We start from the raw sequence: 72,089 nt of genomic DNA on the forward strand, positions 1-72,089 counted from the left end.
AGATATAAAATTTATAGGCAACAAACCTTATTTTCTGCCTGCAGCCACCACTAGGGGGAGCTCCCTGTATACAGAGATACATGATAAGATCCTGTCTGCAGTCACCACTAGGGGGAGCTCCCTGTATACAGAGATACATGATAAGATCCTGTCTGCAGACACCACTAGGGGGAGCTCCTTGTATACAGAGATACATGATAAGATCCTGTCTGCAGTCACCACTAGGGGGAGCTCCCTGTATACAGAGATACATGATAAGATCCTGTCTGCAGCCACCACTAGGGGGAGCTCCCCGTATACAGAGACACATGATAAGATCATGTCTGCAGCCACCACTAGAGGGAGCTCCCTGTATACAGAGATACATGATAAGGTCCTGTCTGCAGCCACCACTAGGGGGAGCTCCCTATATACAGAGATACATGAGCTCCCTAATGTTTATGCTCAATAACCCAACAGCATGTAGTAATCTAATATTATTGCTGCCCCTAGTGGTGATTTCAGGTAGTCATATAAACTTTCAGATATACCCTTCCTCTTGGCTCAACCTATCCAAAGTATTGTGAAAATAGATGACGAGCTTTGGAGAGAAAAAAAGACTTGATACTTTCTGGGGAGATGTTTCTGCTATACAAGTACTTCTCACAAAAGTAGAATATCGTCAAAAAGTTAACTTATTTCAGTTCTTCTATACAAAAAGTGAATTTCATATATTCTATAGAGTCATTACACACAGAGTGATCTATTTCATGTGGTTATTTCTGTTAATGTTGATGATTATGGCTTACAGCCAATGAAAACCCAAAAGTCATTATCTCAGTAAATTAGAATACTTTATAACATCAGCTTGAAAAATGATTATATAGATCTGAAGGGTTGTCCTACTGAAATATATGTTCAGTAAATGCACTCAATACTTGGTCGGGGCTCCTTTAGCATCAATTACTGCATCAATGCGGCGTGGCCTGGAGGCGATCAGCCTGTGGCACTGCTGAGGGGTTATGGAAGCCCAGGTTGCTTTGATAGCAGCCTTCAGCTCGTCTGCATTGTGGGGTCTGGTGTCTCATCTTCCTGTTGACAATACTCCATAGATTCTCTATGTGGTTATGGTCAGGAAAGTTTGCTGCCAATCAAGCCCAGTGATACTGTTGTTTGTACACCAGGTACTGGTATTATCTATCATCTATTATTTATCAATCTATTATCTATATATCAATCTATTATCTATCTATTTTTCCATCTATCATATTTTTTACTTGCTAAATATTCTAGAGGGGACAGAAAATGCAAAATACAATTCCTAACCATTGAATAAATAATGCAATTCTAGAAATAAAACCTTTGTGAGTGCAGATCCCATCTTTTTCCAGCAGCACTGTACCTGCAGTCTCACCTTTTATACTCCCTTTTATACCACCAAGATGAATGGTGCGTTCTGTCCGGGGGTCTATTTACACTAAGCAGCAGTAAACAGCAGCCTGGGATCCTCACATGTGCTTGGATTAGGTTGCACACATCCTGTAATATTGACAGAGTTCTCGCAGTATTTATCAACCTTCAGGAAGATTAGAGACGGATAAATATGTAAATAGGAGTTATTAATTGTAGCAATCCAAACTTGGCTACGCAGAAAAAATGGGATTATTTTCATAAATCTTTAATGACACAGTAAACAAAAAAAACATCTTTTCTTTTCCATTTTCTTGGCACCAGTAAGAGGGGAGGTTAATGTGTCTCTTACAGTGCGGCAAGATTGTGCTTATTTGGAAGATTCAATACATTTTATGTGTCTGCATTCACTTTAGATAACAGATCCACCCGGCACCCAAAAATATCTACCGTGTTGTGTAGAGTTACTGACAACCACTATGGTAACTATTTCAGCTCTTATGTGGTTGTCACTGAGCTTTTCAGTGAATACAATGTATCATTGTACGAATAAACATACATTTTTTAAAAAATATAATAGGACAATAAGCAAGTGGCAGTCGGTGTCACTTGCTAACTATCTTCTGGAAACTTAATGCATTGGAATGTGCCACTGGTACCATATTACACATTTAGGTTAGGTTTGCAAGAAATATAGGCTAGCTACAGTCCTATAATAGATAGTCCTTGCTGTTTAGATGATGCCATTGCTCTGTGTTTGGTTTGCAGACACGGTACAGATAGGTCCCATAGACTTCTGTGGATGTCATATTATAAATCTGCATGACTCAGAGAAGATTAAGAAACAGCCACAAGATGCATTTCATCAACCAATGTATCATTTTGTTCAGTATAACGGCGCCAACCTGACACTGTGTGTAGGACACTATGCACCACCCTGCTGACTGGTTCCCTTTAAGAGCCTGCAGACTCCTCTTGCCAATTACTCTACATTGGGGGGCAAAAAATGGGCTCAGTCCTATACAAGCTGACAACGCTCCTACACCTTACTACCGAGCTGAGCCTCAACCTCACACACTGTTTATCTCAGCGCCGCAAAATGAGCTGCCACTGCCAAGATATTAATGTGTTTTCTCTTTGCTGATTTATCAACCGTTGAAATGAATAGGAACTGGACTCCATTTATTTTAATGGACCAACATGTTAATTTTAAACACAGCATCCTTAAAAAATAATGTGCTGTGGGGGGGGGGGTTATAGCCGGCCACACTCACAACACAACTTGGCAGCTACGGCAGCCGCACGGTCGGGCAGATCCCATACAGCGTCGTTAGTGCCGTGGAATTACGTTGTATCATTGTGTGTTTATTGAAACGTTCCATCGCTTCATCCGAATTCTGTGTTACTGGGAAATTAATTTAATTAGACAACTCTAATAAAACCGAGGATGCTCGGCTTACACAGGTTAAATATATGGGGCGGGTTCTCTAGCTGTACGATTATTCAGAAATAATCTGTTTATGATGGGGAAACAAAAGGCATCAATTTACAGGAAGAGGCAAATAATTTTTGGAAAATTGGTAACATCTGGTTCAGTATCTTATGGGCAGATTTAGTTTGGTAGGGTCTTCCATGCAGATTGTTTGGAACCATAGTCGACAAGACTCCTCATGGCCGGTGGTCTTTAGAATTGAGCAAACGGATTTGCAATCAGTTATCCGTGGTCACTGGACGTGAGCCCTAGGAATCTCTTCATATCTGCCGGCATCCCCGACTCCTGGTGCAACAATGCCTCCATGAGACGTGGTGCCAAGCTGATTAATCTAAAGTGTAGAGAGGAGGTGGTCTTTAGAGTTGAACAGATGGATTTTCAAGACCCACATTGATATTCTGTGGTCTTCTCCCATCTGCCGCCATCCTGTTTTGATTAGTTGGTTTGGTGTAACTGTGTCTCTTTGATGGTATTGTGATGAACTGCATAAAGTGCATCGAGCATGCCCTGTGACCTGTGCAGAGTACACTGTGGAGAGAGGGAGTAGCGAGCATGCTCTATGACCTGTGAAGAGTACACTGTGCAGACAGGGAGTAGCAAGCATGCTCTATGACCTGTGTAGAGTATACTGTGCAGAGAGGGAGTAGCGAGCATGCTCTATGACCTGTGTAGAGTACATTGGGCAGAGAGGGAGTAGCGAGCATGCTCTGTGACCTGTGCAGAGTACACTGTGCAGACAAAGTAGCGAGCATGCTCTGTGACCTGTGCAGAGTACACTGTGCAGACAGAGAGTAGCAAGCATGCTCTGTGACCTGTGCAGTGTACACTGTGCAGACAGGAAGTAGCGAGCATTCTCTGTGACCTGTGCAGAGTTCACTGTGCAGAGAGGGAGTAGCGAACATACCCTGTGACCTGTGCAGAGTACACTGTGCAGAGAGGGAGTAGCGAGCATGCTCTGTGACCTGTGCAGAGTACATCGTGCAGAGGGAGTAGCGAGCTTGCTCTGTAACCTGTGCAGAGTACACTGTGCAGAGAGGGAGTAGCGAGCATGCTCTGTGATCTGTGTAGAGTACACTGTGCAGAGAGGGAGTAGCGAGCATGCTCTGTGACCTGTGTAGAGTAGATTGTGCAGAGAGGGAGTAGCGATCATGCTCTGTGAGCTGTGCAGAGTACATTGTGCAGAGTGAGTAGCGAGCTTGCTCTGTGACCTGTGCAGAGTACACTGTGCAGAGAGGGAGTTGCAAGCATGCTCTGTGACCTGTGCAGAGTACACTGTGCAGAGAGGGAGTACCGAGCATGCTCAGTGACCTGTGCAGAGTACACTGTGCAGAGAGGGAGTAGCGAGCATGCTCTGTAATCTGTGTAGAGTACACTGTGCAGAGAGGGAGTAGCGAGCATGCTCTGTGACCTGTGTAGAGTACACTGTGCAGAGAGGGAGTAGCGAGCATGCTCTGTGACCTGTGTAGAGTACATTGTGCAGAGAGGCAGTAGCGAGCATGCTCTGTGACCTCTGCAGAGTTCGCTGAGCAGAGAGGGAGTAGGAGCCAACCCCACAATGGTGCATCATTTGTTTTCGATCATCTGTAATGGTAGTTAGATGATATCTAAATGTTGAAAATTTGGAGTAAAAAAAAAATCTTTACATTTGACCCAACATTTAACATTTCCTCTGTCCATTCAGTTCTATCAGAGAGGGCACTCATTAAAAGACATTTCCCGCAGTCCGGGCCTTAATGCTGCGTAAGTGCAGATAATTACCAGAGCACTAATGAGCAGAAAGTTACAAAGTTCCAGTGCGTTCACCGGGACCTCAGTGGTTCCTTCAGATCTATAAATTAGTGGCTCCATCTTCTGCCTTTCTATATGGGGTCTTAAATGGACTCAGTCATTAGCCGGCCGGCTCAGTGATTAGAGAATAATGGTATGAAGGTAACTCCGCGCTCCCCAGGAGATGCTTTCTGTTGAGTGCCATGACCTTCTGTAATGCTGGCGATAAATCCGAGGTCGTGTTATATTACTCCGTGAAGATCTCAGCAGCTGATGGCAGGTACTATACGCAGAAGGAACGAGCAAACCTCCTGGAATTGGTTTTGGACAGATTATCTCGATACAATTTGGTCAAAATATCTGAGATCCAAAATCAAAAAAGTGTCCCGACTGCTATGCTCTGTGGGGTCTCTCCAGACCCCAAAGCAGCGGGGATTGAAGGGGTTAAAAATAATAACATGACATTGATACACTGTCTTCACCTGTCCTTTCTCCATTTCCACCACTTTTCTTCTGGTTCCCCATACTCATCTGGCTGATCTCACGAGACCACATGGCGGGAGGGCGACATATGTCAATGACATGCGTTGCCCCCCACGTGACCAATGCCCTCAATATTGGGACCTAAGGGTAATATTATAAGTAGTGTTGAGCGATACCATCCGATACTTGAAAGTATCGGAAAGTATCGGCCGATACCGGCAAAGTATCGGATCTAATCCGATACCGATACCCGATACCAATACAAGTCAATGGGACTCAAGTATCGGACGGTATCCCTGATGGTTCCCAGGGTCTGAAGGAGAGGAAACTCTCCTTCAGGCCCTGGGATCCATATTACTGTGTAAAATAAAGAATTAAAATAAAAAATATTGCTATACTCACCTCTCCGACGCAGCCTGCACCTTACCGAGGGAACCGGCAGCCTTCTTTGCTTAAAATGCGCGCGTTTACTGCCTTCCGTGACGTCATGGCTTCTGATTGGTCGCGTGCCGCCCATGTGACCGCGACGCGACCAATCACAACAAGCCGTGACGTAATTTCAGGTCCTGAATGCCTAATTCTAGGCATTCAGGATTTGAAAATTACGTCACGGCTTGTGATTGGTCGCGTCGCGGTCACATGGGCGGCACGCGACCAATCAGAAGCCGTGACGTCACGGAAGGCAGGAAACGCGCGCATTTTAAGCAAAGAAGGCTGCCGGTTCCCTCGGTAAGGTGCAGGCTGCGTCGGAGAGGTGAGTATAGCAATATTTTTTATTTTAATTCTTTATTTTACACATTGATATTAATCCCGATACCGATTCCCGCTATCACAAAAGTATCGGATCTCGGTATCGGAATTCCGATACCCGCAAGCATCGGCCGATACCCGATACTTGCGGTATCGGAATGCTCAACACTAATTATAAGAGCCGCTGTCGCATCCACATGGGAAGTGTTATCATTAGAACCTCCGATAACTGAAACAGCAGCTTGGTTCTAAAACAAGTTTTTCACATTTTTTTAATGGAATTTTTCACTTTTTTTTAGACAACTGGCAAGAGGGAAGGCAGTAGTTACTTTCCTATTTAACCCCTATCGCTTCAATGGTCCTCACCAGGGTGGAAATTAATGAATCATCCGTTCATTCGGTCACCTGACTGTTAAGGCCATAGACAACATTGTCTTCATCCCGTCCATCAGTCATCTCACCCTGCAGCCAATCGGTGGCCTCAGCACTCAGGGGACTAAATGGAAGGGATGCAGCGCCCCAGAGTTCTGGTCGTTGCAGTACTGTGGATCCGCCACTATGGGGAGCCATGGTGCGTTCGATGGCACTGAAGGAGTTCATCTGACCAGGTATCACAGACACCAATATGTTTCACAGCAGGGCCTCCGGGGGGAGCTAAGGGTGCTATTCATTAGGCCACTCCCCACCATAGTGGGTAAACTGGGGGTCAGGCAGGAAGTTAGAGAAGAAAGCTGACTGGATTGAACGAAGCAACACCTGGTGGCAGAGGGTGTTGTGGAGGAAGAGACAGTAGGGTCTCTGTCAGGGGTGGGATCCTGACAGAGGCTTGGCATTGGAAAGAACGTAACGGGACCGTGCCTGCTCAGCATAGCGGCGGTGCCCAAGAAAGGACTAGAAGCGAGATAGATTGTGCTGAGTGAGAAACGAGATCAAGCAAAAAGGAGAATACCAGTAGGGGTCATGCTGTAGGACCGGAGCAACATCCTACTGAGGCGCATTACCGGTGGCCGGAACGCCGAGGGAGTGGAATAGCATACAGCTTCAAGCCATACTCCAAACAGCGGCAGGGCAGTCAGTTTAAGGCGGGCTGTCTACCACATATCACCTATGAAGTCTTGGGGGGCAATTGCGGGAGAGGGGCGTCTCTAGGGTCCCGGAAGAACTCCAGGCCTACCTGACAAACGGGTGCCGTTCCAACCTGAATAACAGGGAGGGATGGAATACGAGAAGAACATCAGTGAATCGAGTTGTGAGGGAACTTAAGAAACAGACACGACAGTTGTGGGGGACTTTCCGTGAGCACAGCAGGGAAGGACTACAACACATAGCGCTAAGAAGGAGGGCACTGATTTCCACCTGTGAGGAGAACTCTGGAGGTGCCATCGGACCGACCGGACTTGCGCAGCCTGGTGAACCGTATTCTGGACTGCGGACTGAGAGATCTCCAGTAAAGAGGTAAAGAGACTGCAACCTGGTGTCCTCGTTATTTACCGCGACCTGCACCCCACAACTGCACCGCTACACCACCGTTACTGCACCATCATCATCACTTATTGCCCCGGACGTCCCCCACTGACGGACAGGGCCACGGACCGGGTCTAGCCACCGTGACAACCCCAGGACTGAGACCCAGAGGCCCGGCTCCGGGTACCCCTAGGCCCTGCGGCGGTGTGGGGGCGCTCCAACTTGGCGTCACGAACAGGATCTACTTAAGCCTGAAGAATCAGGTCATGTGTGCCTAGAGACTGTGATTTATTGTGCTTGAACTGTACTTTATCGAGAGGCTGTATATTGCCATTGACCAAGAGAAGTTCCCGCCAAAAGCCGCCGCCATTGCTACGCCAGCGAGGAAGGAGGGCGTGCTATGGGAGGAGACTACCAGAATGGTGCGAGAAATGGATACCGCCCCCTGCGCTTCTGGCTGCAAGGAGATGACCTGCCCCAAAGCAGAGGACAACCCCCTGATTTGCAACGGCGGGAAGCGGGTGACGGAGAAGCTCGACCTCGGAGAAATGGCGGAGTCAGATGCATGCATTGCCACCGATCAGCAGATCATGATGAAGAACAGCGAGTGCCGGGATGGGGAAGGAGCAGTCCCGGCTTACCCTCGTTCATTAGAGGTGGACCCGTGTCCTCTACAGCCGGCGGATCCGAAGCCTTTGGAACAGATAGCGGAGCCGAGTCCCCCAATCCTGGCCTCGGAGTCAGCGGAGGAGGAACCACAGCGAGCGGAACAGCGTTCGGGGACCGCATCGGAGGAGCCGCGGTCCGGGCTGCGGCCGACTCCAGCGTTCTCGTCAATGGACCAGATCGACATCGGTGGAACCACATCAGGTGTAGGTACGGAAGATACCCCTGCCTCCCCGCTCGATCCCGCTCCCGCGACCGACCCCCCTCACAACAGTAGCTGCCTCTTGATGGCGGGAATGGTGGCATCATCCCTTGAAGTAATGAAGGGTCTGGTACCCCCGCCACCGACCGCAATGGGAGAGTTCCTAGATGTGAGCTCGGAGGGAGTGATTCTCCGGTGGGAGGCCCCCCGGATTGAGCCGAATGGGGTTTGGAGAAGAGGTCACGCCATTGCCGTGCTCACTTGGGAGCAATATAAACAGTGCCTGATTTCCCAATGGAAAGACTGGAAAGAGATGGGACAAACCCCCGCCGCATCAGCCGTGAACCAGGGTCTGAAGCCTGTACGGTCAGGAGATACCCGCCATCGGAGTGCCCAGGAAGGGTGTGCCCGTAACGTTCGCCGACGTGGACCTGAGAGAGTGTCATCTACTACTTCAGCTGTGATTGAACCAAATGTAGCAGAGCTTACCAACATTGCCACCGCACATGTCATTGCAGCAACTGAGCTGGCAGCTAGGATCCGTCTTCAGGTTCAGGCATCAAGCGGTCTGACTGCACCGGGGAGACCCACCAGTGACACTGGCGCGACATTAGCCGGGAGCCAGGGGCCAAGGCCACCTGAACAAGAGTAAACCTCGGAAACCTGAAAATGTAAATAGTTTTCTAGTTAACTGTTTGTGAACTGTTTGCTGCTAAACCGGTCCAGGGTTAACTCTTTATGGCTCCCTTAGTTGACCCGGGATCCCTATTGTTTGCTTTTCCTACCAGTTTTGCACAAGTTTTACAAACTGAGAAATCATGAACAGTGCATGATCCAAACTTTCTTGTAAATAGTTTGCACCTTATTAAAGGCGCTTCCTACTGGTTTTATTTAAAGACTCTTTGCGAAGATACCGTTCTGGAACCTTTGCTGAGCAAAGACTGGTAGGCTGAGAAGACGAGCTACCTCAGAAAGACTTGATTCTCTTTTAAAGGGGATGTACAACAGCGTACTTATGAGAAGATACTGTTTTAGAACAGTAATGCAATGATAATGTTTGAACGAGAAAAGTTGTATGTGTTTTAACTAGTTAAATGTGAAGAAATACTGATGATGATGCTCTGGAAAGAAATGTAACTGTTTTGCATGAGGAAAAGTTATGTGTGTTTAATTTGTTTAAAGTGAGAAATCTAGATAATGTTCTTTAAAAGGAAAGATGCAGAAAGCCCGTAGGGGTAGATTTAGAGTTCTGCTTAGTTGAAAGTAAAGAAAGTAGTAATGAAGGTGAGGATAGAAGGTAAACCCTGAGTCCCCATAGAAAGTTCGTTCGTTACTAAGGACAGAGAGTGAACCCGTAGGGGTTAGAAAGTGAGTCCTAATAGGAGCCAAATAGAGCTGGCTCAATGTTCTCTAATTGAAAGGAATGTTATGTCTATACCATGTATAGTAGCGAAAGGCAGTAGGCCCTGGCTGAACGGGGCGGTCCTGTAATAGAAAGGAGAGGCAGTAGGTCTGGTGCCGTTAGGACAGGCGGTCCTGCAGGTTCAAAGTAGGAGAATGCAAAGTTAAAATACCTTATAATGTGATTATAGGAAGGTCTTTAGCGGATTGAGAGTGTATATCCTTAAAGGCAAAGTTAAATTATTGGTCAATAATGTTTGCACCTAGTAGAATACCCGGTTGGGTAATGAGAGTTAATTGTAGCCTGTTGCTATGATATTTAATTATGTTTGTAACGTTAAAGTGTCCTCACCTCCCATAAAGGGAAGCTTGTTCAAGTATGCTTATTGTTTTGCACTCAACAAAATTGTATGTCTTTTTGCTAACCTGTATTGTTGTTTTCTTCCCAGTCCCGGAGTACTGTGTTTAACCAGGGGGGAGTGCAGCGCCCCAGAGTTCTGGTCGTTGCAGTACTGTGGATCCGCCACTATGGGGAGCCATGGTGCGTTCGATGGCACTGAAGGAGTTCATCTGACCAGGTATCACAGACACCAATATGTTTCACAGCAGGGCCTCCGGGGGGAGCTAAGGGTGCTATTCATTAGGCCACTCCCCACCATAGTGGGTAAACTGGGGGTCAGGCAGGAAGTTAGAGAAGAAAGCTGACTGGATTGAACGAAGCAACACCTGGTGGCAGAGGGTGTTGTGGAGGAAGAGACAGTAGGGTCTCTGTCAGGGGTGTGTTGTGAAATTGGATTCTGGGCTCCCCCGGTGGCCACTTGTGGAATTTAACTTGTGTGCATCATCCCCTCTGTTCACCTGCTCCTATCAGGATGTGGGAGTCGCTATATAACCTTGCTCCTCTGTCAGTTTCATGCCGGTCAACAATGTAATCAGTAGCCTTTCTGTGCATGTTCCTGCTACTAGACAACTCCCAGCTAAGTTGGACTTTTGTCCTTGTGTGTTTTTGCATTTTGTTCCTGTTCACAGCTGCTGTTTCGTTACTGTGTCTGGAAAGCTCTTGTGAGCGGAAATTGCCACTCTGGTGTTATGAGTTAATGCTAGAGTCTTAAAGTAATTTCTGGATGGTGTTTTGATAGGGTTTTCTGCTGACCATGAAAGTGCCCTTTCTGTCTTCATGCTATCTAGTAAGCGGACCTCGATTTTGCTAAACCTATTTTCATACTACGTTTGTCATTTCATCTTAAATCACCGCCAATATATGTGGGGGCCTCTGTCTGCCTTTTGGGATAATTTCTCTAGAGGTGAGCCAGGACTGTCTTTTCCTCTGCTAGGATTAGGTAGTTCTCCGGCTGGCGCTGGGCATCTAGGGATAAAAAAATGTAGGCATGCTACCCGGCCACTTCTAGTTGTGCGGCAGGTTTAGTTCATGGTCAGTATAGTTTCCATCTTCCAAGAGCTAGTTCTCATATATGCTGGGCTATGTTCTCTCGCCATTGAGAATCATGACAGTTTGACCGGCCCAAAAAAGGGTTAAATTACTGGCTGAGAAAGGAGAGAAAAAAGAAGTCTGCTACAATTTTTTTTTTTTTTTTTTTTCCCCTCTAGTTCTGAGTGTGCTCTTAATTGAATCACTTGCTAGTCTGCCTATACTGCAGCCTTCCTCTCTTCCTCTCCTTCTAATCCTTGAATGGCTCTGTGTTCACCTGTTTCAAATGGATCTTCAGAGTGTAGCTACAGGTTTGAATAATCTCGCCACAAAGGTACAAAATTTGCAAGATTTTGTTGTTCATGCACCTATGTCTGAGCCTAGAATTCCTTTGCCTGAATTCTTCTCGGGGAATAGATCTCACTTTCAAAATTTTAAAAATAATTGCAAATTGTTTTTGTCCCTGAAGTCTCGCTCTGCCGGAGACCCTGCACAGCAGGTCAGGATTGTAATTTCCTTGCTCCGGGGCGACCCTCAAGACTGGGCTTTTGCATTGGCACCAGGGGATCCTGCGTTGCTCAATGTGGATGCGTTTTTTCTGGCCTTGGGGTTGCTTTATGAGGAACCTCATTTAGAGCTTCAGGCGGAAAAGGCCTTGATGTCCTTGTCTCAGGGGCAAGATGAAGCTGAAATATACTGCCAAAAATTCCGCAAATGGTCTGTGCTTACTCAGTGGAATGAGTGCGCCCTGGCGGCGATTTTCAGAGAAGGTCTCTCTGATGCCATTAAGGATGTTATGGTGGGGTTCCCTGTGCCTGCGAGTCTGAATGAGTCCATGACGATGGCTATTCAGATCGATAGGCGTCTGCGGGAGCGCAAACCTGTGCACCATTTGGCGGTGTCTACTGAGAAAACGCCAGAAAATATGCAATGTGATAGAATTCTGTCCAGAAGCGAGCGGCAGAATTTTAGACGAAAAAATGGGTTGTGCTTCTATTGTGGTGATTCAACTCATGTTATATCAGCATGCTTTAAGCGTACTAAGAAGCCTGACAAGTCTGTTTCAATTAGCACTTTACAGTCTAAGTTTATTCTATCTGTGACCCTGATTTGTTCTTTGTCATCTATTACCGCGGACGCCTATGTCGACTCTGGCGCTGCTTTGAGTCTTATGGATTGGTCCTTTGCCAAACGCTGTGGGTATGATTTGGAGCCACTGGAGGCTCCGATACCTCTGAAAGGGATTGACTCCACCCCATTGGCTAGTAATAAACCACAATACTGGACACATGTGACTATGCGTGTTAATCCGGATCACCAGGAGGTTATTCGCTTTCTGGTCCTGTATAATCTACATGATGTTTTGGTGCTGGGATTGCCATGGCTGCAATCTCATAACCCAGTCCTCGACTGGAGAGCTATGTCTGTGTTAAGCTGGGGATGTAAAGGAACTCATGGGGACGTACCTTTGGTTTCCATTTCATCATCTATTCCCTCTGAGATTCCTGAATTCTTGTCTGACTTTCGTGACGTTTTTGAAGAACCCAAGGTTGGTTCACTACCTCCGCACCGGGAGTGCGATTGTGCCATAGACTTGATCCCGGGTAGTAAATACCCTAAGGGTCGTTTATTTAATCTGTCTGTGCCTGAACACGCTGCTATGCGAGAATATATAAAGGAGTCCTTGGAAAAGGGACATATTCGTCCTTCGTCATCTCCCTTAGGAGCCGGTTTTTTCTTTGTGTCTAAGAAAGACGGCTCTTTGAGGCCGTGTATTGATTATCGTCTTTTGAATAAAATCACGGTTAAATATCAATATCCGTTACCACTGCTTACTGATTTGTTTGCTCGTATAAAGGGGGCCAAGTGGTTCTCTAAGATTGATCTCCGTGGGGCGTATAATTTGGTGCGAATCAAGCAGGGGGATGAGTGGAAAACCGCATTTAATACGCCCGAGGGCCATTTTGAGTATTTGGTGATGCCTTTTGGTCTTTCAAATGCCCCTTCAGTCTTCCAGTCCTTTATGCATGACATTTTCCGCGATTATTTGGATAAATTTATGATTGTGTATCTGGATGATATTCTGATTTTTTCGGATGACTGGGACTCTCATGTCCAGCAGGTCAGGAGGGTTTTTCAGGTTTTGCGGTCTAATTTCTTGTGTGTGAAGGGTTCTAAGTGTGTTTTTGGGGTTCAGAAGATTTCCTTCTTGGGATACATTTTTTCCCCCTCTTCCATCGAGATGGATCCTGTCAAGGTTCAGGCTATTGGTGATTGGACGCAACCCTCTTCTCTTAAGAGTCTTCAGAAATTTTTGGGCTTTGCTAACTTTTATCGTCGATTTATTGCTGGTTTTTCTGATGTTGTAAAACCATTGACTGATTTGACTAAGAAGGGTGCTGATGTTGCTGATTGGTCCCCTGATGCTGTGGAGGCCTTTCGGGAGCTCAAGCGCCGCTTTTCTTCCGCCCCAGTGTTGCGTCAGCCTGATGTTGCTCTTCCTTTTCAGGTTGAGGTCGACGCTTCTGAAATCGGAGCTGGGGCGGTGTTGTCGCAGAGAAGTTCCGACTGCTCCGTGATGAGACCTTGTGCTTTTTTTTCCCGTAAATTTTCGCCCGCCGAGCGGAATTATGATATTGGGAATCGGGAGCTTTTGGCCATGAAGTGGGCTTTTGAGGAGTGGCGTCACTGGCTTGAGGGGGCCAGACATCAGGTGGTGGTATTGACTGACCACAAAAATTTAATTTACCTTGAGTCTGCCAGGCGCCTGAATCCTAGACAAGCGCGCTGGTCGTTGTTTTTCTCTCGGTTTAATTTTGTGGTGTCTTACCTGCCGGGTTCTAAGAATGTTAAGGCGGATGCCCTTTCTAGGAGTTTTGAGCCTGACTCCCCTGGTAATTCTGAACCTACAGGTATCCTTAAGGATGGAGTGATATTGTCTGCCGTTTCTCCAGACCTGCGGCGGGCCTTGCAGGATTTTCAGGCGGATGGACCTGATCGTTGCCCACCTGGTAGACTGTTTGTTCCTGATGATTGGACCAGTAGAGTCATCTCTGAGGTTCATTCTTCTGCGTTGGCAGGTCATCCTGGAATCTTTGGTACCAGGGATTTGGTGGCAAGGTCCTTCTGGTGGCCTTCCCTGTCACGAGATGTGCGAGGCTTTGTGCAGTCTTGTGACGTTTGTGCTCGGGCCAAGCCTTGTTGTTCTCGGGCTAGTGGATTGTTGTTACCCTTGCCTATCCCGAAGAGGCCTTGGACGCACATCTCGATGGATTTTATTTCGGATCTGCCTGTTTCTCAGAAGATGTCTGTCATCTGGGTGGTGTGTGACCGTTTCTCTAAGATGGTCCATCTGGTTCCCTTGCCTAAGTTGCCTTCTTCTTCCGAGTTGGTTCCTCTGTTTTTTCAAAATGTTGTTCGTTTGCATGGTATTCCGGAGAATATCGTTTCTGACAGAGGGACCCAATTCGTGTCTAGATTTTGGCGGGCATTCTGTGCTAGGATGGGCATAGATTTGTCTTTTTCGTCTGCTTTCCATCCTCAGACTAATGGCCAGACCGAGCGGACTAATCAGACCTTGGAGACATATTTGAGGTGTTTTGTGTCTGCGGATCAGGATGATTGGGTTGCTTTTTTGCCTTTGGCGGAGTTCGCCCTCAATAATCGGGCCAGCTCTGCCACCTTGGTGTCCCCGTTTTTCTGTAATTCGGGGTTTCATCCTCGATTTTCCTCCGGTCAAGTGGAATCTTCGGATTGTCCTGGAGTGGATGCTGTGGTGGAGAGGTTGCATCAGATTTGGGGGCAGGTGGTGGACAATTTGAAGTTGTCCCAGGAGAAGACTCAGCTTTTTGCCAACCGCCGTCGTCGTGTTGGTCCTCGGCTTTGTGTTGGGGACTTGGTGTGGTTGTCTTCTCGTTTTGTCCCTATGAGGGTTTCTTCTCCTAAGTTTAAGCCTCGGTTCATCGGCCCGTACAAGATATTGGAGATTCTTAACCCTGTGTCCTTCCGTTTGGACCTCCCTGCATCCTTTTCGATTCATAATGTTTTTCATCGGTCATTGTTGCGCAGGTATGAGGTACCAGCTGTGCCTTCCGTTGAGCCTCCTGCTCCGGTGTTGGTTGAGGGTGAGTTGGAGTACGTTGTGGAAAAGATCTTGGACTCTCGTGTTTCCAGACGGAAACTCCAGTATCTGGTCAAATGGAAGGGATACGGTCAGGAGGATAATTCTTGGGTCACTGCCTCTGATGTTCATGCCTCCGATCTTGTCCGTGCCTTTCATAGGGCTCATCCTGATCGCCCTGGTGGTTCTGGTGAGGGTTCGGTGCCCCCTCCTTGAGGGGGGGGTACTGTTGTGAAATTGGATTCTGGGCTCCCCCGGTGGCCACTTGTGGAATTTAACTTGTGTGCATCATCCCCTCTGTTCACCTGCTCCTATCAGGATGTGGGAGTCGCTATATAACCTTGCTCCTCTGTCAGTTTCATGCCGGTCAACAATGTAATCAGTAGCCTTTCTGTGCATGTTCCTGCTACTAGACAACTCCCAGCTAAGTTGGACTTTTGTCCTTGTGTGTTTTTGCATTTTGTTCCTGTTCACAGCTGCTGTTTCGTTACTGTGTCTGGAAAGCTCTTGTGAGCGGAAATTGCCACTCTGGTGTTATGAGTTAATGCTAGAGTCTTAAAGTAATTTCTGGATGGTGTTTTGATAGGGTTTTCTGCTGACCATGAAAGTGCCCTTTCTGTCTTCATGCTATCTAGTAAGCGGACCTCGATTTTGCTAAACCTATTTTCATACTACGTTTGTCATTTCATCTTAAATCACCGCCAATATATGTGGGGGCCTCTGTCTGCCTTTTGGGAAAATTTCTCTAGAGGTGAGCCAGGACTGTCTTTTCCTCTGCTAGGATTAGGTAGTTCTCCGGCTGGCGCTGGGCATCTAGGGATAAAAAAACGTAGGCATGCTACCCGGCCACTTCTAGTTGTGCGGCAGGTTTAGTTCATGGTCAGTATAGTTTCCATCTTCCAAGAGCTAGTTCTCATATATGCTGGGCTATGTTCTCTCGCCATTGAGAATCATGACAGGGGTGGGATCCTGACAGAGGCTTGGCATTGGAAAGAACGTAACGGGACCGTGCCTGCTCAGCATAGCGGCGGTGCCCAAGAAAGGACTAGAAGCGAGATAGATTGTGCTGAGTGAGAAACGAGATCAAGCAAAAAGGAGAATACCAGTAGGGGTCATGCTGTAGGACCGGAGCAACATCCTACTGAGGCGCATTACCGGTGGCCGGAACGCCGAGGGAGTGGAATAGCATACAGCTTCAAGCCATACTCCAAACAGCGGCAGGGCAGTCAGTTTAAGGCGGGCTGTCTACCACATATCACCTATGAAGTCTTGGGGGGCAATTGCGGGAGAGGGGCGTCTCTAGGGTCCCGGAAGAACTCCAGGCCTACCTGACAAACGGGTGCCATTCCAACCTGAATAACAGGGAGGGATGGAATACGAGAAGAACATCAGTGAATCGAGTTGTGAGGGAACTTAAGAAACAGACACGACAGTTGTGGGGGACTTTCCGTGAGCACAGCAGGGAAGGACTACAACACATAGCGCTAAGAAGGAGGGCACTGATTTCCACCTGTGAGGAGAACTCTGGAGGTGCCATCGGACCGACCGGACTTGCGCAGCCTGGTGAACCGTATTCTGGACTGCGGACTGAGAGATCTCCAGTAAAGAGGTAAAGAGACTGCAACCTGGTGTCCTCGTTATTTACCGCGACCTGCACCCCACAACTGCACCGCTACACCACCGTTACTGCACCATCATCATCACTTATTGCACCGGACGTCCCCCACTGACGGACAGGGCCACGGACCGGGTCTAGCCACCGTGACAACCCCAGGACTGAGACCCAGAGGCCCGGCTCCGGGTACCCCTAGGCCCTGCGGCGGTGTGGGGGCGCTCCAGGGACACCATAGCATTTGTGGTAGATCCCATTTCCGTGGAAGTCCTTTTGGTATCAATAAGAGCTGTTTTCATAAGTCTACACGTACGCACTTACTTTTGAAATCAGTGCTGTCAGCATTACCTTTCCATTTCAGACAGCTCCAACCTGCCCGTCCTCCATCGGTAAATGAATGCCAGGAGTCATTTGACCCCATTTAATAACTGAGCGTTCTTTGTCTTCTCTGCTTTAGTATTCACGCCCCCCCGTCATTAGCCCCGAAGGGTAAAGCTAAGAAATTAAAAACATTTTGTACGCGAAATAAAACAGAAGTATAAATGATTGTTTTTTGTTTTTTTTTATGAAGATGGCCTCATAATTAGTTTCCCGACAGCTTTTTTTCTCGCAACGTCGACGCGTTTCACATCTTACCATAGTGTCACTATTTAGGCAGCGCTGTCATTACCAACTGTAAAGTCCGGCTTGTTAATGTACAGGAAAGCTGAGACTAATAAAGTTGTTTGCGCTTAAAAAAAGTTCTTGGTTTTTTATTATTTTTTACTTAATTTATTTCTTTTATTTTTTATGCATTGACACAATCGATCATCACACGGTATCTGCTATTCCTAAGTCACTATCATAAGTGGTCAAACTTTACAAAGATCAATAGAACAAGTGAAAGCAAAAACTATTTTAGAAGAGAAATATTCTTTTCTCCACTTATCATCCCCTCTCCTTCCCCCACCTCCTGAGCTTATCAACTCCAAACTGGTACAATCCATTTTGTGTCTTGAGCATCTCAATGAAGTATCTTATTACAGCTTTCTATTGATATATATGGAGAGTGGAAGGGAAGAACTGAGGAGGAGAGAGAGAGGTAGAGAAACACCAAGATCCCTGCTGTCTCTGATTTACCTTACCCTAGTTCTGGAGTCACAGCTACACTGCTCAATACTCCTATATAATGTCCTCCAAGCTTCAGCTGCTTTCTATTAAGTGTTTTAGCTTAACCCAAAGCTGGATGCACAGCTGCAAAAGCTTAGTACTGTGTTATAATGTTACTTTCTAATAATCTCGCCTTAAAGCTTATCTCACAGCTCTTCTGCTCAGTACTGTCTCATATTCTCCTTCATGTTGATACTTTCTAATAATCACACTCTATAGCTGGATTCACACCTACACTGTTTAATAATGTCCTCCATGCTGACATTTTCTGGCAATCTCACCCTATAAGTGGATTCCCACCTACACTGTTTAATAATGTCCTCCATGCTGACACTTTCTGGTAATCTCACCGTATAGGTGGATTCACATCTACACTGTTTAATAATGTCCTCCATGCTGACATTTTCTGGCAATCTCACCCTATAAGTGGATTCCCACCTACACTGTTTAATAATGTCCTCCATGCTGACACTTTCTGGTAATCTCACCGTATAGGTGAATTCATATCTACACTATTTAATAATGTCCTCCATGCTGACACTTTCTGGCAATCTCACCCTATAGGTGGATTCACACCTACACTGCTTAATAATGTCCTCCATGCTGATACTTTCTGGTAATCTCACCCTATAGATGGATTCACACCTACACTGTTTAATAATGTCCTCACTTTCTGGTAGTCTCACCCTATAGGTGGATTCACACCTACATTGTTTAATAATGTCCTCCATGCTGACACTTTCTGGTAATCTCTCCCTATAGATGGATTCACAGATACACTGTTTAATAATGTCCTCCATGCTGACACTTTCTGGTAATCTCTCCATATAGGTGGATTCACAGATACACTGTTAACTTATGTCCTCCATGCTGACACTTTCTGGTAATCTCTCCCTATAGGTGGATTCACATATACACTGCTCATTACTTTTATATATAATGTCATGAACATACGCTACATAGAGAAATAAGAGCAGAAATTCCTCATGCCTGTGTGTGCAGTATATGGAGACATCACAGCAGCTCGTGTCCATCCATTAGCTCAGAGACAACTGAAAATTAGAGAGAGAATCTACAGAGGAGAAAACTGGTGAAAAATGTAGGATACAATATATATCAATATAACAGCCAGAGATTATTGCACATGTACACACTCGTCAGCTTTTTCTGGAAATTACTTCAATCTATAACATTTTTGCCAAAAAAGTATTTAGTTAAAAAGTTGTTGACAACTAGGGAAATAAAGTTTTACTCCTTTATTACTATAGACTAGGGCCTTGCAGACATTTCCTCCTGGGGTCTCGCTAGCCAGAAGTCTATGTCAAAATTGAAAATGTATTTTAAGTTTAACTTTTGTTTCCTTAAATAATATTATAAAAATTCATCATAAGAATTACATCATCAACCTCGGGACTCCCATGGGTCTTTCCAACAACTGATTAAATCTTTACCAGTGAGGTCTGCTCTGATAATTTTCGTGGTGTTCTAGGGCAGTGCTTATTAACCCCTCAACTACCCTAGACCACCAGGCAAGGAAGCATTAACCCCTCAACTACCCTAGACCACCAGGAAAGGAAGCATTAACCCCTCAACTACCCTAGACCACCAGGGAAGGAAGCATTAACCCCTCAACTACCCTAGACCACCAGGAAAGGAAGCATTAACCTCTTCAACTACCCTAAACCACCAGGGAAGGAAGCATTAACCCCTCAACTACCCTAGACCACCAGGGAAAGAAGCATTAACCCGATCAACTACCCTAAACCACCAGGGAAATAAGCATTAACCCCCTCAACTACCCTAGAGCACCAGTGAAGGAAGCATTAACCCATTCAACTACCCTAGACCACCAGGAAAGGAAGCATTAACCCATTCAACTACCCTAGACCACCAGGAAAGGAAGCATTAATCTCCTCAACTACCCTAGACCACCAGATAAGAAAACATTAACCCTCTTTACCTTCAACCACCAGGGAAGGATTTTTCCCACCTACTCCTCTGGGGAATGCTAAGGGAAGTAGTCAATGAGAAAGGCTTGAAGCCTTCCTTTTCCCACTCTCCCAGGAAACAAGAATAAACCACTCCACCACCCTTAACCAATAGGAATGGTGGCATTAACCCCTTTACTGTAACAAACCCCTTAGAAAGCATTAACTATCTTAAGAAACAACAAACATTGGAAAAGGCTTTTCACATCCCTAGCCCACCAGGAGAGATAGTATTGATATCTTCAGTACCTGAGATCACCAAATATCTTTCAAAGTACTTCTCTGGTATAGCCTTACGATGCGCTCAAAAATGGTAGCATGTAATAACTTCTGTCAAGACAACTTTACACCCCAGATCACCAGAGAACCAGGCTTCCAAGCTTTCCTTACCCTAGCCCACCAGGAAATATAAGATAAACTACTCCACCACCCTAGATCACTAGGTAGGAAGGCATTCTAGTCTCCCTTGTTCTATACACAGGTAAACAAACATAAACCACTCTGTGTCTAACACCAGGGAGAGGAGGCCTTACAGCCTCCTCACCCCAGCAAGGTAGCAGGCTTGTAAACCTCTCTTACTCTAGACCACCAGGGAAAATATAAAGTAATCCACCGACAAGATCATAAGATAAGTCCGCCTTATCCTAGACCACCAAAGAAAGGAAGATAAGTTACTTCCCCACACTAGACCATCAGTTAAGCAGATATTCAAGCCTCATTTGTTCTAAACAAATAGATAAAAATGCATAAACCGCTCTACCTGTCCAGGCCACCAGGGAAGCAGGCGTCCAAGCCTACCGTACCCTAGACCACCAGGGAACATAGGATAAACTACTCCCCAACCCTAGAGCACTAGGGAAGCAGGCATCCAAGTCTCTCTTTCTCTAGACCCCTAGGTATACAAGCATAAACTACTACTCCTGCCGGTGGTCACCCGAGAAACAGGCATTCAAGCCACCTTTATACTACACCACCCAGGGAGCAGGCGTTCAAGATTTCCAACCACCACCGCCAGGAAGACAAGAATAAATGACTCCACCTCCATAGACCCTAAAAGAAACGAGGATAAACCACAGCACCCACGTAGACTCCCAGGGAAACCAGCAATAACCACTTTGCCACCCTAGACCACCAGGGATAATGGTAATATCTCCTTCTTTGCCTCAGACCATCAAGGAAGCAAATGTCAACTATCCCTACATTAGTGCAATGGAGTAACTTATATTAGCTCTGCCGCCAGTGGAGGAAACATTAATCCTTCCAATATCATAGACCGCTAAGGAAGGCGACATTAACCCATCGCTATAGCTAGGTAAGCGAGCAGCGACTATTTCACTACCTTAGACCATCAATGAGATTGGCATTCCCCCATCATTACCATTGACCCCCAGAGAACAGACATGTACCCCTCAACAGTAGACCACTAGGTATTAACTCTTTGACGACCATAAACGATCAAAGCAGATGACTTTCACTTTCCCTCCACAACTCTAGACCCACTTGGAAGACGTATATATGATTCCGCCTTACATGGGAACCTATGGATGTAACTATATACACTATTGTATCCCTTATACTGGAGCCTTCCATTGAATGTATCCATCAGGAAATCCTGGCGACACACGGAATGTCTCTCCGACACACGGATACAATGTGTTTTGAGCAGATCCTTAGAGTCTCCCTTTATATCTGCAGATGGCAGAGCTTTCTCAGTCCAGGAGTCATTTTCATATTTTTGTGTTTTATTTTGTTTGTTAGTTTTTTTTTTGCCCTGTGATTATTCTCTTAATTGCAGGTTAAGCCGGTCTGTAATCGGGCTCAGCTCGGAGTCCTCGGCGTTACACTGATGTATATTTGTAAACACATGAAATAATATCTGAGTGTAATTAGTAAGAATTCCCCTATCTACTTACTCAGCCTAAAACTAATTAAGGAGGCTCCTCGTACGGGAAGATTCATTTAGGTAAAGTCAGGCAACAACAGGATGAAACCAAGTCAGGAAATTAAAGCATTTACAGCGTTTACACATAAGCTGACATTTAGGATAATTTGTGCTGGTGAGCCGGAACATCTAAGCCGATCATGAGTGATACAATACCCCTTATGAAACATTGTTGATTTTCAATATATGAATTTAAAGGGAAAGAACATCAATGTATCAGATCTTTTCATATGTGCTCGTCTTATAGAATCATACAGCACTACAACTCCCATCATGAGGATCTCACTGATAATACGTCTATATACAGTAGCTAACACTGGGTCCACCATTCACAATAGGTGATGTCACAGCTCACCTCCTCCTCCTCCTGTACAATGACTAATAACACCTCTATATACAGTAGATAACACAGGATCCACCATTCACATTAGGTGATGTCACAGCTCACCTCCTCCTCCTCCTGTACAATGACTGATAACACCTCTATATACAGTAGATAACACAGGATCCATCATTCACAATAGGTGATGTCACAGCTCACCTCCTCCTACTGTAAAATGACTGACAAAAACCTCTATTTACAGTAGATAACACAGGATCCACCATTCACACTAGGTGATGTCACAGTTCACCTCCTCCTCCTGTACAGTGACTGATAACACCTCTATATACAGTAGATAACAAAGGATCCACCATTCACAATAGCTGATGTCACAGCTCACCTCCTCCTCCTGTACAATGACTGATAACACCTCTATATACAGCAGATAACACAGGATCCACCATTCACACTAGGTGATGTCACAGCTCACCTCCTCCTCCTCCTGTACAATGACTGATAACACCTCTATATACAGTAGATAACACAGGATCCACCATTCACAATAGGTGATGTCACAGCTCACCTCCTCCTGTACAATGACTGATAACACCTCTATATACAATAGACAACACAGGATCCACCATTCACAATAGGTGATGTCACAGCTCACCTCCTCCTCCTGTACAATGACTGATAACACCTCTATATACAGCAGATAACACAGGATCCACCATTCACAATAGGTGATGTCGCAGCTCACCTCCTCCTCCTGTACAATGACTGATAACACCTCTATATACAGTAGATAATACAGGATCTACCATTCACAATAGGTGATGTCACAGCTCACCTCCTCCTCCTGTACAATGACTGATAACACCTCTATATACAGTAGATAACACAGGATCCACCATTCACAATAGATGATGTCACAGCTCACCTCCTCCTCCTGTACAATGACTGATAACACCTCTATATACAGTAGATAACACAGGATCCACCATTCACAATAGGTGATGTCACAGCTCACCTCCTCCTACTGTAAAATGACTGATAACACCTATATATACAGTAGATAACACAGGATCCACCATTCACAATAGGTGATGTCACAGCTCACCTCCTCCTACTGTAAAATGACTGATAACACCTCTATTTACAGTAGATAACACAGGATCCACCACTCACAACAGGTGATGTCACAGCTCACCTCCTCCTCCTCCTGTACAATGACTGATAACACCTCTATATACAGTAGATAACACAGGATCCACCATTCACACTAGGTGATGTCACAGCTCACCTCCTCCTCCTCCTATACAATGACTGATAACACCTCTATATACAGTAGATAACACAGGATCCACCATTCACAATAGGTGATGTCACAGCTCACCTCCTCCTCCTGTACAATGACTTATAACACCTCTATATACATTAGATAACACAGGATCCACCATTCACAATAGATGATGTCACAGCTCACCTCCTCCTGTACAATGACTGATAACACCTCTATATACAGCAGATAACACAGGATCCACTATTCACAATAGGTGATGTCACAGCTCACCTCCTCCTCCTTCTGTACAATGACTGATAACACCTCTATATACAGTAGATAACACAGGATCCACCATTCACAATAGGTGATGTCACAGCTCACCTCCTCCTACTGTAAAATGACTGATAACACCTCTATTTACAGTAGATAACACAGGATCCACCACTCACAACAGGTGATGTCACAGCTCACCTCCTCCTCCTCCTGTACAATGACTGATACCACCTCTATATACAGCAGATAACACAGGATCCACTATTCACAATAGGTGATGTCACAGCTCACCTCCTCATCCTTCTGTACAATGACTGATAACACCTCTATATACAGTAGATAACACAGGATCCACCATTCACAATAGGTGATGTCACAGCCCACTTCCTCCTCCTTCTGTACAATGACTGATAACACCTCTATATACAGTAGATAACACAGGATCCACCATTCACAATAGGTGATGTCACAGCTCACCTCCTCCTACTGTAAAATGACTGATAACACCTCTATTTACAGTAGATAACACAGGATCCACCACTCACAACAGGTGATGTCACAGCTCACCTCCTCCTCCTCCTGTACAATGACTGATAACACCTCTATATACAGTAGATAACACAGGATCCACCATTCACACTAGGTGATGTCACAGCTCACCTCCTCCTCCTCCTATACAATGACTGATAACACCTCTATATACAGTAGATAACACAGGATCCACCATTCACAATAGGTGATGTCACAGCTCACCTCCTCCTCCTGTACAATGACTTATAACACCTCTATATACATTAGATAACACAGGATCCACCATTCACAATAGATGATGTCACAGCTCACCTCCTCCTGTACAATGACTGATAACACCTCTATATACAGCAGATAACACAGGATCCACTATTCACAATAGGTGATGTCACAGCTCACCTCCTCCTCCTTCTGTACAATGACTGATAACACCTCTATATACAGTAGATAACACAGGATCCAGCATTCACAATAGGTGATGTCACAGCCCACTTCCTCCTCCTTCTGTACAATGACTGATAACACCTCTATATACAGTAGATAACACAGGATCCACCATTCACAATAGGTGATGTCACAGCTCACCTCCTCCTCCTGTACAATGACTGATAACACCTCTATATACAGTAGATAACACAGGATCCACCATTCACAATAGGTGATGTCACAGCCCACCTCCTCCTCTTTCTGTACAATGACTGATAATACCTCTATATACAGTAGATAACACAGGATCCACCATTCACAATAGATGTTGTCACAGCTCACCTCCTCCTCCTGTACAATGACTGATAACACCTCTATATACAGTAGATAACACAGGACCCACCATTCACAATAGGTGATGTCACAGCCCACCTCCTCCTCCGTCTGTACAATGACTGATAACACCTCTATATACAGTAGATAACACAGGATCCACCATTCACAATAGGTGATGTCACAGCTCACCTCCTCCTCCTGTACAATGACTGATAATACCTCTATATACAGTAGATAACACAGGATCCACCATTCACAATAGGTGAAGTCACAGCCCACTTTCTCCTCCTTCTGTGCAATGACTGATAACACCTCTATGTACAGTAGATAACACAGGATCCACCATTCACAATAGGTGATGTCACAGCTCACCTCCTCCTCCTGTACAATGACTGATAATACCTCTATATACAGTAGATAACACAGGATCCACCATTCACAATAGGTGAAGTCACAGCCCACTTCCTCCTCCTTCTGTGCAATGACTGATAACACCTCTATATACAGTAGATAACACAGGATCCACCATTCACAATAGGTGATGTCACAGCTCACCTCCTCCTCCTGTACAATGACTGATAACACCTCTATATACAGTAGATAACACAGGATCCACCATTCACAATAGGTGATGTCACAGCCCACCTCCTCCTCTTTCTGTACAATGACTGATAATACCTCTATATACAGTAGATAACACAGGATCCACCATTCACAATAGGTGATGTCACAGCCCACCTCCTCCTCTTTCTGTACAATGACTGATAATACCTCTATATACAGTAGATAACACAGGATCCACCATTCACAATAGATGTTGTCACAGCTCACCTCCTCCTCCTGTACAATGACTGATAACACCTCTATATACAGTAGATAACACAGGACCCACCATTCACAATAGGTGATGTCACAGCCCACCTCCTCCTCCGTCTGTACAATGACTGATAACACCTCTATATACAGTAGATAACACAGGATCCACCATTCACAATAGATGATGTCACAGCTCACCTCCTCCTCCTGTACAATGACTGATAACACCTCTATATACAGTAGATAACACAGCATCCACCACTCACATTAGGTGATATCACAGCTCACCGCCTCTTGTACAATGAGATTTGCACACGCTCATTAGATGCTTCAATACAAAAGTTCATTGCTGCTAATGTACATGTAAATTTCCTGAGACAATAGAATGTTGTTATAGTCTAAAAAACCCAAGCGTGAGAATCGTAAGCTTTTTATGTTTTTATAAAATTGGCAACGATGTTTAAAAGAATACATTTAACACAAAAATTAGAGTTAAACAATGGGTGAGTTTCAGATGACACCTTCCCTTTAAGATGCATTCCAGCAGATCCTGGGTTGGATGCACCCCGCTGTCTGCCTGTCCCTTTAATTCCCTCTGTCATTATCACTTCTGTATTTATCACCCATGATTACTTTGTAGCCCTCATCTTCATGTTGTCGGTGACGTTCATTGCCCCGGTCCATGTCGCGCCGCCTGTAATCCTGTCCCTTCCCGCAGACAACGCTCATCTTATAATTACTCGCCAAGTTTGTAAATATTTTACACTGTTTTATTTCCCAATAAAATAATCCATAACCTGCGTCCCAGGCTCCAGATGCTTTCGCAACAATATTTTCCTCCCACCATCGCTCCCTCCGCACGTTCTCGCCCCCATCGCGGGATCCAAATCTTTAAAGGCAATTTTATTTTTTTGAGATTGCGGCTGTAATAAAGTTTATATTCGCCCTGGAAAAGTGTCTATAAATGTTTATAAATGTGATATCACAAATGAGTTTTATAGGAGACTCTAATTTCATTGCAGCAGAATCAGTAATCAGTGTGTCTGGGCGGCAGAGGGATCACATATGGACCCATGGGGACGGGCTGGGGTCTGGGCTGGGGGCACGGGCTGGGGTCTGGGCTGGGGGCAGGGGCTGGGGGCAGATTGTATCTCAGCACAATGGGGTTCATACATCCCGGTCACATCAGTGTCAGGGAGAATCTTTACTTGCAGTTCCCTGACTGACCACAGGGTGTGCTGTAATAGAGGGAAATGTCTATCGGAAGAAGGGGGCACATTGTGCTGCTACCAGGCTCATACAGGGCAGTTATGTGCGGCTCCACCTAGTGGTAAAAATGAGTAATATTGTAACTTACACTTTCTTCTACACATGTAAAACCTGGTATCCCTAAATATACCAGCTCTACAAACTGTACTGGATGGAGTTTAGATACACGAGTTCTACAGACCGTATTACATGGAGGAAGCTTAGATACATCAGCTCTGCAGATCGTGTTACATAGATGGAGCTTAGATACCCAGCTCTACAGACTTTATTACATGGATGGAGCTTAGATACATCAGTTCTGCAGACCGTATTACTTGACTGGAGCTTAGATACATCAGCTCTACAGACTGTATTACATGGATGGAGATTAGATACAGAGCTCAGCAGACAATATCACACAGGAGAGGATTAGATACACGGCTCAGCAGACAGTATTACACAGGATAGGATTAGATACATGGCTCAGCAGACTGTATCACACAGGATAGGATTAGATACACAGCTCAGCAGACAGTATCATACAGGATAGGATTAGATACATGGCTCAGCAGTCAGTATCATACAGGATAGGATTAGATACACGGCTCAGCAGACAGTATCATACAGGATAGGATTAGATACATGGCTCAGCAGACTGTATCACACAGGATAGGATTAGATACACAGCTCAGCAGACAGTATCATACAGGATAGGATTAGATACATGGCTCAGCAGTCAGTATCATACAGGATAGGATTAGATACACGGCTCAGCAGACAGTATCACACAGGAGAGGATTAGATACACAGCTCAGCAGTCAGTATCATACAGGATAGGATTAGATACACGGCTCAGCAGACAGTATCACACAGGATAGGATTAGATACACAGCTCAGCAGACAGTATCACACAGGATAGGATTAGATACACGGCTCAGCAGACAGTATCACACAGGATAGGATTAGATACACGGCTCAGCAGACAGTATCACACAGGAGAGGATTAGATACACGGCTCAGCAGACAGTATCACACAGGAGTGGATTAGATACACAGCTCAGCAGTCAGTATCACACAGGATAGGATTAGATACACAGCTCAGCAGACAGTATCACACAGGATAGGATTAGATACACGGCTCAGCAGGCAGTATCACACAGAGTAGGATTAGATACACGGCTCAGCAGACAGTATCACACAGGAGAGGATTAGATACACAGCTCAGCAGTCAGTATCACACAGGATAAGATTAGATACACAGCTCAGCAGACAGTATCACACAGGATAGGATTAGATACACAGCTCAGCAGACAGTATCACACAGAGTAGGATTAGATACACAGCTCAGCAGACAGTATCACACAGGATAGGATTAGATACACAGCTCAGCAGACAGTATCACACAGGAGAGGATTAGATACACGGCTTAGCAGACAGTATCACACAGGATAGGATTAGATACACGGCTCAGCAGACAGTATCACACAGGAGAGGATTAGATACACGGCTCAGCAGACAGTATCACACAGGAGAGGATTAGATACACGGCTCAGCAGACAGTATCACACAGGAGAGGATTAGATACACGGCTTAGCAGACAGTATCACACAGGATAGGATTAGATACACGGCTCAGCAGACAGTATCACACAGGAGAGGATTAGATACACAGCTCAGCAGACAGTATCACACAGGATAGGATTAGATACACGGCTCAGCAGACAGTATCACACAGGAGAGGATTAGATACACGGCTTAGCAGACAGTATCACACAGGATAGGATTAGATACACGGCTCAGCAGACAGTATCACACAGGAGAGGATTAGATACACAGCTCAGCAGACAGTATCACACAGGATAGGATTAGATACACAGCTCAGCAGTCAGTATCACACAGGATAGGATTAGATACACAGCTCAGCAGTCAGTATCACACAGGAGAGGATTAGATACACAGCTCAGCAGTCAGTATCACACAGGATAGGATTAGATACACAGCTCAGCAGACAGTATCACACAGGATAGGATTAGATACACAGCTCAGCAGACAGTATCACACAGAGTAGGATTAGATACACAGCTCAGCAGACAGTATCACACAGGATATTATTAGATACACGGCTCAGCAGACAGTATCACACAGGATATTATTAGATACACGGCTCAGCAGACAGTATCACACAGGATATTATTAGATACACGGCTCACCGTCCCTACAGATTATTTTACAATGGCACTTTGGACAGTAGATGATGGGGTTGTAATCCTGGGAGATTTTTAGATTTTTGTCTTTTTCGGGTTTGATCATTGCTCTTTGTCTTCCTGCTCTGTGAAGCCTCAGAACTAGAGATGAATGAACCCGAACTTAAAAGTTTGGGGTTTGTACCGGACAGTTAGTGTCTAATGCTAAACACCGAACACGGACTTCTCCCGGAAGAGAGAGAGAGAAAATTTCCAGCTGCAAAATTCGGTTCCCATACATTTCAAAGGGGTTTGGGTTCTGGTACAATTTTGGGTAAAATTCTGGTATCTCAACTTAACTTTGAACTAAAGTTCAGGTCAGGTATCAGAATCCGAACTTCCATGAGTCCGTTCATTCCCATGGTCCCAATCACCCCCATGGTTCGCTCAACCCCATGTTCCTCTCACCCCCAAGGTCCACTCACCCCCATGGTCACAATCACCCCCATGGTCCTCCCACCCTCATTGTCCGCTCACCCCCATGGTCTGCTCACCCCCATGATCTGCTCACCCCCAAGGTCCACTCACCCCCAAGGTCCGCTCACCCACATGCTCCACTCACCCCTACTCAGAACCTCTTTGCTGCTCATCACTTATCTCCTCTCTAGGTGACATGACGTGAAGCCTCCGGCGTATGACTGTGGTACGACTGCAGCCGTCCTGTATTTATGACGCTCTTCTCTTTCAGCTCTCAGTGTCGGTATTACGGCTTTGTCCGTCCTATGTCCCTATGTCCCTGTCCCTCCACACGACCTTGTATCCCCACAGTATCTGCATGTCTCCATCACTTATTTCTGCCTCTTGCGTAGCAGACTGTAAAAAGCCGAGAAATCATCTGACAGTGAACTCTGTAATTTTAGGAAATTATAGTTTTCTCCCTCTGGTTCTATCAGCCATGTCTTTCCTCCACGTTCCTCCCTCTCTATTAGGCCGCGGTGACCCTGACTATCAGCAGGAATTGACCACATGATCGTGAATGTTAAGAAATTGGATTAAATTCAGTGTGGAAAAATCAATAAAATCTAGTCTTAAAGGGGTTGTCCATAAGATGTGCGGAAGACACTGGGGTCGAGGGTCATGTCCGGTGTCCATCCACACTATGGTCCTGTTTGGTGTCCATCCACACTATGGTCCTGTCCGGTGTCCATCCACCCTATGGTCCTGTCCGGTGTCCATCCACCCTATGGTCCTGTCCGGTGTCCATCCACCCTATGGTCCTGTCCGATGTCCATCCACCCTATGGTCCTGTCCGGTGTCCATCCACACTATGGTCCTGTCCGGTGTCCATCCACACTATGGTCCTGTTTGGTGTCCATCCACCCTATGGTCCTGTTTGGTGTCCATCCACACTATGGTCCTGTCCGGTGTCCATCCACCCTATGGTCCTGTCCGGTGTCCATCCACACTATGGTCCTGTCCGATGTCCATCCACACTATGGTCCTGTCCGGTGTCCATCCACACTATGGTCCTGTCCGGTGTCCATCCACCCTATGGTCCTGTTCGGTGTCCATCCACACTATGGTCCTGTCCGGTGTCCATCCACCCTATGGTCCTGTCCGATGTCCATCCACCCTATGGTCCTGTCCGGTGTCCATCCACACTATGGTCCTGTCCGGTGTCCATCCACACTATGGTCCTGTCCGATGTCCATCCACCCTATGGTCCTGTCCGATGTCCATCCACCCTATTGTCCTGTCCGGTGTCCATCCACACTATGGTCCTGTCCGGTGTCCATCCACACTATGGTCCTGTCCGGTGTCCATCCTCCCTATGGTCCTGTTTGGTGTCCATCCACACTATGGTCCTGTCCGGTGTCCATCCACCCTATGGTCCTGTCCGGTGTCCATCCACACTATGGTCCTGTCCGGTGTCCATCCACACTATGGTCCTGTCCGGTGTCCATCCACACTATGGTCCTGTCCGATGTCCATCCACACTATGGTCCTGTCCGGTGTCCATCCACCCTATGGTCCTGTCCGGTGTCCATCCACACTATGGTCATGTCCGGTGTCCATCCACACTATGGTCCTGTCCGGTGTCCATCCACCCTATGGTCCTGTTCGGTGTCCATCCACACTATGGTCCTGTCCGGTGTCCATCCACCCTATGGTCCTGTCCGATGTCCATCCACCCTATGGTCCTGTTTGGTGTCCATCCACACTATGGTCCTGTCCGGTGTCCATCCACCCTATGGTCCTGTCCGGTGTCCATCCACCCTATGGTCCTGTCCGGTGTCCATCCACCCTATGGTCCTGTCCGATGTCCATCCACCCTATGGTCCTGTCCGGTGTCCATCCACACTATGGTCCTGTCCGGTGTCCATCCACACTATGGTCCTGTCCGGTGTCCATCCACCCTATGGTCCTGTTTGGTGTCCATCCACACTATGGTCCTGTCCGGTGTCCATCCACCCTATGGTCCTGTCCGGTGTCCATCCACACTATGGTCCTGTCCGATGTCCATCCACACTATGGTCCTGTCCGGTGTCCATCCACACTATGGTCCTGTCCGGTGTCCATCCACCCTATGGTCCTGTTTGGTGTCCATCCACACTATGGTCCTGTCCGGTGTCCATCCACCCTATGGTCCTGTCCGATGTCCATCCACCCTATGGTCCTGTCCGGTGTCCATCCACACTATGGTCCTGTCCGGTGTCCATCCACACTATGGTCCTGTCCGATGTCCATCCACCCTATGGTCCTGTCCGATGTCCATCCACCCTATTGTCCTGTCCGGTGTCCATCCACACTATGGTCCTGTCCGGTGTCCATCCACACTATGGTCCTGTCCGGTGTCCATCCTCCCTATGGTCCTGTTTGGTGTCCATCCACACTATGGTCCTGTCTGGTGTCCATCCACCCTATGGTCCTGTCCGGTGTCCATCCACACTATGGTCCTGTCCGGTGTCCATCCACACTATGGTCCTGTCCGGTGTCCATCCACACTATGGTCCTGTCCGATGTCCATCCACACTATGGTCCTGTCCGGTGTCCATCCACCCTATGGTCCTGTCCGGTGTCCATCCACACTATGGTCATGTCCGGTGTCCATCCACACTATGGTCCTGTCCGGTGTCCATCCACCCTATGGTCCTGTTCGGTGTCCATCCACACTATGGTCCTGTCCGGTGTCCATCCACCCTATGGTCCTGTCCGATGTCCATCCACCCTATGGTCCTGTCCGGTGTCCATCCACACTATGGTCCTGTCCGGTGTCCATCCACACTATGGTCCTGTCCGATGTCCATCCACCCTATGGTCCTGTCCGATGTCCATCCACCCTATGGTCCTGTCCGGTGTCCATCCACACTATGGTCCTGTCCGGTGTCCATCCACACTATGGTCCTGTCCGGTGTCCATCCACCCTATGGTCCTGTTTGGTGTCCATCCACACCATGGTCCTGTCCGGTGTCCATCCACCCTATGGTCCTGTCCGGTGTCCATCCACACTATGGTCCTGTCCGGTGTCCATCCACACTATGGTCCTGTCCGGTGTCCATCCACACTATGGTCCTGTCCGATGTCCATCCACACTATGGTCCTGTCCGGTGTCCATCCACCCTATGGTCCTGTCCGGTGTCCATCCACACTATGGTCATGTCCGGTGTCCATCCACACTATGGTCCAGCCACTTGTTGGGCTCCCAGACTTTTATTTTAACATGTCTGAAGATTACTTAAAGGGGTTTAGTATAGAGTTTTCTCAGAAGACTAATTTGATGGCTCCCACCCATCCCTGATCAACTGATTGAAATGAACAGGACTAACCTACAGTACAACCACAATCTGAAAACCAATGGGGGCCATGTTGTTTACTGTGAAGTTGAAGCCCCTATAATTAGGTGAGAGTCAGCCCCCCACCTCCACCGATCTAATATTTAGTAGCCTTATCCCCAAAGAAAAAACCCTCCGAAGTTCATCAGTCACAAATTAAATCTCTTACCTTAAACATTAAATAGTAGAAAGGCAAAGGGGTAAGAGGGAGATGCAGCTGCAGAATCTATTGATGGTCTGATAAAGAAAGGCAGTCATTATGGTCTTCTTTCCTAGGCTGAGACTGTGCGCAGCGAGAGGGAGGAGGGAGCTGCAGACGACCTCATCACATCTGATGCGCAGCTTCAGTCTTACGCCTCTCGCCTAGCCAAATCGGATCTCATACTTTGCACTGATGAGAGGCAACAATTCGAAACACCATGTCTGCAAATTGAGATTACTGGCTTGACTTTATTCCTAAATCATATTGCAAGGCTCTTTAAAGGGTCGATATTGACTTGTAGGATTGATACTTCCTGTAGGTGGTGCTAGACTTCAACTCCTCTTCCTCTCTGAGGAGACAATTTGCATCCATCTTCAGGACACATGCTGAAGAGACCGCAGCAGCGGGGGAACAGGTGAGGAGAGTATTTTTTTTGTTAATGAATGAGTACCTTGTAGAGGCCAATATATTATTTAGAGGGCTATGTGGAGGCCATTATAGTTTTTGGAGGGCTATTTAGGGGCCATTAAACTTTTTTTGAGGGCTATGTTGGGTCCAGTATACTGTTGGGAGGGTTATTTTGGATCCATTTTACTGTTGGAAGGCCTGCATGAGGACCATTATACTATTTGGAGGGCTATGTGGGGACCACTATATTATTTTGAGGCCTATGTGGGAACCATTATACTGTTGCGAGGGTTATTTGGGGGCCATTTTACTGTTGGAAGGCCTACATGCGGACCATTATACTGCTGGGAGGGCTATGTGGGGGCCACTATACTTTTAGGAGGACTATGTGGGGGCTATTAAACTAGCTGAAGGCCTATGTGGGGGCTTTTATACTATTTGAAGGGCTATTTTGGGGTCATTATACTGTTGGGAGGGCTATGTGGGGTCATTATACTAGCTGGAGGCCTATGTGGGGGTTACTATCTTATTTGGAGGGCTATGTGGGGGCTACTATATTATTTGGAGGGCTATGTGGGGACATTATACAGTTTGCAGTGCTATGTGGGGTCCATGATACTGTGTGGAAAACTGTAGGGGTCCATCATATTGTGTGGGAGGATTGTGTTGGGGGCCTTTATACCGTGTGGGTGCAATCATACTGTTTGGGGTCACTGTATGATACTTTATGGTGGAGATACTGTAGGGTCATCATACTGTGTATGTGGTGGGCGCTCTGGAGGAGTTCACTATGGGGTCATCATACTGTGTTTGGGGGCACTTTTGCTGGCATTATACTTTATGGGGGTCATGAAAGGGGAATCTGTGGACTTCAATAGGAGGAAAATTACTTTGTAAGACCTGCAAAGTTGTGAGATCGGCTCTGCTGTGACCCCGCCAAATATATATATATTTTTTGGTGTAGGGGGGAATACGGACTTTTGCTATACTGCCCCATGATTTCTATGTACACCCCTGGTACATATATAGATATTTCTAACACTACGACCATGTCTGGTAATGGACACAACTCCCATCACGGTACATCTCGTGTGTCTACAGCAAGGTTTACATAGGACTGCAGGAAAACGTGAAAAAAAAAGCGGAACAGGACGCATCGCATATCATATGGCTCTGCTACATCTGGAGCTTGTTTTCATCAGTTTTCTGTATTTTCTACTGTCAGGACTAAAGACAATGTGAGATGGGAGCGGAGGGAGGCGGCGGGGGGTTTCTCTTTTTGGTGGAGATGAATATATAAAATATGAAGTGGGTTCAGCGGTAATGAAAGGAAACAAAGACAAATTGAAAAACTGAACAAATAATGGCAGGAGAGATTTTCACAAAATGAGATTATTTAACATTTTGGGAAAAAAAATGCACATTTTGCCAAATTTTATCGGCATTTCCATATAAATACATTTTAAATAAATAAATACATTTAATCAAATAAATGTAACAGATGATTGGAGGAAATGAGCGGCGCGCAGGAGGGGGTGCAGGGAATGAATGAACACAAAACTGAATGTACGACTCAACTCAGAGGAAAAAGAAAAGGAGAATGAAAAGCCGTAATAAATGATGAAAGAGGAAGAAAGTGTTATAAGTTTGACAGAGCTAAGGGACAAATGAATGAATAAATGAGTGAAAGAATGGGGAGAATATCCAAATGGGTATAAAAAGGAAATAAGGTATGAAAAATTAATAAGCACTCACAGGTAATAACAAATCAATGTGTAAGGAGATGTAATAGACAAATGAATAAATTTAGAAAATGGAGGAAAGAAAGAAAGAGAAAAAAAGAAAGAAAGAAAGAAAGAAACAATGGGAAAAATGCCTCATAGAAAAGGAATAAAAAGAGGAAAGAAATTGATAAATCAACACATAACTGAGAAAACAAATCTCAGAAGTCAATGAATGAGAAAAACGTATGAATTAATAAATGAATGAATGGGGAGAGTATCCAAATGAGCAGAAACGAGAGTAGGAAGAGAAATTAAGGTGCGAAAAAGTAATAAGTAATCACAGAAAATAGCAAACCAATGTGTAAGTAGATGTAATAGACAAATTAATTTAGAAAATGGAGGAAAGAAAGAAAGAAAGAAAGAAAGAAAGAAAGAAAGAAAGAAAGAAAGAAAGAAAGAAAGAAAGAAAGAAAGAAAAAGAAAAGAAGGAAGGAAAGGAAGAATGGGAAAAATGCCTGATAAAAGGAAATAGAGAGGAATGAATACATGGAGAAATCAACACAAAACTGAGCATGCAATTCTCAGGAGTCCATAAATGAGAAAAAAACATGAATGAATGAATGAATGAATGGGAAGAAAAAGACTGAATAAAAGGAATAACTTAAATAAAGGCAGAAAATATTATTTAGCAATCAGTGATCAAGATCAATGAAAGCATGAATGAGCCAAGTTACCCAAGTAACAGATGAAGGAATAATTTAATGAGTGAAGCGATTAAATGAGAGGTCACAGAAAGAGGAATGAGGAGATTGAAAATGAATGAATGAATGAATGACTGAATGATGACACAGCATATATAAGCCATATGAACCACTAATATAAATCCTAGAACGTCAGAGTTGGATGGGACACAAGGGCCATCGTGACTGTAGAGTAAATGAATGAACTGATGAATGAGCAAACTAATAGAATGAGCATAAATAGCTCTACTATTGGTGACCTGTCCAAAGGATAATCTGGTAACCCCCTTTAAAGGCAATTATTGTACAAGATGAATAAATGCACAAAATTAGGAAAGTTTGGAGGGTGAGGTGAGGTGCGCAGCTAAAGACTTAAACCAATAAAGTAAATTAATTAGTGCAGCAGATGTTACTGAATGAATGAATGAGAAACCTGACTGAGTAATAAGAAAGAGGAACGAAGAGACAAATAAAATAATTAATGATGAAAGAGCATACATGAGCAAGTCAGATGAATGATTAAAAAACCCAAACACAGCAATGAAAAGAAAATAAACAAATGTAAAGATACAGTAAATAACTGAATCAATGAACATGGATGCACATAAAGAGATGGGAAATCCATTAAAGAAACACATTGGAATGATTAAATAAGTGAAAGAGTGAACGAAAAAAAACATAATACGAAAAATGAAAGGATACAGTAACACAAATAATGAAAGATTGTGCAAAATCAATAATACAATGAATCAAAGAACAAAATAAACGATTGAAGTGAAAAGCTAATAAAAAGGAATATAGCAAAAAATATGAAATAGTAAAGTAAAAAAGAATGAAAAGTGAAGAAAAATCAATAAAAGAAAAAAATACATGCATTGTAGATTGTGATCCCTCGCGGGCAGGGTCCTCTCTCCTCCTGTACCAGTTATGACTTGTATTGTTCAAGATTATTGTACTTGTCTTTATTATGTATACCCCTCCTCACATTTAAAGCGCCATGGAATAAATGGCGCTATAACAATAAATAATAATAATAATAATAATAATAATAATAAACAAATGAACAAACAAAAGCTGGAGAAAAAGACAAAACAAGGAAAGAATACAGTAATAAATGATGAAAGGATGTGTAGAAAATAGTAAAAGAGTGAAGACTGAATAAAGACAAAAATTTAAGAGAAATGAAAACATGAAGAAACAAATATTGACAGGTTGTGCAGAATCCATAAAAGTACGAATAAATGAATGGATGAATGAATGAACATAAATGGAAAGGGAATGTGCCATCAGAAAATATGTTTTTTACTTCATATCACAATCTTTATTAAAAATGAAAAATATAAAATAGCAATTTTCACACTGACCACTGTTGCTTTATTTTTTTAGACTCTATCTTCTTGTTTCGGGAAATGCACATGTACATTAGCAGCAGTGAATGGACTCTTACCCTAGCTGTTGTATTGAAGCATCTAATGAGCATGTGCAAAGGGCATAAAGAAAGGAGGGTGAGCTGTGACACCACCTCCAGTGATTGGTGGATCCTGTATAATCAGCAGTGTTTAGAGGTGTTATCAGCATTGTACATGGGAGGAGCAGGTGAGCTGTGACACCACCTCATGTGATTGACGAATCCTGTATTATCAGCGGTGTATAGAGGTCTTATTGGCCATTGTTATCCTGCCTCTGATGATAAAGGGACTTCTGTAAACTGTTCCTGAAAGGACTTTACCCTGCGTGGTCAAAAATAAAATGTAACAAAAAACAGGAGCGCCAGCCAACAAAGCAAGAATGGATGGTGGATATGCAAACCGCGACAAGTCAGCACTAATTCCGCGAGTGAAGTTGAATCCCAATATCCTTCCTCTTTTCCCAGTGCTCCTTCTAAATCCTAGCTGAACCAGTGGATAATCTGACTTACAGTGATACATAGTTTATTCAGCCATTACAAAAGCAAAAACATTTATCAACACGTTTCATATCATAACGATAGATGGGGCAACCCGAAACGCGTAGATAGATGTTTTTACCTTTGCAATGATTGGATCATCTTTCAAAACCATCGGATCAACTGGGATTGAGAAGGTGGGGATCTGGAGTCCAGCTCCCCTCATGGAGTAAATGCTGTCTTGTCGTGCTTTCCATATTCACAGTCTCTTCTTGCTTTGCCGGCTGGCGCTCCTGTTTTTTGTTACATTTTATTTTTGACCACACAAGGTCCAGAGCGAGGACAACCGACTAAAAAATTCCCTGGACTTATGTGTGAGTGGCCCATTTTTTCTGTTTTCTATATTTTTGAACTATGAATATAAAATAGCTTCAGAAAAGTACATTACTAATTTTATTTTACTTTTTTTTTTTTAATTGACTGCAATATGAGAAAAAAAAAGCCAATTTTTTTTTTTAATGGTAACAAAAACCTAATTTAAAGATTATTTTCAGATGTCACATTGTCTTTAACGGGAACCTGCTGTATCCAAAAAATGCCATTTTTCTGCAGGTAAAGGGTTAATCTGTAAGTAAATTGTGGTAAAAGCACCCTCTGCATAAGGGCTTATTCACACATCAGTATTTCACATAATAAGAATGTCACTTTCAGAAAAAAAACTATAGCTGAAGGATTGACAGTGATGCCTGTTCTGTCCTGGTTCAGGCATAAAAAAAACTGATGAAATACTGATCAAAAATAATGATGTGTGAATAAAGCCTCAGAAGAAGGGAGCAGCTGCAGGAAGAACATAACTTCATTTTCTCCCTGTAGCCGCTGTTCCAGTAAAACAGCCTAATAAGATTATATTGTTACTTACCTGCAGAATAGTTTGATATGTGACAGAAAACAATATTCCTGGATATGATGGGTTCTCTTTAATAAATAAATATAGTAAATGAAAAATAAAGAAAAATATAACAAATAATGAAAGACTGAATAAAAGAATGAAAAAAAAAAGAAACAGTGTAAGAAAAAAGAATGTACGTTGTGGTAAATAATGAAAGGATGTGCAGAAATAGTGAAACAGTTGATAGAATAAACAAAAGAAAACATAGTAAAAGAAAATGCAGGAATAAAAATGACGTGTCAAAAGAATGAGTGAATGAAAACACAATAAACAGACTATAAATATATATTTATATAAACATAAAAGAGAAAGAAAAGGAAGGAAGGAAAAAAAAAATAACTGAATACAAAAACATAGTCAGAAATATTGAAGAATACATTCATGAATAATGAAAGATGTTGCAAAAAGAATAAAAGAATGATGAACAAACAAATGAACATAGAGACAAAGAAGAAACAGTAATCAGTAATGAAATGAGTAAGTAAATTAAGAATGAATGGCAAAAAAACCAGTCATCCTGCGATGTTTGCTGTTTGGATAGTGAGCGCCATCGCCTTGCGGTACGAGCCATCACAGTGACAGTCTCACTTACAGAGTCTGTCTCTTACACCTCGCTGTTGTGAGATCACGAGTCGCCTCGGGGTACAAGGAAGCCGAGGAGCGGCGCCCAGGAGGTTCCTTGTTAAGTTTCAATCAAAGCAAATATTAAACAGTACTGTTTTCACAAATAGCGGCAGACTGACAGAGGGGGACCGGCGGAGGGGGAGGAATTTTAATTTTGCTCAGCGTACTTTGGTGGGGAGAAAATTGAGGGATATTTCCCTCGAGTCCGTTTCGTTCTTGACTTTGCATTTTAACAAACATTTGCATGTTTGCTCCAAAGAAGAGGCAAGAAGTTCATTTCCTTCCATAATGTTTCTTCCTACATTCTCTACTCTTCAGGATGTAAATATAAGAAGTAGCAATCTTATATTCCAGCATCCAATAATCCAAAAGTTCTGGAATTTATAAGAAGGAAATAGAACTAAGAAAAACAACAAGCATTTTACCCTCACACCCGACATTACAGGTGTTTCTATGGGCATGAAATTAAATATTCCAGAAAACTATGGTTTTGTTTTTACAGAGCCCCTGATTTTCCATTGGTTAATCACAGTGTGAACGCGGCAGACTGGCATTATCAGTCCCTTGGATATCTTTTTGTATCCATTTCCTGTTTTATACAGTTCAACTACCTTTTCCCGTAGTTCCGTTGACAATTCCTTTGCTTTCCCCATGACTCACAATCCAGAAATATCAGTGGCTGGATGAAATATGCAAGAGTCTGTCTGGAACCCAGAAACTCACTCTACTTTTATGCACACACTGATTACAAGCAAACAGGTCACAAGTGAAGATGTTACCTTTAGTAGCCATTCACACCCATTTGTGTCAACTTCGGTGCATGTTATCAATCCAAAATCACCAGGGTGTGTGAACTTTTGATCAGGGTCATTTGGATGTTTTGGGTTGTCATTATGATTTAAAAAGAGAAAACACAGAAGTCTGATAATAAATGGCTTCACCCAACCACTAACCACGAGTGGAGAAACATTATTGGTGTTATCATTCATATTCTCTGAAAAAAGGCCAAGAAAGTAAAAATTCTGCCGGGTATGTAAACTTTTGAGCACAACTGTATGTGCACAGTGACTGCACCAGCAGAATAGTGAGTGCAGCTCTGGAGTATAATACAGGATGTAACTCAGGATCAGTAATGTAATGAATGCACACAGTGACTGTACCAGCAGAATAGTGAGTGCAGCTCTGGGGTATAATACAGGATGTAACTCAGGATCAGTAATGTAATGTAATGTATGTACACAGTGACTGCACCAGCAGAATAGTGAGTGCAGCTCTGGAGTATAATACAGGATGTAACTCAGGATCAGTAATGTACTGTATGTACACAGTGACTGCACCAGCAGAATAGTGAGTGCAGCTCTGGAGTATAATACAGGATGTAACTCAGGATCAGTAATGTAATGTATGTACACAGTGACTGCACCAGCAGAATAGTGAGTGCAGCTCTGGAGTATAATACAGGATGTAACTCAGGATCAGTAATGTATGTACACAGTGACTGCACCAGCAGAATGGTGAGTGCAGCTCTGGGGTATAATACAGGAGGTAACTCAGGATCAGTAATGTAATGTATGTACACAGTGACTGCGCCAGCAGAATAGTGAGTGCAGCTCTGGGGTATAATACAGGATGTAACTCAGGATCAGCAATGTAATGTATGTACACAGTGACTGCACCAGCAGAATAGTGAGTGCAGCTCTGGGGGTATAATACAGGAGGTAACTCAGGATCAGTAATGTAATGTATGTACACAGTGACTGCACCAGCAGAATAGTGAGTGCAGCTCTGGAGTATAGTACAGGATGTAACTCAGGATCAGTAATGTAATGTATGTACACAGTGATTGAACCAGCAGAATAGTGAGTGCAGCTCTGGAGTATAATACAGGATGTAACTCAGGATCAGTAATGTAATGTATGTACACAGTGACTGCACCAGCAGAATAGTGAGTGCAGCTCTGGAGTATAATACAGGATGTAACTCAGGATCAGTAATGTAATGTATGTACACAGTGACTGCACCAGCAGAATAGTGAGTGCAGCTCTGGAGTATAATACAGGATGTAACTCAGGATCAGTAATGTACTGTATGTACACAGTGACTGCACCAGCAGAATAGTGAGTGCAGCTCTGGAGTATAATACAGGATGTAACTCAGGATCAGTAATGTATGTACACAGTGACTGCACCAGCAGAATAGTGGGTGCAGCTCTGAAGTAAAACAAAATGAAGTAGGATGTGCATTATTATATTTTTATAAGGTATTGAGTAAAAATGAGCTAATCATTTTGACAGAAATAGAATTTAAGTTGAATTTTATTAAATTTGCCGGTATGAGCGTACTCGAACAATTCTTTTAATGCAAATTGCCATTAGATTAAAAGTTGCCTTTTCGCATATTGCAGAAGATTTTATCAGCCACATAAGGCTTTAATAACCTCAGGTGCAACCATGGAGGCTTACACATAATAATAATCTTTATTTTTATATAGCACTAACATATTCCGCAGCGCTTTACCCTTTGCACACATAATGCATTACAACTGTCACATCACATGGTAGAGTGTACTAGGATGGATTGTAATAGCCTGTAGAAAAGATGAGGAAGGGAATGCAGCTGCCATTTTAGGGTTATTTAGTATTAATAAAGCACATCAGAAATCAAAGCTCAGATATTGAGATCTGACGAGAAGCCTTACAGCACTGTATAAATACTCCTGATAGAGTTTGTTCTAGAGCTGTAGCAGTGAAGATGTGGGTACCAGTCTGAGATTAATGCAGACAATCAATTGATTCAATGAAGGAAATATAGGAGTCATTGGTTATGGAGCTGCATCTTTCCTGCTGCATTTGAATTACAATTACACAATTTTTTCTTCATTCTTAATGTACTAGACAGTATTAGCAAGTCAGCACAATTGTTTTTACAGGAAAAAAAGTCTGAAATCAGTGTCATTCTGAGATACTATTTACTTCATTGACACAAGCAACTGTACTAAGTGACTGGATTGATTGTGTAATCACTGCAGAGAGCATAACTATTTTGTTAAAAAAAAATAGAAAAACATTGTTGAAAAAAAGTTAAAAATATTTTAAAATGCAGTCATTAAATTGGTCATGTCTGTTTTTGACATGTTTTCTTAGGTCCAATTTCACAACCATTCACTCAGCTATACAGTGGTCTGCTCCCACATTTTATTTGTGTACTTACCTAGAATTTCTTCTTACATTATTTTTGGCAAGGGTTTGAATAATAGGGGTTGAAAAGATTGTAAAAAGTTAAACAAAATGTGGGGTAAAAGATAAAGGAGCCATGGGTGGGGTAGTGTAAAAGAATATAAAAATGAAAACACACCTTAGGTAAGAGTGTAGGGGTTACTAGCAGTAGCGGGAGAAACACCACAAATGGCACTAGCCATCCCTGCAGTAGTGCTCCTGAATGCAAGCCCCAATTGGCCACCTTTGCCTCTGACAAGATAGTAGAGAGGAAGCAGAGGGCAATATAGAAAATATGGCCTATCACTCATCTCAGTCACAGCAGGATGATGTTACCTTTGACAGTAACACTGTTGAGTAACAGTTACCTCTGACAGTAACATTAGCAGTTTGAGTAACAGTTACCTCTGAAAGCCACATTGGCAGTTTGAGTAACAGTTACCTCGGAAAGCCACATCGGCAGTTTGAGTAACAGTTACCTCTGGCTGCGACACCAGCAGTTTGAGTAAGAGTTACCTCTGACAGCAACACCGGCAGTTTGAGTAACAGTTACCTCTGACAGCAACATCAGCAGTTTGAGTAAGAGTTACCTCTGAAAGCCACATCGGCAGTTTGAGTAACAGTTTCCTCTGAAAGCCACATCAGCAGATTGAGTAAGAGTTACCTCTGGCTGCGACACCGGCAGTTTGAGTAACAGTTACCTCTGGCTGCCGCACCGCCAGTTTGAGTAAGAGTTACCTCTGACAGCAACACCGTCAGTTTGAGTAAGAGTTACCTCTGACAGCAACATCAGCAGCTTGAGTAAGAGTTACCTCTGACAGCAAAATCGGCAGTTTCAGTAACAGTTACCTCTGGCTGCGACACCGGCAGTTTGAGCAAGAGTTACCTCTGGCTGTGACACCGGCAGTTTGAGTAAGAATTCAACACAGAATTGTTTGCCTAATCACAAATGACTAGAAGGGATAGCGTCTGGACAATTTTTTTTAATTTTCAAAAACATGAATACCCTATCAGTTCACTGTGTTATTAAATGGGTTCTTGGTTCCTGTCGGGTTACCATCCCCTTCTATGCTGAGGATCTGTTTGTGTTTAAGTGATTGAAAGTGGTTGGATACAGCCCTTAGAGACTTCAGCTTGGTACACGCTTTGTAATAACAATTGTAAGCTTTGCAGCAATGCAATTTTCAATATCAAATTTTTGGGGAAGTTTGTAGAATCTGGCGAGTTCTAATTTCAAAAGATTCGATCATCTCTAGTTTCGGGTATCTTGACTCTCAGTCCAGTGACCAAGACTTTAGTCTAGAGGGTTAGTCCTACATACTAGTTGCTTCCACACCTCTTGTCACACTGCTGGAGAGACACTTTGAAGAACCTGCTCGGTGCAGAGCCCATCATTGTCAGCACATGCATATTCATTCTTTTGTGCTGTTGCTGTGCCTTTTGTTTGCTTTTTGAGTGATCAAACTATTTGCAGCCCCTTTTGTAATGAAAATGACAAACTATGTTTCAGAAATGTTGCTCTTTCTGGAGAAAATGCAGAGTGACATCCTGACAATCTGAGCATTAATGAGATGCTGCATCAAAGTGAATAATGTATGAGGAATATTGTCTTATCGACACAAAGGAACAGCAATGGGGCACAGCGGGCCTGCAACTACTGATTACGGAGAACTAAAGTAGATCCATCACATAGTGCGGAGGAGACACGGACTCTTCAGAGTAATGCGGACCATGCTGCTATAACCTGGGCATCTGCTGTATATAATTATATATGTACAGCTGGTATAACCTGGGCATCTCCTGTATCTAATTATATATGTACAGCCGGTATAACCTGGGTATCTCCTGTATATAATTATATATGTACAGCTGGTATAACCTGGGTATCTCCTGTATATATTTATATATGTACAGCTGGTATAACCTGGGCATCTCCTGTATATAATTATATATGTACAGCTGGTATAACCTGGGTATCTCCTGTATCTAATTATATATGTACAGCTGGTATAACCTGGGTATCTCCTGTATATAATTATATATGTACAGCTGGTATAACCTGGGTATCTCCTGTATATAATTATATATGTACAGCTGGTATAACCTGGGTATCTCCTGTATATAATTATATATGTACAGCTGGTATAACCTGGGTATCTCCTGTATATATTTATATATGTACAGCTGGTATAACCTGGGCATCTGCTGTATATAATTATATATGTACAGCCGATATAACCTGGGCATCTCCTGTATATAATTATATATGTACAGCCGATATAACCTGGGTATCTCCTGTATATAATTATATATGTACAGCTGGTATAACCTGGGTATCTCCTGTATATAATTATATATGTACAGCTGGTATAACCTGGGTATCTCCTGTATATATTTATATATGTACAGCTGGTATAACCTGGGCATCTCCTGTATATAATTATATATGTACAGCTGGTATAACCTGGGTATCTCCTGTATCTAATTATATATGTACAGCCGGTATAACCTGGGTATCTCCTGTATATAATTATATATGTACAGCTGGTATAACCTGGGTATCTCCTGTATATAATTATATATGTACAGCTGGTATAACCTGGGTATCTCCTGTATATATTTATATATGTACAGCTGGTATAACCTGGGCATCTGCTGTATATAATTATATATGTACAGCTGGTATAACCTGGGCATCTCCTGTATCTAATTATATATGTACAGCCGGTATAACCTGGGTATCTCCTGTATATAATTATATATGTACAGCTGGTATAACCTGGGTATCTCCTGTATATAATTATATATGTACAGCTGGTATAACCTGGGTATCTCCTGTATATATTTATATATGTACAGCTGGTATAACCTGGGCATCTCCTGTATATAATTATATATGTACAGCTGGTATAACCTGGGCATCTCCTGTATATAATTATATATGTACAGCCGGTATAACCTGGGCATCTGCTGTATATAATTATATATGTACAGCTGGTATAACCTGGGCATCTCCTGTATATAATTATATATGTACAGCTGGTATAACCTGGGCATCTCCTGTATATAATTATATATGTACAGCTGGTATAACCTGGGCATCTCCTATATATAGTTATATGTGTACAACTGGTATAATCTAGGCATCTCCTGTATATAATTATATATATACAGCTGGTATAAGCTGGGCATCTCCTGTATATAATTATATGTACAGCTGATATAACCTTGGCATCTCCTGTATATAATTATATATGTACAGCTGGTATAACCTGGGCATCACCTGTATATAATTATATACAGTGGGGCAAAAAAGTATTTAGTCAGTCAGCAATAGTGCAAGTTCCACCACTTAAAAAGATGAGAGGCGTCTGTAATTTACATCATAGGTAGACCTCAACTATGGGAGACAAACTGAGAAAAAAAAATCCAGAAAATCACATTGTCTGTTTTTTTATCATTTTATTTGCATTTTATGGTGGAAAATAAGTATTTGGTCAGAAGCAAAATTTCATCTCAATACTTTGTAATATATCCTTTGTTGGCAATGACAGAGGTCAAACGTTTTCTGTAAGTCTTCACAAGGTTGCCACACACTGTTGTTGGTATGTTGGCCCATTCCTCCATGCAGATCTCCTCTAGAGCAGTGATGTTTTTGGCTTTTCGCTTGGCAACACGGACTTTCAACTCCTTCCAAAGGTTTTCTATAGGGTTGAGATCTGGAGACTGGCTAGGCCACTCCAGGACCTTGAAATGCTTCTTACGAAGCCACTCCTTCGTTGCCCTGGCGGTGTGCTTTGGATCATTGTCATGTTGAAAGACCCAGCCACGTTTCATCTTCAATGCCCTTGCTGATGGAAGGAGGTTTGCACTCAAAATCTCACGATACATGGCCCCATTCATTCTTTCATGTACCCGGATCAGTCATCCTGGCCCCTTTGCAGAGAAACAGCCCCAAAGCATGATGTTTCCACCACCATGCTTTACAGTAGGTATGGTGTTTGATGGATGCAACTCAGTATTCTTTTTCCTCCAAACACGACAAGTTGTGTTTCTACCAAACAGTTCCAGTTTGGTTTCATCAGACCATAGGACATTCTCCCAAAACTCCTCTGGATCATCCAAATGCTCTCTAGCAAACTTCAGACGGGCCCGGACATGTACTGGCTTAAGCAGTGGGACACGTCTGGCACTGCAGGATCTGAGTCCATGGTGGCGTAGTGTGTTACTTATGGTAGGCCTTGTTACATTGGTCCCAGCTCTCTGCAGTTCATTCACTAGGTCCCCCTGCGTGGTTCTGGGATTTTTGCTCACCGTTCTTGTGATCATTCTGACCCCACGGGGTGGGATTTTGCGTGGAGCCCCAGATCGAGGGAGATTATCAGTGGTCTTGTATGTCTTCCATTTTCTAATTATTGCTCCCACTGTTGATTTCTTCACTCCAAGCTGGTTGGCTATTGCAGATTCAGTCTTCCCAGCCTGGTGCAGGGCTACAATTTTGTTTCTGGTGTCCTTTGACAGCTCTTTGGTCTTCACCATAGTGGAGTTTGGAGTCAGACTGTTTGAGGGTGTGCACAGGTGTCTTTTTATACTGATAACAAGTTTAAACAGGAGCCATTACTACAGGTAATGAGTGGAGGAAAGAGGAGACTCTTAAAGAAGAAGTTACAGGTCTGTGAGAGCCAGAAATCTTGATTGTTTGTTTCTGACCAAATACTTATTTTCCACCATAATATGCAAATAAAATGATAAAAAAACAGACAATGTGATTTTCTGGATTTTTTTTTTCTCAGTTTGTCTCCCATAGTTGAGGTCTACCTATGATGTAAATTACAGACGCCTCTCATCTTTTTAAGTGGTGGAACTTGCACTATTGCTGACTGACTAAATACTTTTTTGCCCCACTGTATGTACAGCTGATATAACCTGGGCTTCTGCTGTATATAATTATATATGTACAGCTGGTATAACCTGGGCATCTCCTGTATATAATGATATATGTACAGCTGGTATAACCTGCACATCTCCTGTATATAATGATATATGTACAGCTGGTATAACCTGGGCATCTCCTGTATATAATTATATATGTACAGCTGGTATAACCTGGGCACCTCCTGTATATAATTGTATATGCACAGCTGGTATAACCTGGGCACCTCCTGTATATAATTATATATGTACAGCCGGTATAACCTGGGCACCTCCTGTATATAATTATATATGTACAGCTGGTATAACCTGGGCACCTCCTGTATATAATTGTATATGCACAGCTGGTATAACCTGGGCACCTCCTGTATATAATTATATATGTACAGCCGGTATAACCTGGGCATCTCCTGTATATAATTATCTATGTACAGCTGGTATAACCTGGGCACCTCCTGTATATAATTGTATATGCACAGCTGGTATAACCTGGACATCTCCTGTATATAATTATATATGTACAGCTGGTATAACCTGGGCACCTCCAGTATATAATGATATATGTGCAGCTGGTATAACCTGGGCACCTCCTGTATATAATTATATATGTACAGCTGGTATAACCTGGGCATCTCCTGTATATAATTATCTATGTACAGCTGGTATAACCTGGGCATCTCCTGTATATAATTATATATGTACAGCTGGTATAACCTGGGCCTCTCCTGTATATAATTAGATATGTACAGCTGGTATAACCTGGACATCTCCTGTATATAATTATATATGTACAGCTGGTATAACCTGGGCATCTCCTGTATATAATTATATCTGTACAGCTGGTATAACCTGGGTATCTCCTGACTATAATTATATATGTACAGCTGGTATAACCTGGGCCTCTCCTGTATATAATTGTATATGCACAGCTGGTATAACCTGGACATCTCCTATATATAATTATACATGTACAGCTGGTATAACCTGGGCATCTCCTATATATAATTATATATGTACAGCTGGTATAACCTGGAAATCTCCTGTATATAATTATGCAGCGCCCCAGAGTCCTGGTCGTTGCAGTACTGTGGCTCCGCCACTAAGGGGAGCCATGGTGCGTTCGATGGCACTGAAGGAGTTCCTCCAATCAGGTATCACAGACACCAATATGTTTCACAGCTGGGCCTCCGGGGGGAGCTAAGGGTGCTATTCATTAGGCCACTCCCCACCATAGTGGGTAAACTGGGGGTCAGGCAGGAAGTTAGAGAGAACGCTGACTGGATTGAACGAAGCAACACCTAGTGAGAGAGGGTGTTGTGGAGGAAGAGACAGTAGGGTCTCTGTCAGGGGTGGGATCCTGGCAGAGGCTTGGCATTGGAAAGAACGTAACGGGACCGTGCCTGCTCAGCATAGCGGCGGTGCCCAAGAAAGGACTAGAAGCGAGATAGATTGTGCTGAGTGAGAAACGAGATCAAGCAGACGGAGAATACCAGCAGGGGTTTTGTTGAAAGAGGCAGCACCCTGCTGAGGCGCATTACCGGTGGCCGGAACGCCGAGGGAGAGGAATAATATACAGCTTTAAGCCATACTCCAAACAGCGGCAGGACAGTCAGTCTCAGGCGGGCTGTCTACCACATATCACCTATGAAGTCTTGGGGGGCAATTGCGGGAGAGGGGCGACTCTAGGGTCCCGGAAGAACTCCAGGCCTACCTGACAAACGGGTGCCATTCCAACCTGAATACAGGGAGGGGTGGATTACAGAGGAACATCAAATCGAGTTGTGAGGGAACTTAAGAAACAGACACAACAGTTGTGGGGTACTTTCCGTGAGCACAGCAGGGAAGGACTACAACACACAGCGCTAAGAAGGAAGGCACTGATTTCCACCTGTGAGGAGAACTCTGGAGGTGCCATTGGACCGGCCGGACTTGCGCAGCCTGGTGGGCCAGATTCCGGACTGAGGACCAAGAGATCTCCAGTAAAGAGGTAAAGAGACTGCAACCTGGTGTCCTCGTTATTTACCGCGACCTGCACCCCACAACTGCACCGTTACACCACCGTTAACAGCACCTACTTCACCGGACGTCCCCCCACTGACGGACAGGGCCACGGACCGGGTCTAGCCACCGTGACAACCCCAGGACTGAGACCTAGAGGCCCGGCTCCGGGTACCCCTCGGCCCTGCGGCGGTGTGGGGGGCGCTCCAACTATATATGTACAGCTGGTATAACCTGAGCATCTCCTGTATATAATTATATATGTACAGCTGGTATAACCTGGGTATCTCCTGACTATAATTATATATGTACAGCTGGTATAACCTGGGCCTCTCCTGTATATAATTATATATGTACAGCCGGTATAACCTGGGCACCTCCTGTATATAATTATACATGTACAGCTGGTATAACCTGGGCACCTCCTGACTATAATTATATATGTACAGCCGGTATAACCTGGGCATCTCCTGTATATAATTATATATGTATAGCTGGTATAACCTGGGTATCTCCTGTATATAATTATACATGTATAGCTGGTATAACCTGGGCACCTCCTGTATATAATTATATATGCACACCTGGTATAACCTGGGTATAAGTGTACATATACAGCTGGTGTTATTTATATGTCTGCTTGTATATAGTAATGTGTGTCATGCTGGTATAACCTGGGTATTCAATATTCATTTGCTGTCATTAGTCTTACAACAACATATAGCTAATATTAGGGATGAAAACTAGGGATGAGCGGACCCGTGGAATTTCGGGTTCTGGTACCCGGCCGAAATTTAGTCCAAAATTTGGTTCACATACTCGAACTTGAAACTGAAATAAATTGGGACTGAAACCTTGTAGCTGAAATATCTCTCTCCCTCTCTCTCTATCTTCCTCTCTCTCCTTTTCTCTCTCTCCTCGCTCTCCATTTCTCTCTGTCCTTCTCCCTCTCTCTCTCCTGCCGAACTGTATACTGTCTTCCAGGAGATGTCTGTGTTGGACCCCCGGCTGCACTATCACTTCTGTGGCAATGGTGCAAAAAAGTGGAAAAATGAGTCAAATTGATTAAAAAGGCCGACACTTCTTCTGATACAGGCGGATCACACAGACGCCTACAGGCCGCCACGTTTCATCTTCATTGCTTCTTCCTGCCCTTACAGCATCACATGACTCCGCCATTACTCAGACCAGGACAATACAGTTTACACCTATTATTTGCACAGGCGGCACAATGAACCTGATGAATTTTGAATGCAGCTCCAGAAGTAACTCTTAAGATCAGAATAAGTTACCTGAACCGCAGTACAAGAACAGTCTGATAATCTGGCATCCTTCAGGATAAAGAGGTTCCTTAGTGTTGGGGATTTTGAACCATCAGAAGCTTACAGTATAGCGCTGATATAAGGATATTAATTTGCACCTCCTGGTAACTCCGACAAAGCACTGCACCTCAACCGGGGTAACTGTACACAGGGTCAGGGCACTAAACTTGTTCCCCTAGATAAGGATCTGCCCTAAAGGGACCCAGGACCCTTCATTCAGTACCAACCAGGGCCGTATTTGCCACTAGGCACTCGAGGGCACGTGCCTAGGGTGGGGACGATGCGGGGGGCGGCACCTGAGCAAGTGAGCAAGGTTTTTTGTTTTTTTTCACCTCCCGACCGCCCCAACCCCCGCCCCCCGTATGGAGCACTGTGTGGCCATTATACAGTATGGAGCATCATGTGTGGCCATTATACAGTATGGAGCATCATGTGTGGTCATTATACAGTATGGAGCACTGTGTGGCCATTATACAGTATGGAGCATCATGTGTGGCCATTATACAGTATTGAGCATCATGTGGGGCCATTATACAGTATTGATCATGTGGGGTCATTATACAGTATGGAGCACTGTGTGGCCATTATACAGTATGGAGCATCATGTGTGGTCATTATACAGTATGGAGCATCATGTGCGGTCATTATACATTATTGAGCATCATGTGTGGCCATTATACAGTATTGAGCATCATGTGGGGCCATTATACAGTATTGAACATCATGTGGGGTCATTATACAGTATGGAGCATCATGTGTGGCCATTATACAGTATGGAGCATTGTGTGGCCATATTTTTTTGTTTATAATTATTGTATATGAAACAGTGTGATCAGCAGTGCTAAATGGGTGTGGTTGGGACTTGGATATGGGTGTGTCTAGTTGTGAAATGGGTGTGGTCAGAGGCGTGGCCTAAAATTTGCTGCAGCGCACTACGTGCGCCGCAACCTTTATATCTCTTTCCCTTCAAGAGTTGGGAGGTATGGTACCGCATTTGCCAGATCACAGCAAGTGCCGCAAATCCCATAGGGAATGAATGAAGCCGAACGCAGTGTTGCCGTAAGTGATCTGTTACGCGGCAGATGCGAAAAAACTGCCCGATCTGCTGCAAAAGGCTATTTTCACAACAGCGATTCTTGCCAAAGTCACTGGCGATAGTGTCATACTCACCAATGGGGGAGGCAGCACTAAAAGTGCCTAGGGCAGCAGAAACTCTAAATACGGCCCTGGTACCAACAAGTGATGAACCATTACTAATTAGTAATCTTTTCAAATTTTCCAAAGAAATTATCTATTTTTGGCTAATTTAAAGCACTATGAATCCTCCACTTGCCCTGTGAGCGATACCATTCTCACTTCCTCACACATTAATCGTCTTCACTTCTGTGCAGTATCTTCAGTTAATTATGGCTTTCTCTCCCATTTTCTCTATGGCTAAGCAGTGACGTCCCCTCACTATCCAGATTCACCCTAAATTGGCTGCTGCATTCCCGACCTCAGCTTTTATACAGGCTGCGATAGTCCCTGATTGGATTATCTATACCATGCAATGGGATAGTTGCAAGGAGTTATGGGAAAGCGCCTCTTGGCCATGTTCTGGGCCATATGAACCTTCTCTGGCAGATGGAGATTCCTGCAATGTGTTAATTGGAGGCGGGCATTTTTTGGAAATGTTCACGAAGCGAAAGGCAAAAAATTCAACACAAATGTGATTTGCATTGAATAAATTTTCTCATCTCTATCCTCTTACGCTGTGTGATGCCTCGTGAAGACCAGTCAGGGCCAACACCAAATGCAGGAGGGGTATCGAGCCGTACTGCTACTGACGCAAACACTCCGCGGCCGAGCGCACGCCGGCATCCATTACTGTGTAATGCTATGTGACAAGGGTACAAACCACGACTAATGGCCCGAAATAGCTCCGCAATCATGTTAATGCAGTAAAATGTTGGCAATTTTGCAGAAAATAAAAATAAACAAATAGATCTCGAGAAAAAAAAAAAAAAGTCTCAGCGCCGACCTCAGCCTTCCGCAAACTCTCAATTATGATCTATTCAGGGAAAATGAACGATTTGGCCAACGGGGCTGGTAGATAAAAGAAATCCAGCGTGCGCTCCTCTCTATAGAGGGGCTCTCCTCATGCCGCCTATTCTCTCCCAGGCTTTCTAAGCGCTCGCTCGCACACTCCTACTTCCTCATTGAAGAACACAAAAGACTCGCGGTACTCATAAAAAGCAGTTTAAACAATCTCCGTCAAGTCAAAACACTGTATAATGCCTCATGGGGCCAATTAACAGAATATTTCTTTGCATTTTGTTCCAAAGTTCAGGGGTGTTTAGTATGAACTAGAAAACAGTTTTCTTGTGTGGCGCAGCTGGTGCACAGCGCTAATCACGTAGCTTCAATCCCGCTGCCATTTTTCTTTTTAATGACAGAAAGGCTGGAGAGGTGGCGGGATGATGTCATCTCAATATGAGAACGTACAATGCACAAACCTGACATGGCGCTGACTCCATGATACTTTAATGTCAGCTCACTGCCCACCATTGATCAGCTGATGGATGGCCCCGCTGCCCACCGGATGTGGCATCGTGTAGTGGCCAGGAATGGTACTGCAGTCTCCCTCCCATTCACTTATCCCATAGCTTACAGTACCACCTACAGCCACTATACACAGCTCTCTAAATAGCATAGTGGACAGGAATGGTACTGCAGTCTCCCTCCCATTCACTTATCCCATAGCTTGCAGTACCACCTACAGCCACTATACATAGCTCTCTACATAGCATAGTGGCGAGGAACGGTACTGCAGTCTCCCTCCCATTCACTTATCCCAGACATAGCTTACAGTACCACCTACAGCCACTATACACAGCTCTATACATTGCATAGTGGCCAGGAATGGTACTGCAGTCTCCCTCCCATTCACTTATCCCATTGCTTGCAGTACCACTTACAGCCACTATACACAGCTCTCTAAATAGCATAGTGGCCAGAAACGGTACTGCAGTCTCCCTCCCATTCTCTTATCCCAGACATAGCTTGCAGTACCACCTACAGCCACTATACACAGCTCTCTAAATAGCATAGTGGCCAGAAACGGTACTGCAGTCTCCCTCCCATTCTCTTATCCCAGACATAGCTTGCAGTACCACCTACAGCCACTATACACAGCTCTCTATATAGCATAGTGGACAGGAATGGTACTGCAGTCTCCCTCCCATTCACTTATCCCATAGCTTGCAGTACCACCTACAGCCACTATACATAGCTCTCTACATAGCATAGTGGCCAGGAACGGTACTGCAGTCTCCCTCCCATTCACTTATCCCAGACATAGCTTACAGTACCACCTACAGCCACTATACACAGCACTATACATTGCATAGTGGCCAGGAATGGTACTGCAGTCTCCCTCCCATTCACTTATCCCATAGCTTGCAGTACCACCTACAGCCACTATACACAGCTCTCTACATAGCATAGTGGACAGGAATGGTACTGCAGTCTCCCTCCCATTCACTTATCCCATAGCTTGCAGTACCACCTACAGCCACTATACACAGCTCTCTACATAGCATAGTGGCCAGGAATGGTACTGCAGTCTCCCTCCCATTCACTTATCCCATAGCTTGCAGTACCACCTACAGCCACTATACACAGCTCTCTACATAGCATAGTGGCCAGAAACGGTACTGCAGACTCCATCCCATTCACTTATCCCATAGCTTACAGTACCACCTACAGCCACTATACACAGCTCTCTACATTGTGTAGTGGCCAGGAATGGTACTGCAGTCTCCCTCCCATTCTCTTATCCCAGACATAGCTTGCAGTACCACTTACAGCCACTATACACAGCTCTCTACATTGTGTAGTGGCCAGGAATGGTACTGCAGTCTTCCTCCCATTCACTTATCCCATAGCTTACAGTACCACCTACAGCCACTATACACAGCTCTCTACATTGTGTAGTGGCCAGGAATGGTACTGCAGTCTCCCTCCCATTCACTTATCCCATAGCTTACAGTACCACCTACAGCCACTATACACAGCTCTATACATTGCATAGTGGCCAGGAATGGTACTGCAAGTACTCTACTATACAAATGAATGAAAGTGACTTGCAGTACCATTTACAGCCACTATACAACAAATGGAGCTGTGCCACTTTTGAAGCACCACTATACCTCCTCCTCCTCCATGTGGGGGGAGATTTTATTTGCAAGGGCAAAAAATAACATAGACAATAAATTTTGTACGACATGAAATGAATTCTTTCCCAGTGTGATGTAGGGAACCTGTTCCGAATACGTCCCTGCGATGTGGAGATTGCAGGAGGAACAGTTGAGAGTTCCATCGAGGTTGGTAATTGTGTAACCGTGTGTCTTATTATTGGTAATGTATCTGTTATGATTCTGTTCCTTCTATATCTGTCGTGGAGATCATGATCCATCAGGGGCCGTTTTGTATCAAGTTCGTGTCCGTTTTGTGTTTGTAAATAAAAATATACTTGTTACATTGAGTTCTGGCTTCTTCATAATTGTCTGGATTTTTCATGTTTGTGTTTTGTAATTAGTTCTTTTTGCGTTTTATTAAAGGTTTAATTTTCTGCTTCTCTTAATAGAGGAAGGGGATATACCGTCTTGTTATTAATCCGGCAGCGAGTTCTTTCGCTCCATGTAGAAATGTTTCATCACTTATTTCTTTTGCGTAGTCTGATATTCCGGCTGCACGACTTGTTGCATTTAGTGAGCTCTGGATGAGCACTTTCATAGTGCAGGAACATTCGTTGTTGTGGTTTTTGTGTTTATATTCCCATCGAATATATCAATTCTGACATCTGGGAATTCTAATGTGTCGTTTCCAAGTACCGGAGTGAACGTGGTGAACATGTTGTTTATATTGAAATGTGACCCGGATTGTTGGAATTCTTGTTTCGTTCCGTCCCATGTGATGAAAATGTCGTCTACATATCGTGCACTTTAGCGAATTTGCTTCTGGCTGAATTAGAGAAAGAATACATTTATAACATCAATAATCCCTTTATGAAGCACATTAGGGCATATCACCGCTATGTGGACGATGTGTTCATCACGTGGGACGGAACGAAACAAGAATTCCAGCAATCCGTGATTGGGAGTCATAACCTTGAAAAAGGAAGTGATCTCACCGAGTTTTAGAATGGATCCATAGAAGCGCTATCTGTGCCCGAACCGCCCGTCGTTCGTCCATCCTCCCATATCTCCCCTCACACGCCTCTGGATGTCCATATGCATTGAAATAAAGGACTTCTTTTCACTACAGGAAACACTGACTGCTGCCTTTCTATAGTTTCCCATGTTTGCTATCTTTATTGCCCCATAAGGATCACAGCGCTGCACACTGTGTAGTGGCCATAAATGGTACTGCAATCACTCCCATGCAAGTGGATGGATTAGATTTGCAGTACCATTTATAGCCACTGTGTGGAGCTGTGCCACATCCGCTGCACCATGGCACCTAACGAGCTGATCAATGGTGGTGTCGAGAATTAGACAACCATCGATATGTAATCCTAACCCTGAAGTGACACCTCTCCGCACATTGTCTGCTGGCACTCAATGGTACTGCAATCCTTTTTATTCAATTGTATGGAAACCAGCTTGCAGTACCACTAACAGCCACCAGACAATATGTAGTGCTGCTCAGTGGACCAAGACTTGGACCTTCACTGACCCTGATACTTTTGGCCTGTCCTATCTGAGGTTCACCTTTAGTTTAGTGGCACTAATGTGGGCGTTAAGTTCTCTCCCATACAAGTAAATGAGAGAGGCCTGCAGTACCATTTACATCCACTACATAATAAGCGGCGCTGTGTCACTTTTAGTGCTACACCATTGTCAATCAGCTAATCATTGGGACTGATAGGAGTGAGACCCCCAAAAACCTGATATTGATTAGTTTTCCATTAGAAGTAACACAGCATAGTGGTCATGACTGGTACTGCGCTCTCTTCCGTTCACTTCTGTGTGAGCCAGCATGCAGTACCACTCACGGCCACTATACAATGTACAGCGCTGTGATGTTTCCTGTGCATCAGTTTTGCTCGAACATATAGTTTAGGGGGACAAGATACTGCCGGTCTCAGGCAGAAAAGGGCCCCTGTGCAAGAACAATTTATTTTTTATTTATTTATTTTACTCATTTATATCGTCACCGCGCTTTACATACATTATTGGCACTGTCCCTGATGGGGCTCACAATCTAAATTCCCTATCAGTATGTCTTTGGAATGTGGGAAGAAAGCGAAGTACCCAGAGGAAACCCACGCAAACACGGAGAGAACATGCAAACTCCTTGCAGATGTTGTCCAGGGTGGGATTTAATGGGCCCTTTGCAGCCCAAGAGCTCCTAAAAATACAAACTTGCACCTGCTTTGGAGGTATAAAAGAGCCCCCGTACCTCTAGGGCCCCTGTGCAGTTGCACAGGTTGCTACAATGATATTTCCGGCCCCCGACAACGTACGCTCAGGATGGAAGGTTACAACTTTTTAGGCGTTCAGGGACATTCATTGCCCATAGGGTCTAATTAAAATACAAAGCAGAGCAGACTATATATTCACCCCTATACATTTGATAAAAGGTGCACTGTATCCCAAGTGGTTTTGCTTTTGGCTTATGCCCGGTCTCTGGGACAATATGGACTGAAAGAATGTACCAAACATAGTGCACAGACTGCACATTATCGGGCCCTATGCATTGGCATTACAGACCCCTTAGTGCCCCCCATTGCATAGGTGCCAGTCTTGAGACCCCCTGACCCTTTATTTCCTCTATTTCCCTCATAGGGTGAGTGGATAGAAACTTTTTCGAATAGACAGCTGCTTAAAATGAGCATAAGGCATGAGAGGTAGGGAAAGAAATGGAGCAGCGCCTAAAAGCCAAAGACCCTCGGGGCACTCGTTTCATCATACGCATATATTGCATCTTTTACGGGAGATGGGTAAGGACGTTGAGAAACCCTAAAAGTCTAATTATCGAAGAATATTGCAGATTGTAGTAGTACGCGAGGAAGTTCTGCCCGGTGCAATCTCAGAAGACCCCGCTCTTAACAAGTTGTCATTCCTTCAGATGAGCGTGGATCCCAGGAGCGGAGCTAACCTTGTTTGCTTGTAAAGTGCCTCTACCTATACGTTACCTCCTCCAGCAGCTCGACGCTTATCATGCGCTGAACTCCCTGACCTAGAAGATCTGTTCGCGCCCTTTCACAGTGGATTTCCCCGGGGCTGATTGCTGTCAGATGCAGCGATGAGCGGTAAACTCAACTGTTCATCACATCCTCCATATCTACCTCCAAGCCATCGTTACACGACCGTGCCGTACATATGCACCGCCGATGGATAAAACCTGCACAACCCCTACTAACCCTCCAAAAATATATTGTAACGGCTCATCTATGGATGAAAAGTCCTTCCGATAGTCACAACGATCATGGAATGGTTATGATGGTAAAAAAAAGTACGATGCTGGTTGCATGGAAAACTCAAGACCGTATTATTCTTCAGAAAAGCTGGAAAAGGAAGTGGAGATGTGACACAGGATGTGAGTCCGTGGAGAATGGTCAGACCATAGATGCCACCTGGGCAGTCACACAGAGGCCCAAGAGTTAAGGGGCCAATCCCACCTAAGGATCAAGCAGCCTCGGCTGAGGACACATACTGGAATGATTAATGGGAAACTATTGGACTGCAAAAGCCCATATACCATCTGTGTCTGTCCCTCGGTCAAACCCATGATCCATAACTATCCAAGCATAATGTGAGCTGATGTAACATGGAGTGAGGCGGCAGACCCCGGTGAGGCACTGTTCTGAGGGACCCAGGCGCGTTAAATGAAAGTGGAGGTCCTGGCTGGTTGTGTAGACCTTTGCTGTGGGCACGCTATGCCCGTGCAGGCCACATGTAACAAATCTTTCTGGTTTGCCAGGACTCGATATTTCATAGATCAATGAGGGAGACCAACATTCAAAAATATACTCTTATACACAGGGGGTAGGGGCAAGAAAGTCTTATGGACGTTAACTTTGCATCATGAAGCATTTCCCAAGCAGTATCCTTCCTTAGTAGTTTACTCCAGGGCTCTCTATGTCCGCTGTTTCTCCCTACTTCACCACAACCCAGTCCTACAGTCCTGTTCAACAGGTCTCCATTACTTATTCAGCGGTTCAGCATCCTATATCTTATATTACTGGTCCCCTGGAACGTCCTCTCTGGGTCCTTCACTGGTCCTCCGTACTCAGTCCTGTTTAGGCCTGTTACCTCTCAGCAAGCCCAAGGTCTCATGGCTAGGCATCCTCTTCTAGGACTGATCTCCGGAAGGCCACTATGTCTCCCTTAATCACTTATTTTCAGGATCTCCCTATCCCTCCTGCTCGGTCTCCTCTCACCTAGGGTCACCCTTGTAAGCAACACTGCTTCTTCAGCACTTCAGACACTATCTACCTTCTAGCCAGAAGGAGTCACTCTCCCTAAGAATATCCCCTCCTACTATGGCCTAGTCCCAAAAATGAACTCTAAACTCACCTTGTAGAAAACTAAACACTAAACATTACATAGGCAAAATGCCACAATACCTTTCAAATCATACAATAGTTACATAAGATGCAAGACACAATTCACATAACATATTTCATCACACTGACTCCACTGGTGTCCATCATCCTTATATTGACACAAAGCTACATTTTTCCATAGGCAACCCACTTTCAGAAACCTGCTGTGGAAGGAACGTACGTCATGGTCTCAGGAAGTCATTCTTCTAAATAGAATGTAAAAAAGTCAACTAAATGGGCGATCATCTTCCAGGGTAGGTGGAAAGAAGGTAGTAGCACAAGTAAGGGAACATGTTGATATGGTGTCCCTTTACTCTAAGTAAACCAATGGTGTAGGGTTCTTCAAACGAAAACCCTGGGCCCAATCAGAAGAGTGAACCTGAATAAGGTTCCTTTTCTCTGCAGCCTCTACAATATTGGTCCATACTCAACATCCTGGTGGCTCAAAACTTAGGAGCATTGAAGTCACAGGCTGGAATCTATCCAAGCACAACATATGCGTGGAGTTCATATGTTGTCTCCAAGTTTCCACCAAGGTTCCTAATTTTCCTCCCACATATGAAACCAATACACTTAGATCAATTTTCTTTCCAAATATACTGCAGTACTTTTTTTTTTAACTTGAGCACAAATGTAAAAATATTTTTTACTATCTGAAAATTAATTTTAACACACGGAAATTAAATTAACAACTGCATTGGGGACAGGAACACTTGTAGAACGGAGCAGTGGGGAAAGAGCACACAATAGGGTGACCCTAGTTAAGGATGGAGAAAATTTGATGAAAAGGTGTTACTCGCCTTGGGGATGGTGGGCACCCCTGTAAAAAGATTTGCCTGCATCTGCATCGTAGCTGGGGAGAGCCTTCAGATACAATGTCCAAAAGAAATTAAAAAAACACCATTAAAAATAGGCTGCTCTGGTGGAAGAAGATACTTGTTGCAAGAAGATATGAAGAAGGTTCTTTTATTAGGACAACGTGTTTTGATGCCGGACTGGAGTCTTTATCAAGTCAAAAAAGCTGAGTGATCTGTTGTTTCTTTGACTTAGTAAAGACTCCAGTCTGGCGTTGAAACGCGCTGTCCTAATAAAAGAACCTTCTTCATACACTGCGTGCAGAATTATTCGGCAAGTTGTATTTTGATCACATGATACTTTTTATACATGTTGTCCTACTCCAAGCTGTTCAGGCTTGAGAGCCAACTACCAATTAAGTAAATCCGGTGATGTGCATCTCTGTAATGAGGAGGGGTGTTGTCTAATGACATCAGAACCCTATATAAGGTGTGCTTAATTATTAGGCAACTTTCTTTCCTTTGGCAAAATGGGTCAGAAGAGAGATTTGACGGGCTCTGAAAAGTCCACAATTGTGAGATGTCTTGCAGAGGGAGGCAGCAGTCTTGAAATTGCCAAACTTTTGAAGCGCGATCACCGAACAATCAAGCGTTTCATGGCAAATAGCCAACAGGGTCACAAAAAGCGTGTTGGGCAAAAAAGGCGCAAAATAACTGCCCATGAATTGAGGAAAATCAAGCGTGAAGCTGCCAAGATGCCATTTGCCACCAGTTTTGCCATATTTCAGAGCTGCAACGTTATTGAAGTAACAAAAAGCACAAGGTGTGCGATACTCAGGGACATGGCCGAGGTAAGGAAGGCTGAAAAACGACCACCTCTGAACAAGAAACATAAGATAAAACGTCAAGACTGGGCCAAGAAATATCTTAAGACTGACTTTTCACAGGTTTTCTGGACTGATGAAATGAGAGTGACTCTTGATGGGCCAGATGGATGGGCCAGAGGCTGGATCAGTAAAGGGCAGAGAGCTCCACTCCGACTCAGACGCCAGCAAGGTGGAGGTGGGGGACTGGTATGGGCTGGGATCATCAAAGATGAACTTGTGGGACCTTTTCGGGTTGAGGATGGAGCGAAGCTCAACTCCCAGACCTACTGCCAGTTTCTGGAAGACAACTTCTTCAAGCAGTGGTACAGGAAGAAGTCGGTATCGTTCAAGAAAAACATGATTTTCATGCAGGACAATGCTCCATCACAAGCCTCCAACTACTCCACAGCGTGGCTGGCCAGTAAAGGTCTCAAAGAAGAACAAATAATGACATGGCCCCCTTGTTCACCTGATCTGAACCCCATAGAGAACCTGTGGTCCCTCATAAAATGTGAGATCTACAGGGAGGGAAAACAGTCCACCTCTCGGAGCAGTGTCTGGAGGCTGTGGTGGCCGCTGCACCGTAAACAGATCAAGCAACTGACAGAATCTATGGATGGAGGCTGCTGAGCGTCATCATGAAGAAAGGGGGCTATATTGGGCACTAAATTTTTTGTTTTGTTTTGTTTTAGCATGTCAGACATGTTTATTTCTAAATTTTGTGCAGTTATATTGGTTTACCTGGTGAAAATAAACAAGTGAGATGGGAATATATTTGGTTTTTATTAAGTTGCCTAATAATTCTGCACAGTAATAGTTACCTGCACAAACAGATATCCTCCTAAGAGCCAAATCTAAAAAAACACTCCGAGTTCCCAAAATATTAAGCTTTGATATTTATGAGTCTTTTGGGTAGATTGAGAACATAGTTGTTGATCAATAATAAAAATAATCCTCTAAAATACAACTTGCCTAATAATTCTGCACACAGTGTATCTTCTTGCATCAAGTATCTTCTTCCACCAGCGCAGTCTACTTGTAATAGTGTTTTTTTTTTTCATTACTTTTGGATATTTTGGACAGGGACTAATAAGGATAAAAAAATGAGCTCCTGTATGGCTGTCCATGCCTTACGTGCAGATAGGGACCATAGAATATCATTTATCAAGGAGAAATTTTCATTCAAGGGCCCTCCGGGCACTGACTCCCTCAGAGCCAGGGACCTGCTCAAATCCGTGGAGAAATTACTCTTTTCTGAAATGCGGGATATGTGGGAAGTGGCCTCCCTTGAGAAGTACGCCCAAGCTCACATAGTCCCAAAAGGCCTCATCATTCATAAAACATTAGCGGGAGATTTTGGCGATCCCACTACACTGGGTGAATGGGACAACATGCTAAATTCTTTTTCTCACAGAATCCTCCAGTTTGTGATAGATAAGCGGCTCTCCAATATAGGAAAAACTAGCCGTCTAATTGAACAAACGTTTGAGCAACTTAACACTTGCATCCTCACGGAGGATGCACATGCCCTAGCTGACAATATATAGACTTAAAGAAAAGGAAAGAGAGATCATTGATAAGAAAATCAGGAAATTTCAAAGGGACGGTGTACCAGAAGCATTATATATGCACCATCACTCTGGTACACGTATGGTAAACATGTCCAACAATAACATACAAAAATCTGATGATTTTGTGGTCATAGATGAATACAATTTGACTATTGAACATGATGTGGCAGATACCTCATTGGTATTTTCCACATACGCGGAGTCCAATTCCACACAATATACACCAGTGTCAAGGAGGAATAAGCCCCCCTCGGAGTCATCCGAAGCTTTGATACATATTCCGGATAATACTTTAGAGGTTTCAATATACCCTAGCACACCTATCTATGAGGATTGCAGTATACATGAAGAAATCCACTCACATTCTATTACTCCCCTACATACCTCTAATAGATTTTCCCCATTACTATCAGATGGAGTCGGTACAGACCTTGGAAACACGCACAGTAATCAACACCAACGCACCTCCCAACAAGCCACCCATCAAGCTACATCTACACTAATCAGTCATAAGGAAAAACAACCTGGGGGCCCGTCCACATCATCGAGTGGAGGTACATCTGGTAACCCACCTTTTGGACCCAACGGGAATATTATCCCCAGGCCCGAACACAGGTCTACCTTATCCAAAAACATAAATAACAACATAAATAATAACAAAAATAAAGGTGCTAATGCAACACTAAAACATCCTATTAAGTCTAAAGTCCGCCCACCAGTCAACCAGGATTTTTTCCGGGTAAGATCCACAAAACTAAGAGGGGCAGGAGGGGGAGGAAACTTGCCAAAACGAAAATAAACTCAAGGATCGAGAATCCACAAAAGATATTTAATCTAAGTTCATACAAGCTCACCAACAATGAGATATCCCTTTTACAAAAAGGGCTTAAATATGCACCCACCTCCATGGGGAAACCATTCTTCCTATACATAAGTATGAAGAAATTTTTAAGGAATCTAGCGTTGAAAAAATTCTTCCTCAAAAAAGAGAAATTACCTATAGAAAATATCATCTCTAGCCCTGATAACTATATCCACACCACATTGGCTAATCCATCTTCATTTAACCCTATACACGAACAATCGGAGGCATTCTTAACCTTCGACAAATTAGTCACAAATGATATCAGGAAATTAAAAAGAGTTAAATCCAGATTCATGCCCTGCAATTTAACTAATATTGAGAAAAAATCAATGAAGGACATACAGCATAATAATAACATCATTATCCGCCCTGCGGACAAGGGAGGAGGCATTGTCATTCTGGACCAAGCCACATATCATAAGGAATCAATTCGACTACTCAGTGATACAACTACCTATAGGAAACTCAGTAGTGATCCCACACCCCGGTTCAGTTGCAAACTTAAGTCTCTGTGTCTTAAAGGCCAATCCCTGGGTATATTGAACAAAAAAGAATTTAGTTTTGTACCCAATAAAGATCCCAGTATGGCCATCTTTTACCATATTCCGAAGATACACAAAAGCACAACATGCCCTCCGGGTAGACCGATCATTTCAGGGATTAACAGTCTGACATCAAACTTGTCCCGATATGTAGACATGCACCTTCAGAAATGCATGCAACTCATACCAGCCTACCTTAAGGACACAGGTCATATTCTTCGTATCCTGGAAACAGTCAAATGGGAATCGAACTACGTTCTAGGCACCCTGGACATAAAATCACTCTATACAGTGATAGATCAGGAAATGGGTTGCCAAATTGCAGGACAGTACCTCCAAACCCTAGGTACATATCCGAATATCCAAGTTATCTTTATTGAGGAATGTATCCGGTTTATTTTACAACATAACTATTTTTGGTACGAGGGTGATTTCTTTCTGCAAACCTGTGGCACCGCTATGGGCACACGGTTTGCCCCCTCGTATGCCAATCTGTTTGTGGCCAAGTGGGAGGAGTCCTGCATTTTTCCATCTGGCAACCTTCGGCCGGGCCTGGTCCTGTGGCGTCGCTTCATTGACGACGTGCTTTTCGTCTGGAATGGCCCTAAATTGCATCAAGTATCTTCTTCCACCAGCGCAGTCTACTTGTAATAGTGTTTTTTTTTTTTCATTACTTTTGGATATTTTGGACAGGGACTAATAAGGATAAAAAAATGAGAAAAATATTTAGAATTGAGAGTCCTCAGTTGTTGATACCTTTTAATGGCTAACTGAAAAGATGGTAGCAAATCGCAAGCTTTCGGGACTATGCAGGACTCTTCATGAGGTATCAACCACTGAGGACTCTCAAATCTTAATACTTTTCTATCTACTGGCTAACACGGTACAAACATATATATATTTTTTTCCTGTATTAAAAATTAGCAAACTAATTAAGAAGGAAAGTCCGGTGGTCAATGGTGCTATTTTCTACCACAAGGGACGGAAAGATTGTGCAAAGAAGAACTGGGTTAAGAAACCCTGGAATGAGAACCACATGCATCGCTGAATAAAGGGTCATCGTACAACGATGGTAAACCGGTCTGGTGATTGTGGGTTTACTCAACTTAGTAACTTACCCACAGGTAACATGCTGATCGCGGAGGTCCCACCATTAGGACTTCCACCGGTCCCAAGAACGGCCAGTGTAAACGAAGAGTTGATTGCCCATGTGCTTCCATTCACCCTGAATGGGACTGCCGGAGATAACTATGATATCAGCAGGATTAATGTTCAACCTTTTGACTTGAACACAGATTTTCCAAACTGATTAATCTTCAAATCAGTACAGACTTTCTGTAGACTCATTTATAGACTATAATATTTGCTCCGAGTGACCTCAAGGCTAGGAAATGTAAATGCTGCTTTCTACGTGCACCACTGATCTCCTACGTTGGAAGACCATATGCTCTGAGTCTACCCCTCCATACTTTTTTCAAGTCTCAAATGAGCGGCCATTAATTACAGAAAATTCTGCCATTGTGCTGATGTTTACCAGTTGTTGACAAGTCATTCCAATTATTTTTTCTTTTATGAACCTGGCAAGATAATTCTTTGGCAGGAACGTAAAGCTTTGCTAGGACTTCCTGTTCTCCCGGACGACGAAGCGGCATCAGGAAGCCAACATTTTCCTGGCACCAGCACCTGAATAAAAGTTGATTTTTGATTTTATAAACTACCAACTCAAAAGCAAAATATGATTTAACCTCAAACAAGTCTACGGCATAAGAACAGCGATACAAAGTAACAGGCATCTCAAGAGACGTCCAGGTCAACCATGGAAGGTACCCCCTAAACCAAAGCATCTTCTGATAATCTAATGACAAGGGTTGAAGAAAATCAACATGAAAGTTTACTGCAGGAATTTAAAGAAGTTGAAATCCGAACCTGGGTGGCACAATCTAGCACACACTAAGAGGAACGGTAGGTATTGGTGGAAGCATCTTCTATAGTCCATGTATAAAAAAGCCACCTAAAATATGCCAGGGTCCATGCTGAAAATTATGAAGACTTCTTGGACTCTATACTCTGGAGTGATGAGACTAAGAGAAAGGCTTTTGGAACCAATGTCTTCAAAACTCAATGGCGTCGCAAAGGTGAAAAATACAAAGAAAAATGTCTGGTCACTCTAGTGAGACCTGGTGGTGGCAGTTTCCTAATGTGGGTCTGGATGGGATCATGATTTCACACATGTCCTGCTCTATAGTGACAGAGAAGATGCCACCATCATTCCCGACCCTTGGTAGAGGAGCATTTTTCCAACATGTCAATGATCGAAAACACACATGTAGTATTTCTGAAGAAGAACAGGGTGACAGCGACTCAGTGGCCAAATGTCTCCTAATCTGGCCCAACTGAACATCTATGGAGGATTCTGAAGAGACAAGTTGTCATCACTCTCCATCCAGCATCCAGGCTCTAAGAGAAGCCATTCTCAAAGAAAGGAAACCAATGGATGTTGTAATATGTTCATTCCATGGCTAGAAGACTTGGTGCCATCCTTACAAATCATGGAGGTCATAAAAAAAGACTGGATGTAGGAGTTTTTGATGGGGGGGGGAACTAAAGTCAGAGTTATCACAGTCATGTTACGGGTGAAAAATTGTTCTAGGAAACTCAGTCTGGTCAAAGTTTTGGAAATTGCTCTTGTCTTCAGTGAAATATTGATTAAAATCTTAATTTTCAAGAGGAGTGTACTCATGTATGCTGAGAACTGTATCATGAATGCTTTACAGGTGTTATGGCTGCATTTTACGTAAGTTCGGGTGTACTTTGCAGTATTATTTTGGTGCTATACAAGGAATTGGACAATTTGACCAAGGAAAGACATTGAGAATTTCAAAAATAAGGAATATGGAGAGTTCCGGTGAATACTACTTTAATAAAAAAGTGGGGAAAAGGATGAAAAAAGGGCAAAAAAAATCTAAATAAATTGTTAAAATGAATGATAAATAAACAGAACGACTCCTGGCACAAAGTTTAGTGTCTTCAGTCGAACACCTTTCATCGGATTTAATACCCAGCAATTAAAGAAAGCACTTTCTGAAATCCATCATTACTCCGAGACGGCTGAGAACGGTGAGCCGCACCTCGGGCTGATGCAGAAGTGTCATATATCAACGGAGTCAAAAAATCAGCAAACTCAGAAAGCTGAAATGTGCAGGAGAAAAACAGGTGATGGATCATTTCCTGGAGACATCCCAAATTATAGGAGCTGCATTAAGTAATTGTGGCTCCTCTAAGATGTTTATTTACTGCCTGTTCTCCGCACTCTTCCACAAACACAGAAGAAAACTAAGTGTCATATCGGATAAAAAAGGAGAATTTCACCTGGAGAAAATGTATTGAAACGAGGCGGATGTATAATATGATGTATAATAGTCTGCAACGACGGGCAAAAGATGAGAAATGACAGCGCAAAGAATACGGGGAAAGTAAAACAATATCAGCCAAAAAGTTCAAAAAATGTAAAAACAAAAGAAAAGGCTCCAGTCCTGTATAGAAGACCCAACAAAGCCCCCCATAATATACAGCACACAGACATGGAAGGAAAGTAATAGGGAGAATGGCAGGCACGGTACGTTGTGGATCGCAGAGCGCTGCTACAACATCTGACTCCATGATCGAGGCCCTGCGGCAGAGAGTGGCACAGGAAGGTGAGCAATGGTTACAAGCCCTTCTAGCTGGCCTCTGTGCTCACCTCCCTGTGCCCTCTCACGATCCCCTAACAGCACCGCGGGCTTCCCCTTCTCCTGCCCGGGGCACCATGCACCTCTACCCCTCCCGAACTCTCCTTAGGCCCCATGGCTTCCTCCCTGTCGGGTCTCCCCGATTGTCCCACCTCCATTCTCCTCCTCGATCCCCGGTCCATCGTCAGCCCCCTCCACCTCGGGCTGCGCTTCCCCCGTCAATGCTGCGGTGCGGGACGGCAGACGCTCAATGCAGTTCTCCTGAGCGTCTTCTCATCGGACGTAGGGTGGCGCTATCGGGTACCCATTCTTGCACGGCGGGAGGCTCGGGTCTCGGCCGTCGCCACTGCTCCCTTGCCGCAGCCCCGGATCGCCTGGGCCCGGACTACTGCAGCTTCTGCTTATGCCGCAGCGAGGTCCGGACATTCCCCTCTCACTTCTGCCCCGAGTGGCTGCAGGCCAGGATCAGCCAGTCCCGAGCCCCATGAGCCTCCATATCAGCATCGCTTTCTTCATCCCGCCTCCGGGCTCAGATCAGCATGCGCAAGGCTCAGACTCCGGCTGTCACCGCCCACTTCCCGGCACGTCACAACCTGGCCCAGCCAACCACCACACAGGACTTCTGCTGCAGCCGCGTCGTCGTCCTTGCGTTTGCGCACTCCCGGGGTCGGAGTCCTGTGTAGGTCATACACATGATCCTCGTGGCAGAAGTGTAGAGAGGGGCAAAGGTTCGTAACCACTCATTAGCCTGCTCGCCTGATGGTTGCAGACAGGGCATTCGGCGATAAACCCGTTATGACATGTAATTGCCCTTCTCTGCGTATGTCATTAATAAACTGTGACCGACCTGTTCAACCCATCCAGGCCTGTCTGTGTTTTCATTACGGGATCGGTGGGAGGGGGGAAGGTACTGTTTACGACACACGGGTCTCTACAGACTCACCGCAGCAGCTGGCAAATAGTCCAAGAGGGGAGAAACAATATTTATTATTTAACTAACCTGGTATCCAATATATTATTAGTCTAAACCCCCAGAACAAGTGTCATTACCCTGTACACGAGTGTCAGTGTCATTATCCTGTACCCCCAGTGTCAGTGTCATCATCCTGCACCCCGAGTGTCAGTGTTATTATCCTGTACCCCAGAGTCAGTGTCATTATCCTGTACCCCGAGTGTCAGCGTCATTATCCTGTACCCCAGTGTCAGTGTCATTATCCTGTACCCCAGTGTCAGTGTCATCATCCTGTACCCCGAGTGTCAGTGTCATTATCCTGTACCCCCAGTGTCAGTGTCATTATCCTGTACCCCCAGTGTCATTATCCTGTACCCCAGTGTCAGTGTCATTATCCTGTACCCCCAGTGTCAGTGTCATTATCCTGCACCCCCAGTGTCAGTGTCATTATCCTGTACCCCCAGTGTCATTATCCTGTACCCCAGTGTCAGTGTCATTATCCTGTACCCCCAGTGTCAGTGTCATTATCCTGTACCCCGAGTGTCAGTGTCATTATCCTGTACCCCCAGTGTCATTGTCATTATCCTGTACCCCGAGTGTCAGTGTCATTATCCTGTACCCCCAGTGTCATTGTCATTATCCTGTACCCCGAGTGTCAGTGTCATTATCCTGTACCCCCAGTGTCATTGTCATTATCCTGTACCCCCAGTGTCAGTGTCATTATCCTGTACCCCGAGTGTCAGTGTCATTATCCTGTACCCCCAGTGTCAGTGTCATTATCTTGTACCCCCAGTGTCAGCGTCATTATCCTGTACCCCCAGTGTCAGTGTCATTATCCTGTACCCCGAGTGTCAGTGTCATTATCCTGTACCCCGAGTGTCGGTGTCATCATCCTGTACCCCCAGTGTCAGTGTCATTATCCTGTACCCCAGTGTCAGTGTCATCATCCTGTACCCCGAGTGTCAGTGTCATTATCCTGTACCCCGAGTGTCAGTGTCATTATCCTGTACCCCAGTGTCAGTGTCATTATCCTGTACCCCGAGTGTCAGTGTCATTATCCTGTACCCCCAGTGTCAGTGTCATTATCCTGTACCCCCAGTGTCATTGTCATTATCCTGTACCCCCAGTGTCAGTGTCATTATCCTGTACCCCGAGTGTCAGTGTCATTATCCTGTACCCCGAGTGTCAGTGTCATTATCCTGTACCCCCAGTGTCAGTGTCAGTATCCTGTACCCCCAGTGTCAGTGTCATTATCCTGTACCCCAGTGTCAGTGTCATCATCCTTTTCCCCCGAGTGTCAGTGTCATTATCCTGTACCCCCAGTGTCAGTGTCATTATCCGGTACCCCCAGTGTCAGTGTCATTATCCTGTACCCCCAGTGTCAGTGTCATTATCCTGTACCCCCAGTGTCAGTGTTATTATCCTGTACCCCCAGTGTCAGTGTCATTATCCTGTACCCCCAGTGTCAGTGTTATTATCCTGTACCCCCAGTGTCAGTGTCATTATCCTGTACCCCGAGTGTCAGTGTCATTATCCTGTACCCCGAGTGTCAGTGTCATTATCCTGTACCCCCAGTGTCAGTGTCAGTATCCTGTACCCCCAGTGTCAGTGTCATTATCCTGTACCCCAGTGTCAGTGTCATCATCCTTTTCCCCCGAGTGTCAGTGTCATTATCCTGTACCCCCAGTGTCAGTGTCATTATCCTGTACCCCCAGTGTCAGTGTCATTATCCTGTACCCCCAGTGTCAGTGTTATTATCCTGTACCCCCAGTGTCAGTGTCATTATCCTGTACCCCCAGTGTCAGTGTCATTATCCTGTACCCCGAGTGTCATTATCCTGTACCCCAGTGTCAGTGTCATTATCCTGTACCCCCAGTGTCAGCGTCATTATCCTGTACCCCGAGTGTCAGCGTCATTATCCTGTACCCCGAGTGTCAGCGTCATTATCCTGTACCCCAGTGTCAGTGTCCTTATCCTGTACCCCAAGTGTCAGTGTCATTATCCTGTACCCCCAGTGTCAGTGTCATTATCCTGTACCCCCAGTGTCAGTGTCATTATCCTGTACCCCGAGTGTCAGTGTCATTATCCTGTACCCCGAGTGTCAGTGTCATTATCCTGTACCCCCAGTGTCAGTGTCATTATCCTGTACCCCCAGTGTCATTGTCATTATCCTGTACCCCGAGTGTCAGTGTCATTATCCTGTACCCCCAGTGTCAGTGTCATTATCCTGTACCCCGAGTGCCAGTGTCATTATCCTGTACCCCCAGTGTCAGTGTCATTATCCTGTACCCCAGTGTCAGTGTCATTATCCTGTACCCCGAGTGTCAGTGTCATTATCCTGTACCCCCAGTGTCAGTGTCATTATCCTGTACCCCCAGTGTCAGTGTCATTATCCTGTACCCCCAGTGTCAGTGTCATTATCCTGTACCCCCAGTGTCAGTGTCATTATCCTGTACCCCCAGTGTCAGTGTCATTATCCTGTACCCCCAGTGTCAGTGTCATTATCCTGTACCCCGAGTGTCAGTGTCATTATCCTGTACCCCAGTGTCAGTGTCATTATCCTGTACCCCCAGTGTCAGTGTCATTATCCTGTACCCCCAGTGTCAGTGTCATTATCCTGTACCCCGAGTGTCAGTGTCATTATCCTGTACCCCAGTGTCAGTGTCATTATCCTGTACCCCCAGTGTCATTGTCATTATCCTGTACCCCGAGTGTCAATGTCATTATCCTGTACCCCCAGTGTCATTGTCATTATCCTGTACCCCGAGTGTCAGTGTCATTATCCTGTACCCTTAGTGTCAGTGTCATTATCCTGTACCCCAGTGTCAGTGTCATTATCCTGTACCCCAGTGTCAGTGTCATTATCCTGTACCCCGAGTGTCAGTGTCATTATCCTGTACCCCGAGTGTCAGTGTCATTATCCTGTACCCCCAGTGTCAGTGTCATTATCCTGTACCCCCAGTGTCAGTGTCATTATCCTGCACCCCCAGTGTCAGTGTCATTATCCTGTACCCTGAGTGTCAGTGTCATTATCCTGTACCCCGAGTGTCAGTGTCATTATCCTGTACCCCCA

The sequence above is a fragment of the Ranitomeya variabilis genome, chromosome 3 (assembly GCF_051348905.1).
Source record: "Ranitomeya variabilis isolate aRanVar5 chromosome 3, aRanVar5.hap1, whole genome shotgun sequence".
NCBI classification, from domain to species: Eukaryota; Metazoa; Chordata; class Amphibia; order Anura; family Dendrobatidae; genus Ranitomeya; species Ranitomeya variabilis.